Source organism: Choloepus didactylus, chromosome 3 (genome assembly GCF_015220235.1).
Source record: "Choloepus didactylus isolate mChoDid1 chromosome 3, mChoDid1.pri, whole genome shotgun sequence".
Classification (NCBI taxonomy): Eukaryota; Metazoa; Chordata; class Mammalia; order Pilosa; family Megalonychidae; genus Choloepus; species Choloepus didactylus.
This window is the reverse complement of record NC_051309.1, coordinates 171928085-172000173: the sequence shown is the minus strand read 5'-3', so window position 1 is coordinate 172000173 and position 72089 is coordinate 171928085. Positions and strand designations below refer to the sequence as shown.

Below are 72089 nucleotides of genomic sequence, written 5' to 3'. Positions count from 1 at the left end.
TTTGGTAGCCTCTCTGTTATTCCAGATCCTTGGATTTATTCTCTCTATTCTTGCTTTATCATCCATTCTTCAATCTCTAGTTCAAGCCTAAATTATTTTTCCTAGCTACCTTGACTAAGTTTCTAACCATAAATTCCCCTTTTCACATGGGAGCCCTGAGTTACCATTGCTAGATATTCACTAGCATCTTACAATTATGTAAAGTTTCCAATCATGGTATGCTGCAGCTGAGAGCAGATCTTCAAAACTCCATGTTCTATAAAACTACAATAGTTGTTTGAAATTGACAAGGCTGAGAATATTTATACAACAGAAATCAGCAAGTGCCCCCCAAAAATGATACATTTTTTTCTTTTTTCTTTTTCTTTTTTCTGGAGAACTTTTTAAAATATCACTGTCTCCTTTCAAAGATCAAGCTAGGAGCCCTGGCACCAGCTTAGAGTACCTGGGGTAAATCCAGAGGATAACAAGGGCACATAAATTCCAGCCAAAGACCAAGATGGACTGAGCTGGGACAGGTAGGGAGAAAAGGATCTCCAGACCTTTAAAAGTCAAAACTAAACTCTTAAACCTCTTCCAAATCTGTTCCACTTCCACATACATCCATCTGTTAAAGGTAACAACTCTTATGGGACCTTGCACAAATCATTTAAACAATCTGTGCAACAAGTTTCTAATTTGTAAAATGGGGATGCTAATAGCATGTACCTCATAAGGTTGTTAAGAGGATTAAATGAGTTGTGATTGGAAGAGTGCTAAGAATAATGCTTGGCACAATGATTTCCTAACTTACACTTACTGTATGTTTAAATAATTACTCCAGCTAAACTACTTAGTGTCACCTTGCCTCCATCCTTTCATTTATACCTCATTTACAATCCGACATACCCCATATTAAAATCCTTTTCCCTTGACTTTCACAGTATATGTCTGGATCTGAGCTCATCTTGCCACCTCTACCTTGACCACCCTGGATTCAGCTCAATATGAATTATTTGATGGTCCACAGATGCTTTTCCTACTTTCACTCTTTCCTCTTGTAGTCTGTTCCTAATACAATGACCACAGTGATTCTTTTAAAAGCCCAGTTAGACATGTCCTCTACTAATCTGAAAATCTACTGATGGCTCCCCAATTCTCTAGGAGTAAAAGTAAAGTCCTTATGATGGCCTACAGGACCTCACCCCTACTCTGAAACCTCCTTCTGACTGCTCCTATGACACCCCCTCAAGCAATCCTGTCTAGCCACTCTAGACATACTAGAATACAGTGAGTGAGGGCAACGTAGTAGGACTGTTAAAATCCTATTGATCTGGATGTAAGATATTCCAGTGTAAGATATTTCAGAGTGCTGTGCTCCCACAGAACCTTTGAACAACTAGCAAAAACTGGCAGAGCCATCCTCCTCAGAACTCCAGAAAATAGTTAAAGGGTTGCAGTAACTGGGCAGGTGCCAAATAAAGATAATGCAGTGTTAAAAACCAGTAAGAGAAGCTTTTGGTACCCTTGCTGGCCTCTTTCCAGTTCTCTGGTGCAGTGTGGTTTTAGCCTGCAGTCCCATTTGGGTCCTTGGCCCTGTTCTGGAGGGAACAGAATATCCCCTATGTGCATTTGAAGGTGCCCGTATACTGGTGCTAATCTATCTGGTGGCAACTTAAAAAACTGAAGGAGAAAATTCTTCCCTGACTTGCCATACGAGAACTTGCCCTATAGTCAGAAATAGCTTGCAGACAGCTAAAGCAGCATTAAGAAATAATTAAGTCAAAGAGGTCTGGGGCAAAGGATTACCTGTTGTAAGTCCTACAATAGAGCTTTGAGGAGGGAAAGAAAGTCTATTTCATAGTGAGTAGAGGGGACTTTTGAATTCCTATGGATGGGAAATTCCCAAGGCCACAAGCAAACATAATCCCAGGAAAGATGCATGCTCAGAAAAGATGGAAAGGACCCTGTACTTCACATATGACATAAGTGGTCTTTATTTATAGTAGGACTAAACTCTGAAAGAGAGTACCAACCACTGCAGAGCCAATTTGCAAAGACGATGGAAGGAGATTTGGGTTGGTTTGGTTGTTCCTGTTAGCTCCTGGCACTCAAGGAAATCTCAGTCATATCACTATAAATTTAATGAACAGGTAGCTCAGGAACTAAATTCCAGAGTTAACATTATAAATTATTAAAATGTCCAGTGTGCAACAAAATACTATAAGACAAACAACAGGAAATGAAAACCCATGAAAAGGAACAAAATTAAAATCCAGAAACAATTAATGAAAAAAACCAGATTTTGGACAACCAGACAAAGACTTTTAAAAAATAATCCTTAATATGTTCAAGGATATAAAAACTACATGGAGGAAGAACTAAAGGATATCAGGAAAATGATGAATGAACAATATGAGAATTTCAATAAAGAGATTGAAATTTTAAAAGGAACCAAACTGCTATATAGGAATTGAAGACCACAATAACTGAAATGAAAATTTTCCTAAGGGTTTCAATAGTAGATTAGAGCTGATGGAAGAAAGATCAATGAACTTAAAGGCAAGACAATTGAAATGATCTAGGCTAAGGAGCAGAAAGAAAAAAAGAATGAAAAAAGTGGCCAGAGCCTAAGAGACCTGTAGGACACCAATAAGCATATGGATACACTCTTTACGGGATCCTTAGAAAAAAGAAGAAAGAGAGAAAGGGACAGAAGAATATTCATAGAAATAATGGCAGAAAACTTCCCAGTTTTAATGAAATACATGAATATACATTCAAGAAATCCAACTAACCCCAAACAGGATAAACTCAACATAATATTTATAAACCAAATCCAACAGCACGTTAAAAGAATTATATACCATGACCAAGTGTGATTTATCCCAGGTATGCAAGAGTGGTTTAACGTAAGAAAATCAATTAATGTAATATACCACATTAATAGAACGAAGGAAAAAAAATCACATGGTTTTATCAATTGATGCAGAAAAGGCATTTGACAAAATCCAGCACCCCTTGTGTATAAAAACACTTAGAAACTAGGAATAGAATGAAATTTACTCAGCTTGGTAATGAGTATCTATGAAAAGCCCATAGCTAAATCACACTCCATGGTGAACTGAAAGCTTTCTCTCTAAGATCAAGAAAAGACAAGGATGCCCACTCTCACCACTGTTATTCAACAGTATACTGGAAGTTGTAGTCAGAGTAATCAGGAAATAAAAAGAAATAAAAGGCAGCTAAATTGGAAAGGAAGAAGTAAAATGTTCCCTCTTTGCAGGAAGGCATGATCCTATCTTTGTATAGAAAGTCCTGAAAAATCCACACCAGATCTACTAGAGCTATATGAATGAACTAAATAAATTCAGCAAAGTGGTGGGGTACAAGAACACCACCCAAAAATCAGTAATGCTTCTATACACAATTAATGAACAACCTGAAGAGGAACTCAAATTCCATTTACTATAGCAACTAAAATAATAAAATATTTAGGAATTAATGTAACCAAGGATGTATAAGACTTATACACGGGAAACTACAAACATTGCTAAACAAAATCAAAGAAGGTATAAATAAATGGAAAGACTTTCCTCATTCATGATTGGAAGGCTAAATATTGTTAAGATGTCAAATTTATCCAAAGCAATTTATAGATTCAACACAAACCCAATCACAATTCTGACAGTTTTCTTTGCAGAAATGAAGAAGCCAACATCAGATCCATATGGAAATGTAAGTGGCCCTGAATAGCCAAAATAAACTTGAAAAAGAATGAAATTAGAGGACTCACTTTCCTATTCTAAAACTTATTAGAAAGTTACAATAATCAAAAGCTGGTACTGGCACCAGGGCAGATATACAGACCAATGGAATAGAATTGAAATTTCAGAAGTCAACTCTAATATCTATGGCCAATTGATTTTTGACAGGATGCCAAGTCCACTCAATGGGGGGGGGGGGGGGAAATAGTCTCTTCATTAAATTGTGCCAGGAGAACAGAATATTCATATGCAAAAGAATGAAGGTGGACCCCTAATTCATACCATATACAAAAATTAACTCAAAATGGATCAAAGACCTAACTATGAGAACCAAAACTATAAAAAATCCTAGAAGAAAACAGAGTAGCATCTTCCGGACCTTATGTTATGCAACGATTTCTCAGACTTTACACCAAAAGCATGAGCAACAAAAGAAAATATAGATAAATGGAACTTTATCAAAATTAAAAACTTTTATGCATCAAAGACTTTATCATGTAATTAAAAAGATAACTTACAGAATGGGAGAAAATATTTGGGAACTGTATTAAACCATAAGGGTTTAATATCCAGAATATATAAAGAACTCCTACAAATCAATATATAAAAGAAAAATAACTTAATTATAAAATGGGAAAAACTTGAGTCTTTTCTTCAAAGAAGTTTTACAAATGATCAAAATACACATGAGAAGATGCTCAACATCATTAGCCATTAGGAAATGCAAATCAAAACCACAATGAAATATCATTTCACACCCTCGAATGTCTACTGTTAAAAACATGGAAAATAAAATATGTTGGAGAGGACATAGAGAAATAACACTTGTTGATTGTTGATAAGAATGCAAAATGGTACAGTCACTGTGGAAAACAGTTTGGTGGTTTATTAGGAAGTTAATTATAGAATTGCCATATTACCTGGCAATCCTTCTTCTAGATATATATTCAAAAGAATTAAAAGCAGGGACTCAAACAGGTATTTTTACACTCATGTTCATGGCAGCATTATTCACAATTACCAAAAGGAGGAAGCAACCCAAGTGTCTATCAATAGATGAATGGATAAACAAATGGAATATTATTCTGCTATGAAAAGGAATGAAGTTCTGATGTGTGTGAGAACACGGATGGACCTTGAAGATAACCATCTTGAAGTTAAGTCAGACACAAAGGGACAAAGGTTGTATGATGTCACTGATATTCAATCATTAGAATTAGAAATTCATAGAGCCAAAAATTTCAATGCAGGATACCAGTGGCTGGGGTAGAAGTAGGGAATGGGGAGTTAATACTTAATTTGTACAAAATTTCTGTTTAGGATGATGGAAATGTTTGGTAATGGAAGTTGGTGATGGTAGCACAACGTTGTGAATGTAGTTAACAATAGTGCACTAAATATTTGCAGTTAAATGGGGAAATTTTAGGTTGTCTTTATGTTACTAGAATAAAAATAGAAAAATAACAACCATAGAGCTGTTCAACACAAATCGTGAACCCTAAGGTAAGCTATGGACTATAGTTAGTAATGTCATTTTAATAATATTGTTCAATCATTTGGAGCAAGGTACCACACTAATGCAAAATACTAATAATAGGGAAAACTGTGTGTGTGTGTGTGTGTGTGTGTGTGTGTGTGTGTGTGTGTGTGTGGTCAGTATATGGGAACTCTTTATTTTCTGCATGTTTTCTCTGTAAATCTAACACATCTCTAATTTTTAAAAAAAAAGAGGTGAAGAAAAAGGATGATAAAGCAGGAATGGACAGAGTGAATCAGTGGGGGCAGGGGCTATGCTATAGGAAATACAGAGCATAGAGTAAGAGTCTGGTGGAGTAACAGCAGTTCAGGAATTTTGTCCCAAACAAAACAGGAACAGGATCAGAGCACCTCCACCTGGAAATGGGCCTATTATGAACTAGGCAAGAAAACAGTCTCAACTGGTGTCCTGCAGAGAACCTAGCAACCTTGAATACTTATGAATCCTAGACAGAAATGGGCCAAGTGTGGTCTGACATTGTTGTGGAGGTATTCAAAATTGAGTAAGCCTGTGCATGTCCTGACAGAAAAAAAAAATATTTCCAAACCTGGTGGTATGTGGAACAAGCTCCATTAATAATATTGACCTGCTTTCTTCCTAGAAAAATAATGGGGTGGCTTACAAATAACTGAAAGTTCCTTGGGAATAGCTGGCATGGGGCACAAATGAGGGCAAGGGTTGATACAGTAAAGAACAAAACCATGGCAACCAGGGCACGTGGGCGAATCAGCTATGAATCTAGCTCATGGATAACCTTCCTTTTTTTTCTGAGACAGAGAAGGCATAGAACAAGCACAAATATACTGAGCCACCATTATTATAGAGGCTTCTTTAAAATATAATCGCAATAAGACCAGCAGGGTAAACCAAACAGAAAGTAAAAAACACAACAAATACAAAAAAGAAGTTTGCTTCCTCAGTTTAAAACATTACACACAAAAAAAGATCCTAAAATAAAATTTACTTTTGGAGGTCTTGACTGTTTTCTTACAGACCAACCTCATCTTCTGCCTCTTTCCTTTTTCTGGTACTGACCTCAGTTTATTTACCCTTCCAGTTTGTAGATGTACTGTTTTAGCTTAGTTTCTGGCTTAGTTTCTCATCCATGACCTCATGTTATGCGCATAAAATTTAATTCCCCATATGATTACATTACTGTGGCTCTTCTACTTAATCTACTTGTTTTGCTTTGGTTCCTATGCTTTAGGTACCATTCAGACAGTTGGATCTAGTACTGTAATCTCTCCTTCCCTACCCCTTTGTGGGCTGAATCTGCTCCTCCCTGGATTCTTTCAGACCCCGCCCCTGGGTTAACCCAGATCATCCTCAGAGGTGTACAAGTTCCTCTTTGCAAACATCTCCATCATAACACATAACAGTTACCAAATATAAGAAAGATGCTATATTGCTGACAAGGTCAAATCATGGTTTTTACACTACCAAGGAGACCCTCCTGACAATCATTTCTACAAGGGTCTAGCGAAGGTGATAAATATCACAGGTAGTAGACACTGTTGGTTCCCCATACACTTCTCCTTTACCATCTGCTTCTCCCATCTGCTGAAAATACTGAAGCCATGGCTTAGATCTGCAAATTTCTCCAGAGAATCCTATGTGGTTGATGGGAACTGCTTCTCCCAGAGATGCTTAGGAAGATACACCCTCCCCATATCCATATATCTGCATTAGAGTTCAAACTGCAATTTGTGTGGAGGGTAGAGTTGGTGGGAAGGATGCTTCCCGCCACACAATCACCACACATGATTCTCTGAAAAAAGATTACTAGTCTGGAACATTGTGCTGTATGAGAGGTGCCAATTAAAATTATCCTTCTTCCCATCTTTAAATAAAATCAACCTGTGACTTGGAACTTTTGGATAACTCAAGCATGAAAACCTTTCTCTGGCTCTCTGATTAGGGCATTATTTCCAGATGAGAACTTTGATACATCTTCTTGGACAAGCTGTCAAACCCTTACTTCATCAAGTATGCCTTATCCCAGTAATTACTTGCATTTTTTTTCAGGTAACAGATCTTCAGACTTATGAAATACAGGTAGGAGGTAATATGTTAGTCCCTCTCATCAGATTGCATTTATGTGACTGTAGAGAAAAGCACTGAATTCTGTTTCCATGGCAACTGCTTCATGGCTCAAGAGGAAAACAGGGCAGCAATTGAAGTCTGGGTTACTGACAGCTCTAACAATAATCTGTAAAATGTTTAAATCAAGTGGAAGATCCAGAAAGAAACAGATAAAAATTGTGACTACGAAGGGTGAAATTGAACAATAAGATTTTGGGCAAATATCATTACAACTACAATATGTTTTAAGAATTACAGGCAAGGTAGGTGATGACTATATTTTTCAGGAGAATCAATTATTTTTTGTTTGTTCCTTCATTCAAGTGATTGTTGAATACTGATTATATGGCATTCATGAAGTAGGACCTGAAGATACAGAGATGAGTCACTGCTTTCTTTATAACTCCAGGATCTCAAGGTTTGATGAGGGAGACAGACAAAAAACTCCACTATGATTGTAGTGGACATTTTGTTTGCCTACCCAACATCTATTCAACCATTCCCCACTTCATGGCAGCCAGGAGATTTAGGATATTTGAAGGATCAATCCCACATCCAGCTCCATGGACAAGTAGGTGCCACTTACTACAGTTTTTGGTTCAGCATGAGGATGTAACCAAGGTGTAAACCACTCAGCTTATTCCTTTATCTACTATGATTCATTCCTGCACACAACTCTAACATTCTGTTTGGTGGTTGTGGGATGCTTGTAATTGTTTTACCTAGGTGTGAAAGGTACAGCATGCAGCATCAGTTGCTGCAGGCAGCTACCTTGTGATCAGCCTGAGGTTGAAGTTGGCTCTTGAACAAGGGAAAACCAAGAAAATCATAGAGAAACAGAACCAAAATCTGACTGAAGTGCAGCAAATCATGCTGTATCTCTGGATTTTTGAGTGAAGTTATCCAATAAATTCTCTTTTTGTGGAAGCTTGAGTTGGGTTTTCAGGTTTTCAGTTACCTGCAATCAAAAAAAAAAAAAAAAAAAAAAAAAACATCCAGCTAATTACAAACAACAATACCATGGAATTAGTGAAACGTTAGACATAAGCAAAGGGAACTTTCGGGCGTACAGAGGAAGAATAAAGAGAAAGGGGAGAGAGGAGGTAAAACTAACTCAATCTCGGAGAAAAAAAGAGTATGAAAGGTCGAGGTAGAGAATTCAGCTTTGCTGTTAGCACGGCTCCTCATTGTTCAATACTCCAGGATTGCTGGCAGCTGTATAGTGAGCCTGTCTTAATTCAAGCCCTATGCAGAGGTGGATGTATCCTGAAACTAAAGAAGCTGAAGCTCAAGGGATCCCTGCTTAAAATGCTCCTGTGGTCTTGGACAGCATTATATGTTGAATAACTTACCCCAGAAAAACATGTTCTTAGTCTTAATCCATTCCTGTGGATGTGAACTCATGGTAAATAGGACATTTTGAAGATGTTATTTTTAACTGAGGTGTGGCCAACTGAATCAGGATGGGTCTTAATCCTATTACTGAAGATTTTATAGAGAAGGTCACAGGGAGAAAGCCACCAGGGAGGAGCAGAAGCTGGAAGTCAATGGAACCCAGATGAGAAATGAGAAGACTCCATCATGTACATCGTCATGTGCAGAAAAAGCCAAAAACCCAAGGACTGTCAGCAGCTAGCCCCAGAATGCCACAGTCTTTGGGGATGTCTTGATTTTGGACTTCTTATAGCTTCAAAATCCTGGGCCAAAAAATTCCTGTTGCTTAAGCTAGCCCATTATATGGTATTTGTGATTGCATCCTGGAAACTAATATAGGGAGGAAGTAGCAGGCCCAGTTGCCAATTAGCAACTGGGATGTCCCAGACTGAGGCTGCCTTCTAAGGCCTGGGTATTCCTGGGCTGAAGGTGGGTGTATGTGGGCTGTCAGCATTATTTCTACACCTGCCTCGTCTCCAGTAACAATTTGCTCCTTTGGAACGCTATTGACTATCTGGACATTTCTTTGAGTTCAAAGGATATTATCCCTTCTCTCATGTCTGCCTGGACCAGTCAGAATTAGCCTTCATGGGTATCTAGCATCCCACACCCTATATCTGGAGGGGGTAGAAGAAAACAGGTGGAATTTGGCTGAGTTAGAACAGCTGCTGCAGAAGCCCTGAGTATATGTGGGGGGTGTGTGTGGGGGGGGGGGCAGGGGCAGGCACACCCAACTATATCAAAAGGCTGGAATTTTCTAAGGGCTTGCCCCCAGGAAAAAAGTACCATCTGAGCAAGAAACTGGAGAAATTTATAAGCAGCAAAATTCAATAACTAGGTGTGAAACTGAAAGGAACTTTTCTAAACTTCCAATAACAAAAACAAATTTCAATCACCCATAACAGAGAAAAGACTAGATTATTTTTCTAGTTTCTCTAGAAGTATTATAAAAAATCATTGCCACATGAAGAACTTATCAAAGCATATATAGCCAAAAAATGTAGAATTATTATTATAGTCAGTTAATTAATAATACCCACCACAGTAACAGTTATAAATTTGGGAAATTTATAATGTCTGTGGTATTTGTCAACTTTTAAAATTTGTAATCTGTTTTTATGTCTTTTCTCTTCTAACTAGCATTCACTTTAATACCTAATTTCATATTCTTCTACTTAAAGAGGGTTCCCCAAGCTGTCTGTCAGGCCCCACAAAATCTGGATCTGTCACACACAGGTATGTCTGTCCTGCTATTCCCAATTTCTTTAGATGGGAAGGTTTGAACCAAGCTTACCTCTCTCTAACATCTACAAGAAGCAGGCATACAGTCCAGTACCTGGATATTTTTCTTTCCATTTTCTACAAGCTCAGGCTTGGTAAGCACATGGTCTGAATACCAAGGTGCAATAGGCAGCAGTTCAATCAACTGCTTTCTTACTGCGTGACATGGATCATTGCCGCATCCTGTCTTGACTCAGCCAGCTACACATTTTGGGGTCTATAATTTACAAATTTTGCTTCTAAGTCCAAATCTCTGCATCAGTCAAAAATCTCTGAAGTATAAATGACTGAAACCTGATGAGCTAGTTAGGTAAAAGGGTAAAGTTATGGCCTCACATATGGAAATTATGGGAAGACAAGGCAAGGGGGAACAAAACAAGGAACTTTAACCAATGTCATTCCCTCTCATTCTCTTCTGCTTCTTTCTGAATACTAGCTTTATTCTCTCAGGTTGGCTGAAAAGATGGCCACTATAAATTCCTGGGAATCATAAACTCATGGGTTTATGATTAGAGAGTTAAGGTTCTCATTTTAAAAGGGTTGGGGAAGAAATGTAATATCCAGGTTTGAGTAAAATTCCTACTCTTAGACCAATTACTATGCTAAGAAGGAAATGTACTTTCTTTATTATAGCCTGGCCATGTGTTCATTCTTACATCCAGGGATGTGTGAGGTCTTTTCTAAAATAAAGGTGGAAAAGGTGCTATGAGAACCAAAAATTGATGTCTCCTACCTAAATGTTCAATAAGTTATAGTTTTTTCTCCGTTATCTCTGGTACTCCCTCCTATTTCAAAGAGTAGAAAGAATTGGACTATAGATTGTATGGGTCACAAAACAAATAATTGCTAAGGTTAGAGGTGATAGTGAAAGAAGAGTGGTTTTTAATTTTAATTGCAGTGTCAAATGCCACTTTTTAAAATTTGGTGTGAAAAATACTCTGCACTTAAATGTTCAGACACCTGAATTTTAGTCCCTTGCTCTACTTCTAACTTATTAAGCAAGTGACTGATCTAGCATTACTTTTTCTCACTGTCAGCAGGAAAGGCTTAAAAAAGAGTTTAACTGGGAAAAATGTGTCTTTAAAATGATAGAATGAGCATATCATCTGATAATGCTGCTGGCATAGTGAAATTAAGTAAGAGAATGTTTCATACAGTGAAAAGCTTAATTAATTTGAATTTGAAAGTTTTGATTCTGGCTGTACTTTGTCTGACTTTCCTTAGGTCATTTACTTAAATGTCCCTTGAGCCACCTCACTTATAACATCAGTAGGTTAGATTAGTTTATCTCTTAGACCTCTATCAGTTCAAACATACCATAATAAAACACAATTATACTTCAATTATCAAAACTTTATATTGTTTCCTTTATATATAATGTTTTATCGTATTTATTCTTTATATATAATGTTTAAACTTATTTATCAAATTCTTGAATCTGAAAAATTCTTAGCCATTGTTCCTGCAAATATTGTTTTTCCCCTATTTTCTGTCTCCTTAACTTCTGGGCCTCAAATCATTCTTGTGTTAGAACTCTACACCATATCTGATAAGTCTCATATGCTGTCTTCTATATTCTCCATCTTCTTAATTGTCTGTGCTTTGGTCTGGATATTTTTTTCTGAAATATCTTCCAGTTAACAAATTTTCTTTTTAGCTGTAACTATTTCATTTTTGAGCAAGTTGATTATGAGGTGATTATCTTTATTTTGTACCTATCTTGTTTTGAGTTTGAATTTCTTGAGTCTTTGGATTGACAGTGACTTTTTAATGATTTCTCTATTTATTTATATTCTCATTGTTTGCATTTATAATTTTCTTAATTTCCTTTAATTCTTTGTCCATGTTTTCCTTTAGCTCTTTGAGTATATTTGGGACCATTTTTTTTTTTTAAAGTCTTTGTCTGTTATGTCCAAACTCTGCTCTTCTCCACTGATGGTTTCTAATTCTTTATCTTGCTCCTTTGCTCAAGATATGACTTCCAGTTTCTCTGTATGTTTTGTAATCTTTTGCTGCAACCTGGAAAATGTGACACTTTAATATGTTATCTCTGAACTTTAGACTCTGAGGCCTCTGTTTCTTAAGGTTGTATCCAGCTACTGTTATGACAGAGCTTTCCTTGAATGTCAGGAACCAGCAAAAAAGGGAGGGAGATAAGAAAGATAGTTTTTATGTTCACAGATTCCTTAACTTACTTGAGTTAAATGCAGATTTATTGTCATAAATAATATTGTCTGGACATTTCTATATTGTAAAAAATTATTGCAAAGATAAAACAAGGAGCAGACTCTGAGCTATTGGTTGCCTCAATCAAGAACTTCTTTTTCCCTAAAGTATTGAAAAATAATGTGCATTATTAACAAAAGCCTTGGTCATTTCTTGTGAAAAATAATTAGGAAGGAGTGTTATATTTAGAAAAATGATGTGTTCTTTCCTTATAATTTTTTTTTTAATTTTTATTTTATGTGTTATACTGCTTTATATCTTTTTATCTATTTTTGTTTCAGAATCCATTCCAGGCTTCTAACCAAAGCTTTTCTGCTTCTGATTTTTGGCTATGCTACAGGTAACATGGCCACAGGAATTTGATGACTGTCATTTGGAAAACAGTGTGATTTTACTATAAATGGCATTGTTTATAGGTGCATAATTGGTGATGGCCTACACAGGAATTTATTTCCTCCAGCAATTTTCCTTTGACAGTCTCTGTATATCCAGCCATGTCAGCTGCTGCTTTTCATTCCATAGATGGTGATTTGCAGTCTCTCCCAAGGTCCTTCTTTTCCCAGAATCTATAAGCTGTGCTCTTGCTTTGAGAAAGGAGAATGGGTCAGGGAGGAAATAGAACTCTTATAAAGAGGGAAAAGGGCAGAACCACCTTAGATAAATTGCAAATGTTCACTTGAGCCATTGTATTAGTTAGGGTTCTCTGGGGGAAACATAACCAACAGGAGATATCTATAAATATGATATTTATAAAAGTGTCTCATGCAACTGTGGAGATGCACATGTCCAGATTCTGTAGGGCAGGATGCACAAGTCCATATTCTGTAGGGCAGGCTGTGAGCTGGTACTCTGATGAAGATCTTCAATGAATTCCCCAGGAAACGCTGGCTGGCTGAAGAAGAAATGAAAGTTCTCTTCTCCCTTGATTGGATTAAACCAGCTACTTGAATTCTCTCATTGCAGAAGACACGCCCTTCACTGATGCAATCAGCCATAGATGCAATCGATTGACTGATGATTTAATAAACCAGCCTTCTAGTTTATTAACCTGCCACAAATGTCCTTGCAGTAATGGTTAGGCCAGTGCTTGCTTGACCAGACACCTGGGCACCGTCATCTGGCCAAGTTGACACATGAACCTAACCATCACAGCCACCTTCCAACTTTTTATTTTCTTTTGTTCCTCTTTTGGCATCTTCTTATCTTCTCCCTGGCCTGCACCATTCATTATCAGGTTCCTCATCTACGTCGATAGTTCTCAAACTTTAGTGTGTTTCAGGAATACCAGGAGGGCTTGTTACAATACATGCTACAGAGCTTTTCTCCTAGAGATCTATAATTCAGTAGGTCTGGGGAGGGTTCAAGAATTTGCATTTCAAACAAATTCCCAGGTGAAGCTAATGCTGCTGGTCCAAGACCACACTTTGAGAACCACTGGTCTAGGGATTGTGTTCTATTCTTCTTAATTTTTTCTTTTGTTCATTCATTCATTTATTCAAATTTAGTGAGACCTTACTGAACCAGGCATAGCCTTAGACATTGCATACTACCCACAGAACTTAGCTCTATGACTGACTTTAAGTCTTTAATAAATGTTAAACAACTGTGCAATTTATGTTTCTTCAAGTCTCACCAGTCTGTGAGTATCAAGCACTCTTTAGTGGGAGTGACTCAAATTACACTGACTCTAGTCCTCTACTGCATAAAACAAGACTTCCAGTTCCTCTCAAATTAGCACCCAATCATGTCTCAGGGATGCCAGAGTTTGTCACTCATGTGCTCATAACCCAAGCAAATAACTCTAGTTACCATGCACAAGCCCCTCTCATGGATTTTTCTGCCTGTGCAGATATGTGAGGGCCACTTACTGCCAAACCTGTTGCTACCACTGCCTTCTATAGGAACCATGAGGATTACAACCAGGGGTGCTGCCCACCAGCATTCCCAATGTTACCAACACCTTGAAGTGCCTGAGCAGCAGTGGGGAGAATGGAACTCTCCCTGACCCTGCATCACATATCCTCAACTGGAATCTGAAGCTGTGCAATAGGTACCTCAATGTCTCACAGAATATATATGAAAATATCCCTATCAATGTCTGCCTATAGTTCTTCTCTCCTGGGGCTTGAATCTATAGAATATGGGTATTTTCATTTCTTAGGCTGCTCAAAGCAATACCATGAAATGAATTCAGCTTAGACAATGGGAATTCATTTATTTACATTTAGAGCCCAGGAAAAGGTCCAAATGAAGGCATCATCAAGGCAATGCTTTGTTCCCAAAGACCAGCTGCCAGCGATCCTTGGCTCCTCTGCCACATGGCAAGGCACATAGCAGCCTCTGCTGACCTCTCCCTCTTCTTCCAGGTTTTCTTGATTTCAACTTCTTGCTTCCATGGCTTTCTCTCTGTGTGCCTGAATTTCATTCTGTTTATAAAGGACTCCAGTAATAGGATTAAGACCCATCCTTAATGAGGTGGGTCACACCTTACCTGAAGTAGTTGCATCTAAATATCCTACTTACAATGGGTTTACACCCTCAGGAATGGAGTATATTTACGAATAGGTTTTTCTAGGCTACCTACAGCTTCAAACCACCACAGTTGTGGTGGATGCATGGACAAGGTATGTGATTTTAAAACAGTCTATCCTTTACAATCCAGTTTGTCTATTAATTCACAAAACATGCATTTATAGTTACAATTTATCAGGTATGCTATCACATCTGAATCATAGTGGGGGACCCAACTTAGTCTCAAAATGACCAGACACAAAAGAATAAAGAGCCCCAAATTTCTACCTTCTTCTTCATATTTAAGGTATTTATTTCTAACCCCAATGCCTTTCTACTATGTAAAGTTTAATCTATTGTAGCCATGGGGTCTTTCTGCCTTTAAGTATTTTTCTTGTTTTGTTGTTGTTGTGTTTTTGCATTGGTGAAGAGAGAAGAGGTAATCTGTAAGTCTGTACCAGTTTCCTGCAAACAGCCTAAGGATCGAGAGTGCTTTATCCAATCTACGCCTTTACATAGATAGAAAACTGATGCATAGGTGGCTTATCCTAAACCAAGAATGACCTAGGGCCAGCGTGGTCTCTCCTGGCTTCTCCTGTGTGTGTGGCCCAGGGATTGTGTGGGAGACGATTCCCAGAATATTGAGGTCTTCAGGACCCACTTCTGAAATCAAGAGGCTTAGTTGCCTAGATTGTCTAGGGGTTTTTATAAGGAACTCAGGGAAGCCTCCTACTTACCTAATTCTTCTCTTACTCAGTGGTGACTCTATGCATTATTAGGTTTTAGAACTATCAAATAAATGCTTATTATTCTAACATGCATAAAACATCTAATTATCAAGATGTGGTAACAACCATACATGTTTTTCATGTGTCAACATGATCATACATTTTTTCTGCTTACTGTATTATGCTCTGTTCATGTAAACATTGTTCGGTTTCCAATCATGTGGTAGAACTATCCTAACAAAAACCCAATTCTCTTGATTTGCCTACAGTGCTATCACAAGTTCCACAAACTAGTTTTGGCTTAAACAATGGGAATTTATTAGTTAAAATTTTTGAGGCCAGGAGAAGTCCAAAACATAGGCTTGCTTTCCCTCTGAAGATCACAATGTCCTGGTGCTGGCTGAAGGCAATCCTTGGAGTTACTTGGCTTTCTGTCTTGTGGTGATATCCTCTCTTTCCTCTTCTGGGTTCCCACTGACTTACTGCTTCCCTCTGTGGTCTTCTCCTTATAAGGCCTACTCTAATCTTGATTAAGGCCCACCCTCATTAAGTTGGACCACACCTTAATTAAAAATAGCATCTTCAAGAGATCCATCCTATTTACAATGGGTTCACACCCATAGAAATGTGAATTAAGATTACGTGTTTTTCTGAGGTACAAAACTCAATTTACCACAACAACTTTAAATAAATGGAACAAACATTCCTAGGAAAAATGAAGGCAAATGGATTATTTCAGATTTCTAGATTGGGGAAAGGTGGGGTGGCTGAATGCTACTCTTACCCAGATGCAGTAGTAGAGAGAGAGGGGAACACCCCATGCAGAGAAATGCCTGGAATTCTGTCTCCTGAAAAACAGGACTATTTGGTGATCTCTTGGTTGTACAAGAGAGGTTAAGGTATGACACTCAGCATTACTTAATAGATTTCGCTTTGTAAAACCGGCTGTGAGAAGACAGTCGTTTTTCTCCTAAAGTGCTTCTCTTGCTGAAAGTAGATGGAATGGTATAGGGCAATGGGAAAGATGACCTGGGGGGTGAGCAAGTAAGTGTCAGGTAACAGTACATATATTTTTATACAATATAATATTATTTAAAGAGCTATCATCTCCTTTGTACCAATTAAACACCTTTATGACAAAATTTCAAACATTATCAAGCCCAGTGCTTTTCAGCGACAGGACAGGGTGGCCTGGTGCTGTCCAGACCTGGTGTTAGAACGTACAGCAATTGTATTAGAAAATTCCACATGACAGGCGGGTTAGAGGTTACACACAAGAACCTCAGCTAAAGGCAGGACTATAGTTCTAGATGGACTATGGATCCTGGAGGGACCGAGAAGAAGGGTCTGGTTAGCACAGAACCTGGAACAAAGTATCCATCTAGAGGTCTGTAATCCAGGTAACGAGCATGGGTCAGCAATAGCAGGAAAAGCTTAATACTTGGCTTTCCACTAACTGGAGTTCTTATACATTCCTCTTCACTTTGAGAGTCAGGATGGCTCTCAGGAGGTGGGTGAGCTTGAGCACAGATAGCAGCAAATGGTACACCTGACTTGAGGGGGAAAGTGAGCGTGCTGTGGGATAGGCAATTTGGAGCCTGAATCACTGCCTAATGTGTCCTGGAGTTCTCCTAGATTGAAGGAGAAACACCCTATACCGCAAGTGAAAGCCTCGAAGGATTTCCGGATTATTTTACTCCCGACAAAATTTACTACTTAACACTTAACCAACAAAAGGTGTTAATTTGCTTCTGAATCTAGCCATTTAATTGTTAGAACAGCGAATTACAATTCTGCACATCAGAAAAATTTAAAACTATGGATTCCTGGGCTCCACCCCAGATTAAATTAGAATCTCTGGGGAGATGGATGGGCCTAGGTATCCATATTTTTTTTTTAATTTTCAGTCATTTTATTGTTCCTTAACTTTTTAATTTAATTTTCAAATAACTAAAGCAATATGAATGTTTCATTGTAAATAAAGATGTTGTAAAGATGAATGAATACTCTCACATTCCTTTTCTACATAGATGTATGGCATATACAAGGTATAAAGTATATAAAATGAATACCTGTTTATCCACTATCTCTTTGATTTTATGAATGATAAGAGACACATGGAAAAGTACATAAATTATAAATATACAGTCAATGAATTATCCCCAAATGAACACATCCAAGAAATAGAGCATTACCAGGATCCTAACACCTGCTTATGCTTCTTCTCCATTACAATCTCCACAAAGGTATAAAGAACTCCCCAGAGCATTCCAGTGGGCCATACCTCTGTTTTCCTCTCAGTTTTTTTTTTTTTTTTTTTTTTAATGTAGAGAAAATACTTTAGGCATGAAGATTATTAGTCTTTCTGATCCAATAATATTAGTTACAACAACTAACATTTTGAGTATTGTTTGTTCATTATGGTATGGCCACAAATTTTCAAGCCATTACTCATTCTATTGCAAGGAAATTGGCTTTATTTTTCTAAAACCAAATTAAACTTCTCTTTTGAGGTGCCATGCCACCCAATGGCAGAGAATATATTCTTTCTATTCAGTTTCAACAGAAACCATGAGGCAATAGGTGGAAACTGCTCCCATGTTCCAAGATGAGGTGGGGGTCCACCATGCAAAGGGAAGAAAGTCTGCTAAATTTGGAAGCCAGAGGTTGCTGGGGAAAGGATGCTGACTTCCTCCACTGGACCATTTGTGGGCACTACATAGAGGCCCAAGTGAGACTGGCAGCCAGCCTGCCTCTCATCTTAAGTGTTTCCCAAGAGAATACCCTGAAGGAAGAGGTAACCCCAACAGGATGGTAAGCTGTCAAATTCTAAGGGACTGAGAGACAGCAGCAGCCAGACAGCCAGATACTTTGATAGTGGTGCCCTGGAAGAGAATGCAAAATGCCCATCAGAGGGTCGGCTTTACACATCTGCCAAATCTAAAGAGTTTATAAGCCTGTTCACAACAGTATCAGCAAAGTAGCAAGAACTTTGCTGCTGCTACTACTTTTCCCTCTCCATGACCCATCAACCCTGGAATAGCCAGAGCCAAGCTCAAAGTGGGGGTGTGTGAGCTGATAAGGAAAAGAAACTGTAGGCAGGAGAAAAAGAAGCCCAGATATCTACCTCCTCCCTTTTTAAAGTAGATTTTGATATGCTTTTTGGGAAACAACTAGCTTCTGGAGAGGAGAAATGCTTAAATTTTGAAAGAAATTTGAAAATTTTGGCTATTATATAGAATCAAACATTTTATTTAGTTTCTGTGTGTGTGGTAACTGGAGAACTTTTTAAAACTCTAAGTATGAATAGAGAAGTCATGGGGCCTGCCTGAGTTTTCATCCAAGGGAGTCGAAAAGAACTATTAGGTTACAGGGCAGGTTTCAATGCTTTGGGGGTGGGGGGGAGAGTGGGGATTAAAATTGTTTTCTGTCTCTGTGGAGCTGCCTGGCTGGGGAAGGCCTCTGAGAAGTTGAATAAGGGGCCAAGGGGATGAAAACCCATTGCCTAATGTTTCCAATTAATTACTATTCATTACCATCATCTCATTTAATCTATGGGATAAGTGCTATTATTTTTTCCTCTCTTAGAGATGGGGAAACTGAGGCTTAGAAAGGTAAGATAACTTGTCACAGGGGTCCACAGCTAGGAGGGGAAGGAAGAGAACGCAAAGCCAGGGCTTTCTCCCTCTGGAGCCCATTCTCCAAACAGCAAACATTTCAGCTTCTGCTAATCCCTACTATGGCTATAAAAGGAGACAATGTACTAGTTTTTTTGCAATAAAGAGAAATTGGGGGTGGGGGTGGGTCAACCAAATTTGCTAACTCACACAACTCATTTACTTCCTTAGCATTTCTTCACTGAAATGCTTTTTAAACAGCTAGAGAAGCCATCTGCATATTTTAATCTGGACTCTGCCGAGAAACTTGCTTTTCGTTTTTAAAGAGCTAGGTCAGGATACTTAAAAGGAATAAGACAGTTACGAAAACAGAGCTCTGACATGGTTTCCTTCCAAAAAGTAAAGCTTCTTACCATAGAAAACAATTCTGTGCTTATGCTTTAAGAGTTTTGGAGCAAAAAAATAAAAATTGTTTCCTGCCTGAGTTCTCATGAAGTTTAGCCAAAACTTACAGGTGCACTGTCAACATTGGAATTGCTCCTTCTCCTCCCTCCATTTGGCAGAACTTTTAAAGAGAGAAAATTTCAAGTTTATTTTTGGCATATTATCACTTCTATATATGCTCCAATTCCTTTTTTCTTTCCATTGTAAAATGTAGTATTTTTAGGATTATCCACCAAACTTTAATCTCTTTCCCACCCCCCATCACAACCTCTTTTCCAGTGGGGCTGGGGCTGGGGGGATCCCTGTCACCTTCCTGCCTTCTGAGTCTCTGATTCTGTTTGCTGTAGAAACAGAATGAGCCCTTCTGAGACCCTGAAGTCGTCAGTCACTGCCTTTGTGCCAGGACATGCAAACTTCCCTAGCCAATCACTAACCTGTTTTTAAAAAACCTCCAATCAGAGAGAATCCACGACTTCTTTTTGTGAACTATTGCACTGTGTAACTGCACACTATAAATGTCTTTCTCTATCTATGAACACTCTTATCTCACTGTTCTATTTTTTTTTCTTCATTTGCATTAACCCTTTCTTACCTTGTTATGAACATGTAGGTCTTTCTTCTCTTCTTAGAATTGGTGGGAGACAAATATTACTCTGTAAATGGCCAAGATGGTAAGGCGAGTAGTGGTTCCTGAAAACCCTGGTGCTGTAATCCCGGACCAGGGAAGGACAGAGGAGTGGTGGCCTTTCTCATTTCACAAGGTATTTACTCGGCTGCTGCCCCACCACCAAACTAAACAAACACTTTTGAGCCTTTTAACTCCATGAAACTGACATTTCTGAGTCTATTTGCAAATGGGACACTAGAGGGCTCCCAAAAGTTACAAATAAGTGAAAAGTTACTTGAATTAAAACTGATTCTGTACGGCATTTGTTTTTTCAGAATTTAAAACGGATTTTTTAAAAACTATTTTTAAAAAAACCTTATAACGTTTTAAAGCTGAGCTATCAGTAGTCATTCTACAAGTAGTTTGATTGCTTTGCAATCACTAGTTTTCAAGGGAGTTTTAAAACTGAACTGAAATATTTGAGATGTGGAAGACTCTTGACCATGAAATATGTTCTACTTACATGCCGCAGCCTTTAAAAGTTCTTTGCATTAGAGTTAGGGACTACATTCCTGGAGTCAAGCATGGGGCCAGCTGTGTAAGTAACGTTGCTTATGAATTTCTTCTTCTTTTCTTTAATAATGTGAAAAAATAGAGCTAGAGATCCTTTTATTTTCTTTCAGCTGACTTTGGTGGAAAGAAAAGGAATAACAAGCAGTTCGATTTGGGCATGTGTGTGTATTTGTGTGTGTGTGAATTAGTGTAACTTCTTCCAAGATATTTGGTGCCTCTTTTAACGTTAGATAATGGAACATATTGTGAAGAAAAATTTGTGCCATTAGATTAAGATAATATGCTTCTAAATTTGAATGTTGATACTTGGTGCTTCTCCCCAATCAGTTAATGCAGGAATTTAAAAAATAAATATGGGATAAATAGCAACGGATTTTTAAAAACCATCATTGTCTTAAGTTATTTCTGAATTTCAAAAATGAAAAGCCTGAGTTTGTCAAATTTTAAGGCTTTTCTTTCAGGATAGAATTAAATGACTCCAGCTGCAAGTTATAAAATAGTATTGGATTTTGTTGCTTGTTTTTACTACTTTAGAACTGGATGTTAAATCTATACATCTATCTTGTTTTCAGTTTTTAAACTTGAATTTTTTTTTTTTTTTAATATTTAGCGGATGGAAAGGAAATGAAAGGAAAGGGTTACTCTTTTTCTTTACTCTTGCGGAGGAACTGAGGTGGTATGAGATTGTGACTCAGTTAACTCTCTTTCCATTCATTCCCAGATACAAGCCACACTTTTCCTTGCGGAGGCTGATAAGGATTTAAAAGGTTTCAGAGGTGAGTGTCAGAAACATTCCCAACTCCACGACCAACACTTTACTTCCACCGCTGCCCACTGGAGATCACTTAGACACAGAAGCGGACACGACAGCTGAATTCAGGAAACCATGCATCATGTCAGCAGGAGACAACTGCAGACTTTAAACTCTGTTCAACATGTGGATGCCCTGGAGAAATGACCTGCCCAGACAAGCCAGGGCAACTTATAAACTGGTTCATCTGCTCCTTGTGCGTCCCGCGGGTGCGTAAACTCTGGAGCAGCCGGCGTCCAAGGACCCGGAGGAACCTCCTGCTGGGCACTGCCTGCGCCATCTACCTGGGCTTCCTCGTGAGCCAGGTGGGGCGCGCCTCTCCACAGCACGCACGGGCACCAGACAAGGGGCCACACCAGAGCCGCGACGCTGCCAAGGCACCCTTTCCAGAGATACCCCTGGATGGGACTTTGGCCCCTCCCGAGTCCCAGGACAATGGGTCCATCCTGCAGCCCAACGTGGTGTACATTACTTTGCGCTCCAAGCGCAGCAAGCCCGCCAATATCCGTGGTACTGTGAAGCCGAAACGCAGAAAGAAGTATGCAGTGGCATCTCTAGCCCCAGGACTGGAGGTTTTGGCCGGACCTTCCTTTCATCCGCAGAAGGCTGCAAGGTCAGCAGATGTTGAAGTGCCTAGATATGCCCAGGAAGCAGATCTGGCCAAGGTCGGGGAGCGACCCTGGAAACTACTGCGGGCTCCCGGGCTGCGACCTAGAGGCCCTGACTTCCAGCTACCCAAGACCAGGGAGAGCAACATCAGGATCTACAGCGAGAGCGCCCCCTCGTGGCTGAGCAAAGAAGACATCCACAGTATGCGCCTGTTAGCGGATGGTGTAGTCGCAGGCCTGCAGCCAGTGGCCTCTAAGAGCGGAGCACGCTTGCTGGTGCTGCAGGGGAGCGTCCCTGGCTCTGTGCCCCGCTGCGGCCCTAGCTCCTGTGGGCTGCTCAAGCAACCCTTGGACATGAGTGAGGTGTTTGCGTTCCACCTGGACAGGATCTTGGGGCTCAATAGGACCCTACCGTCTGTAAGCAGGAAATCAGAGTTCATCCAAGGTAACAGATTCACACACTTTGTTATTTACAGCTGTTGGGGATCGGGTTGATTTTCTCTTCTCCCTCATTCTCTTTTTCTAAATGATTTTTTCCATCCACGTTTCACATTTGGACAGCAGCAGCAGCAGCAGCCGCATGTCTTTCCATTAAGCTTGCATTTGTTATTCTCCCAGCTTTGGGAGGATGAGAGTTCCAGAGAAATGCTGTACCTGACATGCAAGAGTCAGCCCACACTGTGTAATCTTCCCTCCCAGTTTCCCTCACTACACTTCCCACTGGCTTATTAAACCTAATTAAAGCCAAGGGTAATTTACATGATGGGGATAGGAAGCCAGGGTGAAGGCAAAGAACTTGCTGACAGTCAGGCATATTATGGGATAGGGTACTATGGGATGAAATAGAATGTCTTCTTTGGAAGTTTTTAAATGTGACAGGAAGCAGGTTATATTTGTTCAAAAAATGAAATCTTTTAAGATGCCCAGAGCCTGACCATATTAGATCTGGTTCTGTCCTTTGATTTTATGAATTTAACCCCTTTATTTTATGAATAAAGAACATGAAATGGTTTGTTCAGTATGTATACTAACTAGCCATATTGTTTCTTCCAGCCAATGACTATGATTTACTGAGTCTGATTTCCAAGATTTTCTCTTCTTTGTGACAAATCGTTTTGGCAGGTGCTAGAGTATGAAGCCAGTCACTGCAGTTGGAGGCCAGAGAGCTGGGCTATGGCCATACCCATACCAGACAAAGGATATTCTCTGAATTTTGAGGCTATTTCAGGATTTGAATACAAATCCTGGGTCCAGGCTTATTTTCAAATGCAGAATGGTCTCAGAAGTTACCACTGTGAATCCAGAGTTTAATAGGGCCTCTAATTGACGATAAACTCCAAGAGTACTCCCTTACTTCCTGCCACCATAATACTTAGCATTTTGGTGTGTTCCCATTGGGCCTGGATTGGAATGAATTAAAACCTTTGGTACTGGCCAAGAACCAAACTGAATTTCCAGTGGCTTTGGGATTATAATTTAGTTTTAGAATGGACAGTCCTTGAAGTGCCAGGGTTTAATTAAGAAATAAATGGACATTTTACTTATGCTGATTCATGTCTAGGTGCCATAGATCCAGAGGTATGTTTTAATGTCCCAAAGAAGTGAAGAAGACTCTCAAACATTCAATCTAATGTTGGTAAAAGCTGATTTTTATTGAGTGCTCACCATTTGCTAAGCACTATACTAATTGATTCATACAGTTCATATATGCATGAACTTTTATAATTCTCACAACAGTGCTGTGAGGTATGTGTTATCATTATTTCCATTTAGTAGATGAGAAAATTGAAGCTTATTGAGGCAAAGTAATTGTCCCCAACTTCCACAATTAGTAAAGCTGTGTTTTGAGCTGGGTTTAGGATGCAGGCCCAGCTAATTTCAGAATATAAGCTCTTAACCACTGGACTTGGGTGACTATAACTTATCCAAAATGTAACACTCTGAGGTGAAACGAGGTACCCATGGACACTGGAACAACAGGCATACACCAAGGGTGTCCTGGACAAAGAGGGACTTAGGGTCACCCTCCTTATATTATACTGCCATTCGTTTTAATGTCATAAAGGCTCCAGGGAAGAGAAGGTGAACTGGTGAATATATCTGGAAAAATAGTACTCTGATATGCCTTTTGAGCTTCCCTGGTATGCTCTTGGATGGAAATTGGGAGAATAAAGTAGTGGTAAGGAGCCTGGATTCTGCAGCTGGACTGCCTGGGTTTGAATTTACCAACCGCGTGATCTGGAAATGTTATTTTCTCTCTAGGCCTCAGTTTTCTCATCTGACAAAAATACCTACTTGACAAGATTATTGTTAGTTAATATATAGAAAACATGTAGGTTCAGTGCTTGCCATGAAGAAAACTTTCAGTAAATATTGGCTGTTATTGTTAACACACTAAGACATGAGGTATCAAGTTCATTGAGTTACTGAAAGAAAAGCTTCAGTACCTACATTTAGAATTATGGAATGAACCCCAGAAGTGATACGTAGGTAAATCTGGTACAACTCCTCCTTTGCAGATGATGTATCCTGGGTCCACTAACATAAACTCCAAATGGGACATGTTATTTCTTTATGTGGCAGGACTAGGACTAAAATCCAGGTCTCCTGACTGCTGAGTTAAGCAACTTTTTGATATCAGGATTCCTTTTAGATATTTCATTCTGTTCTCTGAATATCTGTCACCTTTGGGAATAAAGAAATGAAGAGAGAAGTTGCATTCCAATTTGAAGAAGAGGTTTATAGTCCCAATGCAGCCTGGATACTTATGTTTTCATTCAGAAGTAAGTGGTGATGGGAAAAAAACAACATTGTGATACGGTTCTCAGTTGGATAAGATGAGTTAAATCCTTAAGATGATCACTCAAACAATACCAGATCTTTCTTTATTCTCTTTGAGATACCTTTTTTTTTTTTTTTTATTTAGAGTCATAAAATCAGGCCAGCTTCATCAGGAACCTATGAGATTATTTGAATGTATCTATGAGTTCTATACACGGTATAATTCTTCCCATGTTGTGGACAGTTAAAGGATATAAAATTTGTAAATAGAATGGTTCCAGTCATGGTAGGAGATCTTTCTCCATTCACTTATTTCCAGACTTTTTCTGACCTGTGTTTTCTTTCTCTGATTTCCATCCAAAGAAATATGTATTCTCCTTCTAGCCCCCTACTCCTCTTCTCTTATTTGAACTTAGCTTTATTTGAGCCTCCCTGCCTACTCTAATAGGTGGTAGATTTTATCTGGTTACCCAGTCCCTATTTTGACCTCATTCTGTACCATTACTTTGTATTATAATTACTTGTTTAATCATCTGCTCCTTCCCAATAGTCTCTAAGTCTGTGAGGGAAGGGATGCTGACTGTCTTGTTTATCCTTATGTTTTTAGATCCTAGTGCAGAGTCTGGCACATAGTAGGTGCTCAATAAATATTTTTGAATGAATGCAATGCATTTTTGGCCTGCTGTTTAGATTCCACTGGCTCTAAACAGCAAGTCTGTATTTGTGTCCAGCTTCCAATACTCAGGACAAGTACCTAAATACATTCTGGATCTTATAAAGAGCTCGTTGTGTAGATAATGAGAAATGTCCTTACACAACTTCTTATCATGCAAATGATAAAGTTTATAGGGCTTATTCTTGTGAGGGCCATCAATATGGTGTGTTGGCATCACACTATAGTGTGATGGATAATGGGTATTCTGCAGGAGGTACGATACGATTTAGTTTAGGTATCTACTTCTTGATGATCTGGCTTGATCTAGGAGTTGACTTTTTAATATCTGGAAAAAGTGGGTAGCCAGCTAATTTGATAATTAATCTGTCCTGTTACTTATGTTCTCTGGCTTTTGATTAATGTTTGTGAAAATAAATTCATGTCTGGTACAAAGAATGTACCTAGCCTATATTATGAGTTGACTATAGATATTTGATTATCTCAGTTAATCTTTCCAAGAATCTTATGCATTGGAAAATTTTTTTGCCTCAATTTAGAGATGAAAGAAAGCTCAGGGTCATAGACTGAGTTAGATGTCCAGCAAGAAATCAAGCCCATGTCTTCTAACTTCCAAGTCTTTCTCCTTTTTATCAAACTGTGCTCCTCACCAAATCCTTTATGCCTTCTTTCTCCATCACCAGAACCTATTAGTGTATCTACTTATTTAACACAGTGAAACTAATGACTTACACACTAATGTTTAGCACAGATATAGGCTAGCAAAACCTCTTTTTGATCAAGGAGACAACAACCATAACCATACTTGAGTTTTTGAATGTTACTATATGCCAGGCACTGTTCTAAGTGTTCTATATGCGTTATCTCTTTACATTTTCACAAAAACTCTATGCATTAGGTACCCTATGACAGCCATTTTACATATATGGAAATTGAGGCCCAGAGTAATTTAGTACCTTGCTCAAGGTCATTAGCTCAGTTACCTCAATATTGAGAGGAGATGCAAAGGGAGATGTAAAAGAGGATGAAAACTATAATTTGAGTGATCTGCTTGCCCCAAGCCTCTCAGATTAAGCTTTCCATTGATTTGATTCAGTCCAAGGACAAAAGTTCCCAATTATAAAACTCTTCTTCGGTGTTTTGTAAGTTGGTGAAACTATACTGTGGATGATCCAGTCAGCACAGAGCTGCTAGCTCCAGTTAAGGGCTGGGACACGATCTTGTTCGTGTAAGTCTATGAATTCCAGGTGGCTATCTCTGAATGCAAAAATATATATGTTAGTTAGAAATAAGTGGAGTTACTGGCCTTGTTATGGCATACTAGACCATTTTCTGACAGGTGTTACTCCAAACATGTCCCCAAAAATGATAAGGGTGTACTTGGAGAAGAGCAAGGCTGTAATTAGTGGTAGGAAGTGCCAGCAGTGTCCCATACTACAAAATCCACAATAGTCATTGGAGAAGATTCTCATCTTATGTGTATCTGTGCAGATAATGCAAAAGTGAAATTGAATTTAACATAAAGGGCCTTTTTTAAAAAAAAAAATCGATTTTTGCAATAATGAAATCTTCAATTGAGTATATACAGAATTTATCACTATGCATCACACAGTGCCTATACTGCATTTGATGTCATATATCTTACATCACAACAATTCTGCATAGCAGAGATTACTGATATTTTAAATATTGGGAGCCTGAGGCTCAGCAGGGTTATGAAATTTACCTAAGGCCACATAGCTAGTGAGTAGCTAGAATTTGTACTCAGTTCATTCTGACACTAAAGTCTCATCATGTTGCTTCTGTTAACCACCTTTCAAATATAACTTGAAATAATCACAGGATGGTGACAAAAATGAGCCAATTTTAGCATGACAATTTATGATTTTGCCACTATGCCAGCATTTCTATTTAAGTTCTTATTTGAATTTAACAATTCAATATTGAAAATGTATTTTACTCAAGGGAAATATTGATATTCTACTCTGAATACTACAGCAATTTTTTTTAATGCAAGTCAATGCTTACCAGATTTTCTGGTTTTACCCAGAACAATCATATGTTTGCAAATGTGACTGAATATCTTAGTATGCTAAACTATCCTTGTAAGGGTCTCAAATCATTTCAGAAGTCACCAGATACTGTATGATGCTGATATATTTAGATAATTTTTTAAGCATAACATCTTAAAATATTTATCTAAGTTTAAAAGATAAAGCAGACTATGTCTGTGTATAAAAGGACACAGCACCCTCTATGATCTTCGATTTAGCAGCACTGCCAAAGCTTTCCTAGCTGCCTGCACAGTAATGTGAATGAATCCCAAGAGACATCGTTTTGGTAGCATTTGAGCATTGTACTATTTTTCATGCCCAGCATGGAAGATGCATGATTTATGCTTTATTTTTAGGATACTGCTTCATTGCCACAGAGCAGTCATACTAAATTAAAGTAGCCTAGTTCCAGGAATTGTGCATGTCAAGGCTGCTTAGATGACAAACTGCAGATACCCCACAAACTTCCATTTAAATTCATTGTAGATCTCAAGTTGCTGACTGTTTTCCATACTGTAAATCCTCTTCTTATGATAAAGGGGGGGGGAAATATACTGTGTACTTTTCTGTCTTGTTTTGAGTCCATGTGAGCAGCACTGTGAGTTGCTGGACGATGGTGCTATTGACAGAGTGGGGTGGCAGCTTTGCATTTCTTGTTTCAGCCTCTCAAGGAAGGACTAAGTAATTTTGCAGAAAGTTTTGAGAATAACCAAGATGCCCCAATATGTTCCAAATCCTAGAATTCTTTGACATGTCTGCAAACTTCCTTAAAATATTTATTTGGGACTATAGTAATTATGCTTTCTTTTCAGAAATCTGGATTGAAAGCATATTGTGGGTTTTTTTTTAAATCAGAAAAGCCCTAAGGATATTTATGTGGCAATCAAATTGAACTGATGGGCTTAATACTTTCATTCATCAGTGAACAAAAATTTACTGGGCAACTGCTCTCAGTAGCTCCCTGCTCCAGTGTCCTCTTGCTTCACTCCACAAGCCTTCATAGACAAAGAGGGTGAGCTGAGCAACTCTTTCTGCTATGTTTCTGTAATTTGTCCCTCAATCCCACACATGGCTGGGACAGAAAAGACAATATGTGTTTGCCCCAATCTTCAATGTGTAAAAGATGCATGTGCCTCAACCACATGGCATGTATTCTCTTCTATAATGGCGAGTTTATCTTTTATTCCTTTAGCAAATATTTTTTGAGCACCTGCTATGTGCTAGCCACTCTCGAGTCTTTGGGGCTACATGTGTGAACAAAGCAGACAAGAATCCCTGTCCTTGTGGAGCTGACACTAGTAGGTTATGTGAGAGTTCAGTGGTCAGAAGGGAATCCCATTCACTGCCACCAATTTCAGGATTCATCCAGCATGCTCCTGAGCTCATTGTTGTGCTGCTGTCTCTGGGTTGGTCTAAGGACAAAAATAGGTATGCTAGGACTAGATGCCCTTCTTACCTCAGTTAATGGGAAAATGTTGCTGTTTTAGTCCAATTCAGCTGCATTTGTTTTAACTTAATTCAACAGCATTTGCTTTTTTTGTGTGAGGCACTGGGGAGGAAGCACCACCTCCAGTGCAAGCAGCTTTGTGGTAAGGGTGTGGCCTGGTAATCCAGACTCCCTGAGTTGGAATCCTGGTTCTGCCATGTGGTGGCTGTGTGACCTGGGATAAATCACTTAATTGCTTTGAATCTTATTTATTCATAGCCTATAGGAATGAAAATAATGATAATCACAATAATGATAATAGTATTTACCTCTTAGAGTTGTGAGAATTAAAAGAGTTGATAATGTATGAAATATTTATAACAGTGCCTACCTAGCACATAGTAACACAGGATGAATGTTACCTTTTATTTCCATTCAATTTCTGAGCTGATTTGGCTTTTTGTGATATGTTTCTTTAGATTTCCTTGGTTTGCTTATATAGATTGATATGTTCACTTGAACTACGTTTGTGGGCATCTAAAATTATCATTTAAGAAAGTATCTGGAGTCTGTAGTGGATACTAAAAAAAATCTTTCATTTGTGAAGTATTAAGCACTTTATATTCGTTATCTCACCAAATTTCACAACTCCATAAAACAGATATTGTATTCAGATTTTCTTGGAGGAAGCTGACGTTCATATGGAGGAATAACTAACATGTATCTCCCAAAGGCCCACAGGCTGCTATGGAGACATGGATTGGGAGGACTCTGTAGCCTCTTTCTTCATCATCCTGCCATACTGTTTCCTGTTATCCTTTCATATCATGTGGTAGCCTCCAGTGACTGTGACCTAGGGCTTTCAAGTTAATCGTACATCCAGATTGCCACCCGCTTTCACCATGGCTTTGAATGTAGCCATGGTGACTTAATTGCTCTCTTTCTCATGACAGTGATCATTTCAGAATCCCATAGAATTATGGAGACATGTAAGTGGACTGTAGAGCACAAGCTGGGTAGAATGGGAGCATTGAAACTCCTCTACATCCCTACCTCTATTGCTCATGTTTCTCTTGAACCCATCTGTGCTGGTGTGAAACTGTTATGGACCCAAGAAGAACCAAGATCTTTTTTTTTTTTTTAATATTGCCTTTGTTATATTAAAGGAAGCATAATACAATGTTTCTGTTAAGTATAGTCTCTAGTTTGCATTGATTGTATTTTCCCCCCAATTCCACCCCATTTTTAACACCTGGCAATGTTGACATTCATTTGTGCTACCTCATGTAAAAACATATACATTTTATCATAGTTGTTGAACACTCTAGGTTTCACTGAGTTATGCAGTCCCAGTCTTTATCTTTTTTCTCTCCTTCTGGTGTCCCTCATGCTCCTAACTTTCCTCTTTCAACCATACTCACAGTCATCTTTGTTCAGTGTACTTACATTAGTGTGCTACTATCTCCCAAAATTGTGTTCCAAACCTCTCACTCCTGTCTTTTCCTTTCTGTCTGTAGTGCTCCCTTTAGTGTTTCCTGTAGAGCAGGTATCTTGTTCACAAACTCTGTCATTGTCTGTTTGTCAGAGAATATTTTAAGCTCTCCCTCATATTTGAAGGACAGTTTTGCTGGATACAGGATTCTTGATTGGTGGTTCTTCTCTTTCAGTATCTTAAATATATCACCCCACTTCCTTCTTGCCTCCATGGTTTCTACTGAGAAATCCACACATAGTCTTATCAAGCTTCCTTTGTATGTGATGGATCACTTTCTTCTTGCTGCTTTCAGGATTCTTTATCTTTGATGTTTGATAATCTGATTATTGAGTGTCTTGGCATAGGTCTATTCAGATTTATTCTGTTTGGGGTATGCTGCACTTCTTGGATCCTTAATTTTAAGTCTTTCATAAGAGATGGGAAATTTTCATTGATGATTTCCTCTATTATTGCTTCTGCCCCTTTTCCCTTCTTTTCTCCTTCTGGGACACCCATGACATGTACATTCCTGCATTTCATCTTGTCATTTAATTCCCGGAGACATTGCTCATGTTTTTTCCATTCTTTTCTCTATCTGTTCTTTCATGTGTAGACTTTCAGGTGCCTTGTTCTCCCGTTCCTGAGTGTTTTCTTCTGCTTCTTGAGATCTGCTGTTGTATGTCTCCATTGTTTCTTTCATCTCTTGTGTTGTGCCTTTCATTTCCATAGATTCTGCCAGTTGTTTTTTCAAACTTTCAATTTGTACCTTATGTACACCCAGTGTTTTCATTATATGCTTCATTTCTTTTGCCATATCTTCCCTAAACTTTTTGAATTTTAATTTAGCATTACTTGTTTAAATTCCTGTATCTCAGTTGAAGTGTAAGTTTGTTCCTTTGACTGGGCCATAACTTCTTTTTCTTAATATAGGTTGTAGTTTTCTGTTGTCCAGGCATCTGCTTTCCTTGGTTACCCCAATCAGGTTTTCCCAGACCTGAATGGGCTCAGGACTCAGAAGGAGGCAGTAGTATCATGTCTCCCTGAAGGTGAGTCTTAGAAGATTGATACACCCTGTGAGGCAAGTCACTGTGCTTTTCTGCCCAGCAGGTAGTGCCTGTCAGCCTGTAGCTCCAGAGTGGTGTAAGGAGGTGTGGTCCGTGGCTGTTTTCCCCCAGGCTCTGGGGTCTGGTTCTGAATGGAAGGCAGGTAGTAGAGCTTGGCACCACCTTCTTCCTCTTAGGGAAGATACACCCCCTAGGAGAGGTCATTAGCATTTGAATAGTCTCTCTGCCTCTGATGTCTCCACCCTTGTTTGGGTCAGAGATCTGGGAACTGAAAATGGCTGAGGCTTTCTCCACTGAGCCAAAAAAGGGACAGAAAGCCCCCTTTCAGGGCTGGTCTGCAGCCCACCTCAGCTTCCCCCATTGGCCAGAGATAGCACTGACCCCTCTGGACTTCCCTTCCCTCTCAGAGAGGTCCTCTGGCTCTCCAAGGTCGGTTGTCACCAAAAGCCTCTGTCTGCTTGTTGGGGATTCATAGCTTGTATTGAGCAGTCCATGTTTATTAATTAAAACCCCAATTGGAGCTCAGCTGAGCTGTGTTTGCTCACTCCACTTGGAGAGTGCTGCTCTGTAGCACAGCCAGGCTTTGCAATTTGGGCTGTGGGGGCAGGGGCTTCCAGCTCTGGTCCACAGTTTTTACTTACAGATTTTATGCTGCGATCTCAGGCATTCCTTCCAATTCAGGTTGGTGTATGACGAGTGGACAGTCATGTTTGTTCCCCCACAGTTATTCCAGATTATTTACTAGTTGTTCCTGGTTGTTTATTAGTTGTTCCAGGGGGATTAACTAGCTTCCACTCCTCTCTATGCCACCATCTTCCAGACCTCCAAGCCATGATCTTTTAACCCAGTCTTGTTGGGTGGAAACTTTTGATTGTTTCCATAGAGACGTGACTCACCCAACTGTGGGTGAGACTTTTTGATTAGATTATTTCCATGAGGTGTTAACCTGCCCATTTAAGGTGAGTCTAAATTAGATCACTGGATTCCTAAAGAGAGCTAAGAGCTGACACTGACCTTTGGTGATGCTTGGAGATGCAGACAGAAGGATGTTTGGAGATGCAAAGCTAAAATATGGAGCCCATAGTTTGCCCCAGAGAAGCAAGAGAGGATTCCCAGATGCTTAGAGAGAAATGCCCCAGGAGAACAAGCAGAGAGCTGAGAGAAGCTAAGAGAGACAGGAGGACAGAGACATGTTGGAGAATGCCATTCTGAAATGCAACCTGGGAGCAAAGGACCAGAAGACACCAGCTGCGTGTCTTACCAGCTGATAGAGGTGTTCTGGACGCCATTGGCCTTCCTTCAGTGTAGGTATCCTCTTGTTTAGACACGTTGATGGCCTTTCTTAGAACTGTAAATTTGTAACCTAAGAAATCCTCTTTTAAAAGCCAATCCATTTCTGGTATTTTACATAATGGCAGCTTCAGCAAACTGGATTGCCATCTCAATTTATTTAGAATGAGGCCAGTAAAATCACAGCCTATATATATCTCACACTGACAAAGCTTTAATGCTGGGCTCACTGAGTGTTACTTAGAACCTAAGGGATATAGATGGAAATTGGGGAATTCTGAACAATTTCCGGGCAACAATTCATTCATTCATCAAAATTGTTGAGTGCTAACTTTGGTATAGACTCTGTCGAGTATTGAGGATCCAAAGATGAATAAGTAGTCCCTGCTCTCACAGAGCTCTCAACTTGGAGGGTGGGAAGCAGCTAAGCAAACCCACCATACAGTAAAGCCATGATAAGGGCCTCCATGGAGGTGTATCCAGGAGGCCTTGTAGGCACACGAAGTGTGGGGCAGAAGTACTTAGTCGAGCCCAGAGTATGAGTATAAGGGTAGGTGGGGGTGCTGTAAGAGTTCTGGAAGAGGTAATGCCAGAATTGGCTCTTTAAAGTTATTGTAGGTGAAGTGAGAGATGCTATGGGTATAGGAAGGATAAAAAGAATAGATGTATGAAACTTTGTGGAGGCACAGTGTGTTCTGGGAACTGCAAGTATTTCTGCAAAAGAGGAGATTAGGGTTTGGTGGGGGTGGTAAGGTGATGATAAAATGAGATAATGCTAGGATGGTGAGTGGGTTTGTTTTAGGTCATGTAAGGGGCTTGGACTTTAACTTGCAGATGGTGGAGGATCATTGAAGGGTTTTAAGAAGGGGAGTAATGTTATGAGATCTAATTTTATGAAGGTCACCCTGGTTAGGAATTCTTGGCTCCTTTATCTGCACTGATAAACACTAAACAGCCCAGGACTGGGTCACCCTGATGTAGACTTCATTTATATTATGTGATTTCGTGGAGCCTGGTACTGTGACCACACCATCACCACCTCTGAAGTCAAGTTTGGTTCCTGTTTTTTTTAAATGGAACATTGAGACAGGAAGAGTCTGGGAGTTTCCATTTATACAGCGGAAGTCTGGGGCAGACCTAGAAAGCAGAAGTTCCTGCCCATTAGTCAAAGGTTCAGTTCAAAGTAGAACTGTTGGTTTGGATTGTCTAAGTAGTCTGTGATGGAGAAAGTCATATGACATTCTCTTTTCCTGCTTGCTCAGCTTTACACTTAGCTAACTTTTGAGGGAATATATGGATTATTTTATCTCAGTTCAATCTAGAGAAAGCAACCTATTAAAAAGATAACTAAATAAATACATACATTTAATTTTTGTTTGAATAAATATATTCTAAATCACCCAGAAATCTCTTTTTAAAACAAGTTACTAAATCCAGGATTTGGTTTTAAGACAAGTCACTAAATCCAGGATTACTGACTATAGAATCTATACATATAGAATCTATATGTAGAGAATCCTTCCTCTCTCCTTTGAATAATAAAAACCTTACTTAGGTTTGGTTCTCTAATGTTTGACAGTGCTATATTTTCAGTATTTCACTAATTCTCAGACGACTCTGCCAGATAGATTTGGAAGATACTTATTTTTTTGCATCTTAGGGAAGTTGTTGCCTCAGTCTGGATGGCTAAAGGACTTAGCTCAGGTCCTCTGAAGATCAGTGATGGAGCCAAGAATAGAATCAATGACTTGTTACTCCTACTTGTACCCATCCTACCCCATCCCATACTCTGTTTTCTTTCAACCAAGGATCTTTCTCCTTAATAACGGACATTTCACCAAATAGCTATTCCTGGGGCATAACATTTCTTCATTTCTTGGAATCGCATTGAGAGCTCAGTCTTCGTTTTAGTCCTTCACATGTTCCCTTCAAAGCACTTGTTCAACTGGCAAACATTTATTTGATCGTTATTATTTATGTGTGTGTATGTGTGATTGTGTGGGTATGCCGTGGGTGTGTGCCTGCTGGTCTGTTTCTAATAGACTCCAAGCTGTGTAAGGCCTGAACCTTGCCTGAGACTGAGACTTGGTAAGGCCTCCTTAGATATGCCTCATTCTGAATTATTTCTATTTGAAAGTCAGGAACCAAATAGGTCCAGATAGTGAGGGGCATTTGTAAAGCATTTGTTTTGTAAATAAGTGAATTAACAACTGTCTAAACCCTTGGGCAGATGTAACATTTCATCTAATCCTGAAAACTTCCTTCTTTCCCAAAGCTGTCACAGAATCTTCCATGCCTAGTCTGCTCTCCCTCACAATTACTAACTTGCTTGCATTTACTGACTCCATGAAGGATTGAGGTAAAAGTACTTTACTGCTTTATTCTTCATTTTGATATTTTTAATTGCCAAAATCCTAGTGTGATAAGCACTGTAGTAAAGTAGAGCAGATATTACTTAAGGTGACATTAACAACTAGACATCTGGTACAATAACATTGGAGTTGCGTTAACATCAACCATTGCCTTTAGCAAGGATCTGCAGTGTTAGGGTTCTCCTGAAATGGATTATTGGCAGCTCTGATGCAGCCTGACAGAATTTGTTTCCTGTAATAAAGATGCACCTTAATTTTTGACTGGCCTTTGTTTTCTTTGAATGAGTTGCATAGTTGTTTTAATGAAGGGCTCTGAGTTGTACTGTTACTTTCCTTTTTGCCTTGTTCACCAGAGTCTTGGAGCTTGGCCCATGCAAGAGAAAGAATCTTTGATTTCAGAATTCAGGAGGTTTTTTACTCATTTCTGCTCAGCAAGAAATGCAGACAGACATTCACAGCACCCAACTTGCTCAGCGATCGCCTATAGTTCAACAAACCAGTCAGCCAATGTTCAAGGTGAAAGGCAAATCTAGGCAAAGGAGATTGTGTATAGCATTCATTCTTAGCAAATTTTCATGTCCATCTTCTCTAAAGAATGTCATCTTTGTGCTTTTGAATAAAGAACAACTTGGGAGAACATCAACATTCAGGGGAAATATTCAGTTTTTGAAAAAAGAAGTTATACAGGCAAGGCTCATTTTTAAAGACAGCTGCATAACCTTTAATTCACATGAACACCCACACATCTCTTAAAACCTGCTTTCTCATCATTCTGACAGTTAGAATTTCATCTCTTCACTGTTAAGATTCCTCTAGAGAGTACAGTACTGAATCATTCTGACAAACCTGAATGTGAAGAGATGAATGCTCATCTTCTCTGACACACTTCAGGGTAGGTTGCTTTAACCAGTCTCCTGTTTTCAGAGGCTGTTTTTCTGTCATCCCTTCAGATCTATCCAAGCTCATTTCACTTGTTTAAAAGCCATATTTTATAAAAAGCAGAATTCTCCTTATGGTGGTTCTCAAATCTCTGAGAGTCTGGAGTTATCCTGACTATGATTGCTATCCTTAAGGGCCACAGACACTGAGCAGCAAGAAGACCCGTTCATGGGAAGGAACCGCGTCATCCCCGCCCAGGCTGTGCATTGCTGCTCCCCGTCTCTCTTCCTGCTCCTTGAGAATCCCCTTCTTGCTTCTGCTCTCTGAAAATCACCCCTTCCCTTGGTGTAAAGATTTCTGCCAGAACAGGACAGACTGTCTTTTGCTGAGGGGGCATGAATGGACTTGTAGAAAAACACACACTATTAATTGAAAACCATTTATTTTCATCAGCTGAAAGCTTCCTTTTGGCAGTTGGAGAAAACAACTTTTTAATTACTGGCATAGAAAATGTATCAGTCAGCAAATCTGATGATCTAGTTGCCTGCTTTTATATGGCCTGTGAGCAAAAAAATGATTTCTATACTTTTAAGTGTTTTCTGCACATTATCTACACCAACAAATGATAATGTATGTATGAAACTTGAAAATTATATGAGATTCAAATTTCAGTGTCCAGAAATAACATTTTATCAGAACACAGGATGACCATTTATGTATATATTGTCTATGACTGTTTTTGTGTTATAATGGCAGAGTTGAACAGTTGCAGAATTCAATAGTTACGATGAAGAGAGTATATGCCATGAGTCTAAAATATTTACTATCTGACTCTTTACAAAATTTTATGATCACTGGGCTAAAATGTCTTGGTTAAAGTGATGCTGTTGAAAAATAATTATAAGAGAAATGTTGGCAATAAAATATTTAGTGAAAAATTATGACAAACTCTATATACAAGATAATCACAAATAGTTTATTTTCTTTTTTTTTTTTTTTTTTTTTTTTTTTTTTTTTTTTTTTTACTTCTTTCTCCTTGGTGAGAATGTAAACACCATGAAAGCAAAGAACTTGACTTTCACCTAGTTTATTTATTTTTTTGCCTCAAGTTCCATAGCAGTGTTTGGCACATAGTAAATGCTCAATAAATATATAAAGGCCTGTTAAGAGCTGATGAATTATGTGATTATATAATGTATAAATGCAGTAATCATCATATCAAAGTCTTTCTGGAGCATATATATATGTTATGCAGCAGGTTGAGAGCTTTAAATGCATGATCCTATTTAATCCTAACAAAATCAGTTTTGAAGCTACACTATCACCCCCATTTTACAGAAGAAGAAAACAAGATTTGGAGAGGATGCATAACTTCTATACCATTACAAAGCTAATATGTAATGTGGCCAGAATTCAAAAGATCTGCTGGGTTCCAGCATCTGAGCTCTAACCATAAGCAATACTTCTAAAATTTCTTAAAGCAGTTTACGAGTTCAAGGGAGAAAGAAAGGGATGGGGAAATCCCAGAGATAAATGTATAAATAACAGAGCCAATTACTGCGATATGAGATTATAGGTGATTTTTGTTTTCTTAAATGAGTGGGTTTACTTTTAATTACATTTAAGATAAGAAAAAAAAATGTGTTTAAAGAGAAGGAAAACACAGCCCAAGAGGTTGTTTAATGTTTTCATTGTTCACATAGAGCAGTCCTTTGTCCTCCAAGGACACTGTGCTCTCCTTCTGTCTCTTGTATTGATTTGTGTTTTTGAAGTTCAGTATTAGGTTTCATCTCCCACTGACTATTTCTTGGCCCTGAGAATGCAAAATGTTATCTGTTTATAACTTTGGACAAAAGGCACTGATAGATAGAGCTGCGTGGTATTTTATCTTTGGAAATCTGCAGTACACTTGTCTTTGAAAGCTGTATTGTGTCTTCTACTGATACTTGGTTACTTTTGTCTATGCATGTTTCCCAACACTTGATGGACTGCTTTTACTTGGGATTTGTTATTATTTTTTAAATTGGTATAGTGTTTGGAGAAAAAAAGTATATTCATCTTCTATCTAAGAAGATAATTAGGTTATAGCAGCCCAAAATCCTTTAGTAAAGTAAAAGGAAGTAAAAGGAGACAGATGATGCTAAAAAGGAAGTTCTTTAGTTAATGGTTCATGCTTCTCTATTTTTCTCTTAATTGTCAGTTGATAACATATTTTCACTATCTACAGGACTTTCCACATGCCCTGGCCCAGGTTGCAAGGCTAAAGGGAGAAAGAATAAGAAGGCAATGCTATTAAAGTTATTGAGGCCATGGTAACACAAAATTCAGGAGTGGTTGGAGATGACTGTTTTCTGTATTAAAGACCAGAGAGAAAAACTCTACATGAAGGCAAGCAAGCAAGATAGTGAAACAAGCAAGGAATAAAGTTAAAGATTGAGACATCTGAGGTCATTTAAAAGGGCCTTTAAAAATTCCGGTAACATGTCTGGACATTCCACTCATAATTTCAGAAGCTTCTATTGGCCAGGCCTTTTAAGAATGAGTTAAAGCAGGCTTTCTTAGAGCTTTGTGATGTAATTCTTTTTTTCAAGAGCATCATTCCATTTTTTATGAGTTATAAGCAAAGCTGTTCAACACCATCTTTCAGTGATTTTATTTGGCAGAAATGGGGGCTTGGGAGTGATGTTATCTGTTTTAAGTTTGAAGTGTCATGAAATGTGTCCTGATCATGATCTTTCCTGTTTGTAATGACTTCACTTGGGCTTACCATTCTTTATACAGTTTTGCAATGAAAGAAATAACATTTCTGAACTCCCAAGAGTAAGACAAAAACAATTCAAGTGACAGATTTTTGAAAAATCATGTATGCACATGCCAATGAAGAAATGACATTTCCTTTAATATACTTTTTTAGGTTATGTGAGAATAAATTATCCACGACCAAGAGCTCTGCTGTGCTCACGCAGTTTCTATCAGAAAAGAAACAAAACCAAACAAAAAAACAACTCTTCCTTCATTTTTCCTTCTTTGGAGATTACAGTGAATGGTGTGAACCATACAATTTCATCTTTAAATTTGAGACTTCTAAAATTTCTTTTTTTTCCTGACTTCATAATGTGGCCTCAGAAAATCAGACAGTTGTTATTACAAAGAGAGAGTGGCTCTACTTAGACATTGAATAGACAATTATAAATGTCTGAATTCTTTCCTTTATTGTGGTGGATGCTTTAGATCTGGAATAAAACCACATTAACCAAAGGACATTGTTATTGGTGGTTAGTAGCTTATTCTTGCCATATTCATAAAGTACCTTGTTTAAAAAAAAAAACAAACTAATAGTAACTTAGTAACTTTCCTTTCATAAGACTTTTGTCAGGAAGAATCATTGAGATATAAAAATATTAAAACTTCAGAAGACCAAGAGATCATAAAATATCATCTAATCAATCTCCTGCATTTTACAGGTGAGGAAGTGAGGCTCTGAAACCATGAATGACTTACACAAGGGCACATGTTGAGTCAATAGCACGTTAAAAGTTTGTTCGTTTTTCTGACTCCATAGATGGCCGCCCGTGTCCTGTCATTCTCTGGGACTCATCGCTATCTCCAACGAGTAATGGGACTCATTCTTCAGTTAAGCTCACATGGGGAACTTACCAGCAGTTGCTGAAACAGAAGTGCTGGCAGAATGGTAGAGTACCAAAGCCTGAATGGGGTTGCACCGAAATACACCATCATGAGTGGTCCAAGATGGCACTCTTTGATTTTTTGTTACAGGTAAGTTTATCAAATCAAGTCAGGGGTTATATAAGGTTGACACTGAGTTATATAGGCCAGACACTAAGGAACTTTCAGTACCTTGGATTTTTATGAAGCCAGAGTTAAAGTTTTATAAGGCTATACTTGGCAAGTCTCATATTCATGTTACAAAATTTTAGTTCCTTTTGGAAAATATTCATAAATGTTTCTCAGCCCTTTTATTAATTTCTGAAGAACTGGTTTACTAACCATCCTAAAACAGTGGTCCTAGTCATAGCTACAATTTATTGAGACAATCCATCAATAACTCTTCCAGGTGGATAGTCTTAACCCATTTGGGAGGTGAGTAAACTGAGGTCTGTTTAGGTTAAGTAACACACCCAAGTTCCTGCAACTACTAAAATCTGGCCCTGGGATTCTCTGGGATCTATTGATGGTAAAAAATTGTCTTTTTGCCATCAATCCACATTGCATTTCATTGGTCACTTGGTTATATAGCTTACCTCCACCATTTCCCTGTTTCTTTTCCAATAATTGTTGTCAATATTTCATTAAAATTAGACATTGGAGAATAATAAATGTCAATTAATTACATAATTGAGGGATTTAACATTTTACAAGTTTCTCAAAACTCTTATCTACTTTTGATAAATAAAGGTCTCACGACTCTCTCACTCTCTCTCTCTACTTCCTCATTCTGATTATTGCCTTTCCCTTCCACCATTTTAGAAAAACTTAATTTGCTGTTGTAGTCAAAGTGGACACTGTAAGGTTAGTTAGCATTCTATGGAAATTTAGGACCACCTTAGGAATATTTGGAAAACATTCTCCTTTTGTTAATCTCTTTGCATGTCTGTGACATTTCAAGGAGCAACCAAAGAGGGACAGAAATGTAGGAAGAAGATAAATTTAGTGCAGAGCCAGAGTCTGGGGATTAGGAACTTAAAGCAAGAGGGAATAATCTATGGTGCCAGTGCTGCAGAGCCACTGGTGAGGATCAAGCTGGAGAGCTGGCTGTTAGATTTGACAACTATGCAGTAATTGGTGACTTGCATCATCAGTAGAGTGATAGAAGAAGAGACCAATGAGGAATGTTAAGGATGGAGTGGGTACTGAGAAAAAGGAAGTCAAAAATCACACTAATATTTTAAGAAATTTCTCAGTAAGTAGAAGAAAGATGAAAGAGAGGACATTTAAGGAGAATTACTTTTTAATTTTTAAAATTATTTTGTTAGAGCATAGATGAATGCCAGACATGTTTGGGGGCTGATAGGAAGGGTCTAGCAGAGAGAGTGACACTATCTCGAGGGGGTAATGGAACAAGGTCACAGAACATGTGGAAATACAGAGAGGGGTTGCAGACTGAAGGCACTAATGAAGGATGCCCTATCCTTGAAAAGGAACGGATATATATCACCTGTGGAACAGGTGGAAAGGCTGAAATAATGTAAATGGAAAAGAGTAATTGACGGGTGTGTGGAACCTGAATAACTCTCCTCTGAAGAAAGTGAGCTCAGTAATGTTGTAGATGAAGTTATCAGTGGAAAGTGAGGAGGCCTGAGGCCCTGAAGAAAATGTAAAAACTTTTGAGAACTGTCAAATAGAGTAAGACAGAAACAAAGAAAAGGATTTCTGAGGCGTGGTAAGACTCCAATAAATTTTTAAAGCATAAATTGTACTGAATCCAGTAGGGGTTTGGGGGACATCACCAAGGCTACACCTCTACTTCATAGCCCAGGAGAACAAGGGGAGGAATTAGATGGAAAGGGAGAGCCAGGCTTTGGGCCTATGAAAAGAGGAGGCCTGGCTCTTTCTAAGATATTAGTCGGAACAATGTTGAAGCGTTCACATAGGAGGTTTAAGCTGGTTTTAAGACAAGTGGTGTCAATATGTAGCTGGGAGTTGGGACCACAGGAAGAAACAGAGGGACTATAGTTCACAAGGAAGATAAGAGAAAATAGCACATGTGGGAGGTGGGTAAAGTGGGATGTAAGAATATTTTTGTCTCTATCTCTATTTTTAAATCAGAGTTAAATTTCTTGGTTCTACTATTTGTAAATGCAGACAATTTAGATGATGGTTGTGATGAACAACAATTTATTGAGACTATTTATCACTTATATCACTCTTTGGGTTAAACCTTATATGTACATTATCGCATGTTAATACTGGCTCTGTGAGATAGGCACTGTATCTCCATTTTACAGGTAGGGGAACTGAGGCATGGAGATTGTTTTAGCATTCTCTAGAGCAACAGAACTGACAGGATATATGTACATATATATTTAGATACATATATGTAAATGTTAAGAGATTTATTATTATAGGAATTGGCTCACATAGCTGTGGGAATAGGCAAGTTTGAGTTGCATAGGGCAGGCCACAAGTTGGAAACTCTGATGAAGGTGAAGTTGAATTCCTCAGGAGAAACTGGCTTGCTGAAGCAGAGGCAGAAATTCTTCTTTCTGACTTCAGGAATTCTCAGTTCTAGCTTTAAGACCTTTGACTGATTGAATGAATAATAACAGTAAAGTGGAGAATGAATGAAGGGCTGAGTAGGTGAAGGTGCTCACTAGGAGGCCAGAGTGGTCAGTGTAGACTAGGAGACGGAGAGGAAATCTCATAGTGAAGTCTATGAGAAAGAAATGACCTTGAGGATTGTAGCTGACAAACATACAGCTAACCTATAATGAATAGAGGCCAGATCTTAGAGAAATCATCTCTAGTGGCGTGTGTCTTAATTCCGGAACCCTCAGGTAAATCAGTGTCTTTACCCTTCTCTCTAATGAGGGAAGCTCCAACTATATTTACCTATCATCTTCTATGCATTCTACTGTGAGCAGCAACTACAACTGCAGAGGTAGTAAAGTAGTTAAGATGGTTATCCCCACTGCCCCAGCCCCAGATTTTATTATTAATTATTATTATAATTATTAACATTACTGGGAAAATATCTAGCTGGGAAAACACAGTGTATGTAAAACAAAAAGCTAAAGAACCATTTAAGAATGGCTAAATTAATATAAGTTCTAATTGTTATGATGTCAAAAGAGGGAGTGATCACATTGCTGTGAAATAGATAGTCAAAGAAGAGCGTTTGAGTAGGGTTGTAGGCTTTACATGATAAGGGCAATGGGGAAAAGTGTGAGGAAGAACATGGAATTGGTAAAATTCGTGTGATGTTTAGGGCCTCCTAAATATACCATTTGTCTGAAGCAGAAGGCTCCTTTAGGGGAGTAGTGATTCTGTCTGTTTGTGAGGGATACGATAGAACATGAATGAAGAGAACAAGGCACATGTTTACTTTGTAAATCTCAATCTCATTAGCTGATTGAGCAAGAACAAATTCCAGCTAAGCCAGAGGGCCTCAGCAGCCTTTATCATATTGCTTCCATTGTCTTTAGTCTTGAGGATGAATCTGGGCACATGAAATTATTACTATGATTTTTTGATAAAGACATAAATTTTTCACATTCTTAAATTAAAAATATTAATAATCTAACATTCATAGAAAACTTGCTATGTGCCAGGCACTCTGGTAAATACTTTGATACGAAGCGTTAAGCGCTAAGATACTAATTAATTTAATCCTCATGTCAACTCTATGAAGTAGGTACTATTATTATTCCTATTTCAGAGAGGAGGAAACTGAGTCAAAGAGAAACTTGACCAGGGTCACACAACTAGTAGGCCATAGAGCCTGCAGTCTAACTCAGGAGTTCTGCCTTAAGAGTCAAATTTCTGAGCACTGCTGTCTCCTTTCCTTATATGGGGGAACACACCATCATCATCCCATTTTCCAAAGAAAAAAATTGGGAGTCATCCTTGGTGCTTCCCTGAGACTAACTCCCACATCCACACAATGATCAAATCCTTGATCTCCCTCAAATCTGGCTCCTCTTAGGCATAGCCAAATTCCTGTCTTGGTTTAGGCTTTGTCATTTCTCACCTGGATTCCCTTCAATCCATTCTTCTCTTTCCTGCCATATATATTTTTAAGCTCAGATTGTTGTCCTTATTTAAATGTTCTTTGCAGTGGTGACAGTGCTACATCCTGATTTTAAATTTATACAGCCTAACCTCTTACTGTGCTCTCTTAACTGTCTCCTAGCTTTGGTTCCAATTTAAAAATCCTAAATTGACCTGATTGTTAAGAGCTAATTTGGTTAGTATTTACCAAGGTATATCAAATTATTGTAAGGATAATGTCACTTTCTCAGGTTGCTATGACAAATGCTGCACAGTGGGTTGGCTTAAACAACCAGAATTTATTGATTCATGGTTTTAGAAGCCAGAAGACCCAAACCCACCTGTCAGCAAGACTTGCTTTCTCCCTGAAGTCTGTGGCATTGTAGCACTGGCTTGCTGCAATCCTTGGGGTTCCTTGGCTTACATCTCTGCCTACTGTCCATGATGATGTCCTTGATTTCTTCCCATGGCTTTCTTCAACTGACTGTGCCCAAAATTATTCTGCTTATAAAGAACTCCAGTAGTATGGATGATGGCCCATCCTGATTCAATTGGGCCACACCTAAAAAAATAGGATCTTAGAAGAGCCTATACGTGAGTCCATGCCTTAACTAATCATACAAAATGTCCTACTCACAAATGGGTTCACACCCACAGGAACGTGGATTAAGATTAAGAATTTGTCTGTTGTTGGGGTATGTAATTCAGGCTACTGCAGATGGCATCTGTGAAAATGGTTTTACATTTTTTGTTCATTCAATATTAGTTTTCCACAGTGCCAATGACAAAAGGCCAATTTTCTCTAGAGATTGCAGCAGTTTACAATTTAACCAGTAAGGTATGAGAGTGCCTGTTTTCCCTCTCTATTGCCAACTCTGTAAGTGGAAAACAAATCAATGTTTGACAATTTGATGGAGGGTAATAGGGTCTTGTTTACATTTACAGTTCTTTAATTATGAGTGGGATTGAGTATATCATACTTTCAAATATTTGTTGATTATTTATATTTCTTTTACTTTGAATTGCTTATTCATGTTTTCAGCCCATTTTTCCTATTGTATTCTGCAACTTTTCCTTATTGATTTGTAAAAACTTTTTTGTATATCATGAAGATTAGCCTTTATCTAATCTATACATCTCAAATAATTTTTCTCTGTTGTTTTCTTTTGACTTTGTTTACAGTAGATTATACTCCAGAGAAGTTTTATGTTTTTTTGGTATATGATCATATATTAGTTGATTTTTTATTATCTGTATTTAACATTATGCCTGAGAAAAATGCTTATTGAATGAATGAAAAAATAAATGAGCAAACAGGCCATTTTTCTTGAATACCATAGTAAATAATTGTCTATAAAATAATTCTTCTTGTCAATTTCATCGATAATTTTAAAGTCAGAAAATATGCCTTATTAAAGGGCATTTGGTGAGTGTATTAGATGGACTTTGTGACCAATCTTAGAAAAGTTATGCCTGAAGCAAACTAAAATCACTTGCTCTATGATCCTAGAGCAAGGGAGTACAAAACCCCAGTTGTTAACTTTCTGTACATGGCATTCTTTTTGTTTCACCCAGTTAACAAATCTACATTCACAAAAGCTATGCCATTTTACTGGGTCTGTAAAATGTGATAGAGGCACAAGTAATCTTTTATTTTTGAAGCGTGGGGGTATGAACTGCAGAGACAAAAATCCACCTCCATTAGGATGACAAAGTATTCTAGAGGGCTTTTGCTTTTCTAAATTTGATCAAATTTCTCTCAAAAGATTATATAAGGTAAGAGGAGAGAATTTAAGATGTAGAAACTTGTTTTTGACCTCAGAAGCAGTACAGCATAGTAGGCTGGAGTCAGCCTGCTGAATTTGGATCCCAGTTCTGTGCTATTAACTTTTTGACCCTGAGAAGTTATTTAACCTCTCTTTGCCTCAGTGTCCTCATTTGTAAAATAGGGATAATAATAGTGCTTATATAAAGTGCTATTGAGAGGGTTAAATATCTTTATACACATGTAGCATTTAGAAGGATGCTGGTACATAGCTGGTGCTCCATGAGTATTAGCTATTAAGCAAGCAACTGATCACCCAGAAATAATTATAGAGGTAAATATCAATATAAGAACTAAATAAACTATTTGCCCTTATGTTTATTTATTAAATTGCAAGTCATTCCAAAATCATTTCATTTCTCTCTACTCTCATGGACTTTCATACTTACATTATAGATCATAGCTCTTAGGTCTTAATTATTTTTGACTAGTCTGTCTTCTTAAGTAAGCTGTGAATTTCTCAAGGGCAGGTCACTGTCTTTGAAACTGTTCTATTATGCAACAGAATTTCTGAATATGTTATAGTTACTCAAGGAATTGTTTTCTTGATCAAAGAAAACTACCTAGTTATATTACAATATTAACCAAAAGGGTCAAATTAAAAATGTTAAAAGGGAAAGGAATAAAAGTTACTATATGGGAATAACTAAAATTTTGTTAAAGGAAGAGAATTAGAAGTTTAGAAGATAAAAGAATCAAATGGATAGGAAATTTTTAATATTGTTATTGTTTAATAGAGTCTTTCATGTACTTCGAACATTTTCTAACAATAACTGTTTATTCAATGAGAAATTATGGGAGTTTTATATAGAAGGCAACCAACAAAGGTGTGTTTTGGAAGATGTTTGTTGCCACAATCAACAAAATAAGTTAAACATATTTCTTTCCACTTGAATTTGACAGACTTCTTTGAGCAGTTATCTGTTCCACACACGTAGCAAGCTTGGTGCTGGTGATACAAGGATGAGTTAAATCGTGTCTTCAAGAGTTGTGCAATCTAGCAGAAGGGACATATAATCATAACAATATATCAAGAACTGTAATCAAGTTAAAATGCTATGGAAACAGATAAAGGGGCTGTTCTTTTGGAAATAATAGGGATGGAAGGAGAATGTGACATTGAATCTAGTAACTGAAGAATTTACAGGAAAGCACAAAAGGCAGGAAAAGATTTACAGAAGGAGGGATGCTAGCAAAGGGCTGAACATGTGTAAAAGATCAGTGAGTGAGAGATATGAGGCTTATTAAAACTTTCTGTTCTCTAAAGGTAGTTTTCTCCCAGATGGATGTGAGTAGTAAACTTATGTTCATATTTTCAACAAGCAGCAACAATAACCATTTTTATGAGGTTGTATGTTTTGCCCCTCTAGAGTTGTTTCTTTTCAGCTAGCTCTCTTCTCCTAACTCTTGCCTGGCTGCTGAATCATTAGTTGGTTTTAATCATTGACTTATTTCCTCCCCTCTTTGATTAGGTCACTTTTTTCCTCTTAATGGTGTGATAAGAATGAAAGTAAAAATCCAAGTCAATTATCATCTAAACAAGAGAAAACATTACTTTTCACTAGAAGGATAATTGTTTCTGCAGGAACATCCCATGTACCAGGCAAGGAAAGAGTCCACATATGGCCCCTGAGATAGATAATCAGGCTCTCCCAAGCATCCCCTCCTTTTATCTGTGCTGTTCAGTGATCCAGGGTCTTTCATAAAGCTTTCAGAGGCAGTCAGGAAAAATGTTCATAGGCCAGTGCTCCCAGAGACACACTGGTCCAGGGCCCTGAACACTGGGATTTCAAATAGCTTGGGTCCCTTTTATCGTTTTACAGAATTAGAATATTGCCAATCTAAATGGCTTCTAGCAATGAATGGCTAGTAGGTGCAAGCAAGCATATGATGCAATTTCTCACTCAGTTGCTAGCAGACAATGAAGGATGACATGGTCAGATACTGCTTTGGCATCAAGTAGTACAGAAAATCTGGGATTAGCTTTGGTAATATTAGTTAGGATGCTGGATTGGCCAGGATCTAGGGAGTGAAGATTGCCAAGGTTCAATGGGTTTAGAGAAAAATATATTCCTGATTTTTATTGTTTCTTAAGACATCTTACCAATTTCTTTCTATGGTGAGAATCAGAGTGGTTCACTTGGCTACATAGTCACTAGCTGAGGTAAATAAAGGATAAGGAAGTAAGTATCATTCTAGGTATTAAAAATGACAAACTACAAACTGGGCAGGTATGGATGTACTAGGCACTGAAATGCAAGGTGGTTACTACAGAATTTTAATTATATAAAACTAGGTTTTCCCTTTGGTTATAAATGAAATTGAAAGGTCTGATTTTGATATGCTTTCTTACTATACTTATGTGCACATTTTATCATTAGGAGAAATTATTTCAGTATTAATGATGCTACAACACAGGGCTAATCTTATATAAAGTCTTGCAAGAATTTTCAAATTACCTTGTAACATCACAATTTAATTTTTCGTAGTACTACTTGCAATAAGTGAGCAAACTGGCCAAAAAACATGGGTATTTGTTGAATACAAGGCCTTTATTGCTTTATATGTCTAGATGTGTAGGGACAGAGGAAGGGATCTAAAAGAAGCACATAAATCTGCTTCTGAGCTCAAGGAACATAGAGCTTTGCAGAGAAAAGGATATGAATAAAATAGCTAAGTCATGCTAAAGAAAGTATTTTTATTAAAGTAGGATTTGGGCTATTTTAATATTCATTATGAGATTTGACGTTTTTATTTTATTAAATTATTTTACTATACTAACTTTAAGTTATGGCATTTATCTTTAAATAAGTCATTAAGGGAGAGAGCACAAAGGACATCAGTTTTATGCATGTGTAGCTATACAATAATTCACTTTAAATAGTAAGTTGTCACTTAAACCTTTCAAATTTGATTTCTAGAAACAAATTTATCACCTTATTCCCTAACAATTTGCCCTCTTGACTTACCTATTTGTATTCATGACATTACTATTTTTAAAATCAGCCAAGTTTGAAATTTTTTTCTTAAATTTTTTATTTTGAAATAATTTCAAACTTAACAGGACAGTTGCAAGTATAATACAAAACCCATAGAGAGAATTCCAATATGATACCTGCTGCCCCATCCCTCCCACCTCCCAGTTACTCAGATCCACTAATTTTAACATTTTGCCACATTTCTTCTATCAGCTATCTATCTATCTATCTATCTATCATATATTTATCTATATTCTAAACATTTGAGAGTAGGTTATATGTATCATGCTCCTTGAACACATAGTATTTCCATGTACATTTCTTAAGAACAAGGGTATTCGCTTATGTAATCACCTTAAATGTAGTTATTAGTTCAAGAAATTTAACATGGATGTAAAGCTTACAGTCTATCTTCCAATTTTTTCATATGTTCCAATGGTGTCCTTTTGAGCCCTTTCTCCTCCATTATTAGATATACTTCAGGATCATGTATTTTATTTGTCATTGAAACTTTAGTTATTCTCTTTTTTAATCATGGGACCATATATCCAAACTTTCCCAACTCAACCACTCGCAAGTATTCAGTGGAATTGATCACATGCACAATGTTTTGCTACCCTCAGCACCATCCATTACTAGAACTTTCCCATCACCCCAAACGTAAAACTTATACCCATCATGCATTAACTCTCTTTCCCCTCCTGCTAGCCCTGGTAACCTGTACTCTCTTTTCTTTCTCTGTGAGTTTGCATATTCTAGTTATTTCATATAAGTGGAATCAAACAGTATACCATTTTTGAAGAGACTGTTATTTTTCCTTTTAATGGACTTGGCTCCCTTGACAAAACAAGTTTTAAATTTTTGAGTCATCTTTGATTCTTTCTTTAGTTAGTGCCTCATATTCAAGTAGCAGCAAACTTTGACAGTTCTTTACAATCACTCCATTCACTTTTTACTTTTCATTCCTACTAACACTATCCTATTCAGGCTCTTAACATTTCAGGTCAAGGTAACATAAGAGACTCCTAACTGATCTCCTTGTTTGTAGTCTGCTTCAACTGCAATTTATCTTGCAAATCATTGATGGGTTTATCTTTCCTATTCCCTTTTAATCATATTGCCTCTTGTGAAAAAAAATCTCCAAATTCTTCTATTTGACTAGAAAATAATTTTCAGACATTTTGGTGTATTAAAACATTATTATGGAAAATTTAAAAACACACAAAAGTAGTCTGAATAGTTTCATGAACTCCCATGTATCTGTTACCAAACTAAAATAATTATCAATTCATGAATAGTCTTGTTTCACCTCTATCCCTACCCACTTTCCCTTGTCCACAAATTTGAAAACTCCATACATAATATTATTTCATCAGTAAATATTTCAGTATATATCCTAGAAGATAAAAAATAACACCATAAGTACATTACAATTATCAGACCCAAAAGAAAACTTGAGAATAATTTCTTAATATTCAGTCAGAGGTCAAAATTGTCTCTAAATTGTGAAAATGTGTATTCAAATATATATATATATATATATATATATATAAAATCATATATCTTGATTCAAAGAAACATATATAAATTCTATTTCTGGTTTATTTGAATCAATATTCAAATAAAGCCAACGTCCTTGTGATAGGTTGATGTGTCTTTTAATCTAAGGACTCCACCTTTGTGTCTCTCCCTTTTTCTTCCTTTCAATTTATTTGTTGAAGAAACCAGATTGTATGTTTTGTAGAGTGACTGATGCCACAGAGCATTTATTGCTTTTGGTTGTTTTTACATTACATAAAAAGCTTTGCTTAACTTTGTGTTTTATTTGAATAATTTGCTTTAAAACCCTTTTGTTCTATTTTCCTTGTTAGCATAGTTTACTACTATTTGTTTCATCTTTTACGTTATAAACAAAACCTGGAATCATAAGTGTATGGACAATTTTTTTTTAAAATGCAATTTTATTGAAATACATTCACATACCACACAATCATCCAAAGTGTACAACTGTTCACAGTATCATCATATAGTTGTGCATTCATCACCACAATCAATTTTTGAACATTTTCATTACTTCAAAAAATAAAAATAAAAATAAGGGTAAAAATAAAAGTAAAAAAGAATACCCCAAACATCCAATACACTAAAACCTAAAGAGGGTTATCTATATAGTGAATAAGAATGCCCACCAGAGTGACCTCTCAACTCCATTTGAAATCTCTCAGCCACTGAAACTTTGTTTCATTTAGCTTCTCCCTTTTGGTCAAGAAGATGTTCTCAATCCCATGATTCCAGGTCCAGGTTCATCCCCAGGAGTCGTATCCTGTGTTGCTAGGGAGATTTACACCCCTGGGTGTCAGATCCCACATAGTGGGGAGGGCGGTGAGTACACCTGCTGATTGGCTTAGCTAGAGAGAGAGGGCTACATCTGAGCAACAAAGAGGTACTCAGGGGGAGACTCTTAGGCACAATTATAAGCAGGTTTAGCTTCTCCTTTGCAGCAACAAGCTTTATAATGGGAAGCCCCAAGATCGAGGGCTCAGCATATCAAACCATCGGTCCTCAGTGTTTGTGAGAACATTAGCAACAATCAGGTGAGGAAGTCCAACACTTCTGCATTTTCCCCCAGCTCTTCAGAGGGCCCTGCATATACATTTTTATTCTCTGCCCAAATTACTTTGGGATGTGTCACTACTTCACACTAACTTGTATAAACCTACCAGATCTCACTTCCTATTCAAAGTTCCATGTCATTATGGTATTTGAATAAACTGACGGTATAAGTTAAATTGTTTAGAAAATATAGATTCTGTCCCAAATAAACATCTCTTCCCTTGGTCTCACACAGAAGTTGAAGTTTTAAAACATAGTTCGTATGATCATTTACCCTTTGGCCCAATTTGCCCTAGTCCTAACCAGATCTGCTTCATTCATATCTCTAATTGAAGTCTGGACTCTTTTTCAGCTTTTTTAGCGGTTGCTTTATGCACTGATACTGACATTCATATCTGCCTAGCTCTAGCTCTGAGTTTCAGGTGTCACACAGATACCTAAAGTTCCAGAGACCGATCAGGTTATAATCAAAGGGATTAGCATCTCAGGATTTGGAGACAGCCATCACAATTCAGGAATAGATGTGACTGCTGTAAGAGCTTACAATCTAGGGACCATTAAAATAAGCGTTCCTCTGATAAGCTGTCTTCTAAGATTCAATTCTGAGTTTGTATGGACAACTTTTTGAAGCATTCACTTAATTTCAACAAACCTGAATTGAGCGATTTCTGTGTTCTATCCACACAATTGCCAGTCAATCTTTGGTACTCAGTCATCATCTGAGATTTTGTGATTCACATGTTCATGATGAAATGTCATTTCCATGCCTGGGAACTACTGTTCTCTTTGTTTCTCAGTGTGATTCCATCCCAGCTGTCCCCCTGCTGACCTCCCCCGTATCCTATTCCACCTTGATCATTCATGGAATATGTCCCCTTCAGACATAGTGACTCCTTTGAATGTCCCTCTCCGAAGAGAGTTAATCTAGGAAGTCTGTACAATTTCCTTCTGCAGAAATTGGCCTACTAGATTATACCTTCCCCTTTGAAATGTTAGGCTTCTGCAAACCTCAAGGAGGTTAGGAAACCAATAGTAGAATTATACAGGTCTAAATTTCAAAAGGCAAATAGATTTACTTTTTATGGCCCTTAAATGAAAGAGACCTTCTGATGCTAAAAATTCTCTGTAAAAATACGACAGAATGGGAGAGTACATACAAAAGCACTGAGATATGAATCTCCTTTTGGGGCTCTCACATCATTTCCATAGCAAAGGCCTACCATTTCAAAAGTACATTCTCTCACTTCACAGGATTTTAGCTGTTTATTTGATTTTTTCATAAAAGCCACATGGCTCCTGGTAGCTTATTAGTTACCTGGCTTCTACAATGAGAATGTATTTCCCTGGATCCTGGCTTACTTCCTGGTAAGAATGATCTGTGTCTTAAAGCATATCCCTCCTATTAAGGAGCAAACATATTCTTCAGATGTCTGCTTCCAATTCAAAAGTCTTTGGAGTTTTATATATCCTTTCCTTCCATTATCTAACACTCTTTCTGAGAGATTCCTGGCAATGATTGTGCTGAAGGCTCATCTGCATAAAATTGGACTAGGAAATTGGTTGACATAGGTCATTACTCTTGTATCAGCCTGAATTAATGGGGAAAATGCCTGGACAAATAAATTATATTCATAACCTCATATTGCTAAGTGTTAGCTAATTAAGCATGTCTGAGTCAATTCTAATTTTATTATTAATCAAAAGGGCAGTATATATGATTTAATTATGTCTTTTTTTTTTTGCTTATTTTCACCCTTGCTGTGCAAATGATCAGTGCATAATTATTATGTGTCAATCTTAACTCCATTGTACACATAGCTGAACTGGAGAGATCAGGGATTTTGGGAGGCCTCTGTGATTCCATAAATAACTTTTTGAGATTCGAAAAGTGTTTTGCACATTCTTCAGACTAGTTTTTTGGATTGCTTCCCCACTAAACCTATACTATCGAATGACAGTCTGAAATGAACCCTGACTGCTGTATTCCAGGAAAACAGTATCAAACCCCTGGGTAAATCTGCTAAGAAGTAAGTAAGAAAACTTGGAAAAGTTAATATAGTAATTCCCTAGGAATCCTGAGAGGACAAGAATCCATCAGGCTTAATATATTAATTTTTATATATTATTATTTTTTTTAAAGTTTATGGTTCATTATTGGCCATAAAGAAGTAGACTCAGAGAGGGTTAAGGGACAGCTAGTTCACCAGTGATAAAATTGGGATAAAAATTCTATTATTCTAATGCTTTTTCCACCATATTCAAGTTATTCATTGGCACAGATCACTAAAAGAAATATAGAGCTTTGAAGAATTATTGCTGCTGTATGGTCAAATTGAACAGGACAGTCTGAGAGCAAGTGACAGAGTTTCATAATAATACTGAGGCTTTGTGTGTGTGTGTGTGTGTGTGTGCCTTTTTCACTGTTTTGACATTTACAATAGTGGCTAAAACTGTTGGTGCCCAAGCATGAATTAAGGAAGGGTACCAAACTATACCTAGCAGTCATCATACTCTCCACTGCCATTGCACTCACAGGAAATAAAGCATAAAACAAAGGCCAGATTTCCCTAAGAATGTCCTTGATGAAGAAGTAGAAATTAATAACTTTATTAAATCTCTATCTGTAAGTACACATCTTTTAAATATTCTGTATGACAAAATGGGAAGAATGCATAAAACACTTGGGCTGCATTCCAAAGTGCAATGGTTGTCATGATGAAAACCACTCATGCAATTGAACTAAAGCTAGTTAGTGAGTTAAACTAGCTGCTTATTTCATGAAACACCATTTTTACTTGAAAAACCAATTCTACTTCTCTGATGTTTTTAATTGCAAGTATAAACATTTCTTTTAAAAATATATTATCTATGCTAACATAGTGGATTTATCAGTGTTACTTTTAAATAAATGCATAATTGTTTTAAAAATTCTCAGTTTTAATTTCTACATGGCAAATAGCCCCATATATGCAAATGGTTTTTGGGGTTCTCCGTAATTTTTACGAGCATCAAAGGGTCCTGAAATGAAAAAGTTTGAAAAGCACTGTCCCAGAGTAACATTTCTGAAATAAACTCCCCTAGTATGGAGTACCTGGTATCTTCAAAAATATTTTTAAATTTCTGTGATTCCAAGTTTTGCTATTTTAAGCTTTTTGCAAGACAATGGACAAAGGGAAATTGGAGGTTTTGTCCTAATTAGAGACCTTTTAGTAGCCATCTGCAGTACATTCCAGTGGGTGAACTGAGTGGAACCAATATTCATTCTTCCATTTTGTTTTCAAGAAACATTTATTGAGTACTTGCACTGTGCAAAATAGGATGGTAATAGATGTGGAGGATACAGGTGCAGGTGGTGAGAACACTGTGGGTCTCTGCTTTGTATATCTCCCTAGGTAAGAAACTAGGTCTGTACAGACATCACTAAATACTATGGGGATGGTGGAGATTGCTCTTCTCTATGATCTGGTCTACCCTAACATATTCACTAGACTACATGGGTATAAGTCCAAATCCATCGATAGTGTAACAACCATAAACTGGTTTACACCAAGAGACAAATTTATGTAGGAGGATTTTCCAATGAGCATTCTTACTGATACATAAATAAGCCCATTTGTTTTTGTATCTCTGGGTGTCTACAATGGGGCCTTAAAAAGGTGTAGGGAAACAGACGTAGAAAAATAAACAAGGTTATCTATTTTAACTAAAATAATTGAACCAGAGAAATGTTTGGATAAAGGGAATTCCTGATTTTGTTAGAACTTCGTCATTTAACTAAATTCTTCAGCTTCTCTTTTCTTTTGCCTTGGTTCCCTTCATTTTTTTTTGTCTTTTTCACCTGATACCATGCTCCTTTGCCTTCTACTTTTCTTCCAGCTCTACATGGAAAAAGGGTAACAAAACTTGCAGACAAATAAGATTATTTTTAGCTTTCCCTCACAGGCATAATGCTCTTACTCACCTTTAGCTCCAACTATCTGCCTCTTACTCTTGCCAATGTAGTCTTGTACTGTGCTACTCAAAGGATAGGCCAGTGCCAATCCATACCAGTCCATGAAAAGTAAGCATTTAGAAACTTTGATAGCAATTTAGCAGAAAAACTTTGTCTTCTGAATATTAATAAAATATTGGGTTGGTGTTTTGTGTTTTTCTAAATTTTTTTCTCTAATTTCTTTTTAAATAGAGAAGTTGTGGGTTTACAGAACAATCATATATAAAATACAGGATTCCCATATACCAACCTATTATTAACACCTTGCTTTGATGTGGTACATTTGTTACAATCAATAAAAGCATATTTTAATGATTGTGCTATTAACTATAACTCATGGTTTAATTTAGGGTTTACTGTATGTGTAGTGCAGTTCCATGGATTTTTTTAATTATTCTGTTACCATATATATAACCTTACATTTCCCCTTTTAACCACATTCATATATATATTTCAGTGCTGTTAATTACATTCAAAATGTTGTGCTACCATCACCACCATTGATTACCAAAACATTTCCATCTTTCCAAATAGGAGCTCCATATACATTTTAAGCCTTAACTCCCTATTCCTCTCCCCACCCCTTTTCCTGGTAACCTATTTTCTAGATTCTGACTCTGTGTTTTTGCTTATTCTAATTGCTTCATATCAATGAGATCAAACAATATTTGTCCTTCTGTGTCTGGTTTATTTCACTCAACATGATGTTTTCAAGGTTTATCCACGTTGTCACATGTATCAGAACTTCATTTCTTTTTATGGCTGGATAATAGTCCATTGTGTGTATTTAGCACATCTGTTGATCTATTCATTGGTTGATGGATGGACACTTGGGTTGATTCCACAATTTTTAATTGTATTTTAGCAAATCAACAATTAGACCTTCACTACAGAGTTTGAGAAGCACTAGTCTAATATACTCTCTGTCTGAAAATGTCTTTTGATTCCTGTCTTCCTGCCTTTGCCTATTGTATCTGTCTCTTAAAACCCAATTGCAATACCCTCTCTTTCATGAGTTTCCCCCTGAACTTCCATACTGAAATGCTTTCTAAATCTTCTGAAACCTTGTAATCAGTATTTATTAAATATAGTAGTGTCCTACAATCTATACAAATGCCCTTCATTTTTTTTTTTTTTTTTTTTTGCTGTGCAGCTTTGGAGGCTATACCTGAGAGATACAATCAGGATGGAGAAGAATGCAAACCTTGAAATCATAGACATGTGGGGTGGAATCCTGAGTCCTGTCACTTATGAGCTGAGGGACATTGCAAAAGTCAACTAGTCTTTGCATCTCAATTTCCTCATTTATCAAATGGGTCTAATGATAGCATGTATTTCTTAAGGTTCCTATGAGTTTGATGTGAAATAATACATGTAAAGCATTAAGTGTATAGTTACTGGCACATACTAAACACTCAACAAATAACAGCTATTATAGGTTTCATTATTAATATTAGCAGCATTCAGTATGTTTTTTATTGCCTTTGTTCAGATATTGTCTGAAATTGCTCATTTAATCACATTGTTTTGAGGAAAAAGAAGCTATGAAGAAACTAGCCAAAACTTTGATAGACCCATTTTTTTGAAGACATAGCTAGACTGAGAGGTGTGCATAAGAGTGTGGAAGTTGGGTTTCTGTAGATTTCTAGTGGACCTTGGGAAGTTGGGGCAGTGCAGCAGAAGCATTCTTGTTTAGGCACTGTGAGCATAATCTAAGTCACTCATAAGATACTTTTTCCTACATAAAAAACTAACACTAACAAGAGGAAAATGGAATTTCAAAAAAAAAACTTTAGAGAAGGAAATATATCTAAAAATATTCCAACCAACAAAAAAATTGGCTGGAACACCTGGATTTTTCTAAGTATAATTTTAGTTAGGTAAACATTGAAAAGATCTATTTTCCTAAAAGAGGAAAGAGTGATTTTATGGAAAATGATGGTTGGCAGTACTCTGGAGATGCAGAAGATCACTTCCACAAAGACTTTGCTTTGCTTTAAAGAGTGAGAAGATGTAAATTCAAACAAGCTACAGTAATGATGATTAGCATTCATTTGTGATTGCCTAACAGACAAAATTTATCCCCAAATAGCCTTATTTGTAGGATAATTATCTAAAAATATAGATATGAAGATGCAAACTACAGTGTTTAATCATGCAATAGTTAAATTAAATGATGGCTTTAATGTGTGCACCAAACAAGTATATTAAAACCATATTATGGATCCATAGCCATCTAGGATTTGGTTTATTAGGCTTTAAAAATAGATAAACTATCTTAAAAGTAAGCAGAAATGTGTTCAATCTATAACTAAATTAACTGCCAAATAAAATGGCACTGAGTTTAAGGGAGTGTATTATGGTTTTATGGTCAAATTATTTTTGGTATATTGAATGTGAATTCAAAAGGAAGGCTATAAACAAAATTCCAAGAAGAGCTAGAGGAAAAGATTTAAGAACTAGTTAAAATATTGCTGATATAAAGGACAGTAATAAGAAAGACAAAATTTGCTACTGTTGGAGGATAAGAAAAGAAAGTAAAACTCAGATTATTTGAAGTCTTGCAATTTGATTCTACATTGGTAGGCATACATACACACACACACACACAGAACATGTGTTCACATAACCACCAAAACTATACATAGATCTGAATGAAGTGAACAGTAAACATTTTCTAGAAGACAAGCTGAACTGAACACACAGACCCGTTTTCAATAATAAGGTCTGTCTGTTAGACTTGAATGGCACACCAGTCTGTCAAGGGAGCGATGAAATCATCACAGACTGTTGAGTGATTCAAAATTAGCTCAGACAAAGCACTTTAAAAATACACTGTAGGAAGCAATCTAATGTTGGTAAGGCAATAAAAAGAATGACCTAAATCAGCTTTTTCCATGTCTAATTTTTATTACTTTCATGTCATTTAAAAAGATCTAAGTGTAATACATACAGAAGTACTGAAAGTAAGGGCCTAAACTCTAAAGTTATTACTGTGTAACATTAATATAACACTTGATATTCATGGCTTTCTGGTGGAAACAATACAAATGTACCTGTGTGTCCTTAGATCTCTCCCCATTACTCTTAAATCAACAATGAAGAAAGAACTGAGGGTTCAGAGCAGTATTTAAGACATGATTGAGGGAATTTGTTCTTAAGGGTTAAGTTCTAAACACATATATCCAACATAACAGACCCTGATAATTGTAGTCAAAGTTAAATGTAATTTAATTTTTTCATATGTAAATGACATTATAGCTGGATATAAACATATGGTAATTATAGAAAAATTGTATGGTGATTCTTTGAGAATTACTAGCTAACATATATAAAGGAATAAGGGATTGGATGGGAAGCAGCTACTAGAATAGTTATTTTTCATGTTCTTTCTAACCTTAGCTAGGCAATCAGATGTAGTTTTTTATATCATATGATTTCTCTTATATTCAGAGACAGTCAAGGTACTACATAAAGTGAATGAAGTTGTTTGCAGTGAAAGGGCTCAATGCATTATTCTCACAGTTTCTAATTTATGCTTTTTGGTATCTCTTTTGCTTCTTTATCCTATAGTGGTTTTCTTGGGACACCTTTGCTCATCTTTGGGAAACTTTCCTATCCTCATGTCAAACAAATGCACTTTCACTGGTGTGGTAACTTACTTCTCCCAGGGTCAGCCTTTGGATGAACCCATGGTTAGACTTCCAGCCCCATGGGGCCTGGAACCAATCCTGACAGAGGTTTCCCTTATGTTGATTGTCTCTAGACCATGTGCCCTGTCAGCTGTGCAAATGCTTGGTCACTCACTGACCTTCCCTACCCCAGATAACTGGTTTTGCATAAATTTCATAGAAAATTAGATTATGCTGTCTTCTCTTAACAATCCTTGTTTCTTAAAGCATGCTACTTCACACAAAGTCCATGTACATGCAGAAAACAGAGAGCAAGGTCATTTGCCCGCTTCTTGAATTTAGCTATGGCAGTGAGACAAAATTAAATAACCACTTTGTTTTCCTCTGGAAGTGGTGGAAGAGAGGAGGTGCTTGCCTGAGCAGCATTTGCCGTGGTGTCTAATCCACTGGTAGTGGGTAGAAGATGTTCAATAAGCATTTGTTGAGTGAATGAATGAATGGATGGATGATCATTTCCAAGTAGGCTATATTTTTGGCATGAAACATCCTGCTTCCCTTTCTTTGTTCCTAGCCACCTAGGGTAGTAGAGCCTGAGGGCTGGTGTAAGAGCACAGGAGGAGGAGAAGAGAATGGGAATTTTAGTGTCCAAATAGCCATCTTTTGAAAGATGAACATATGTACAATTTTTGACTAGTCTTCGTCTCTCTCTGAACTATTCAAAATGATGTAGTGGGGAAAAAATCATATAATTTAGGAGTCAAATTGATCTGTGTCTAAATCCTAAGTTTGCTACCTGCTGATAGTCTAACCTTTCTGAATTTCATTTTCCTTTATTTAAAATGGATGAATTACCTTCTGCCTTGGAGGCTTGTGAGGTAAATTGCTCCACATAGTGTGTATCTAGTCTTAACAATATGGTTTCCATATTCTGAGTATCTCCTAGGTACCTGGGTCAGGGCTGGAGGATGTACAAGCATTTTCATTAATCATCACACCACCTGTGCAAGATAATTACATTACATAGATAATTAAACTGAGGCTCAGTAATGTAAAGGAATCTATACAAGATCAGAGAATTAACAATTGTGAATGCAGAGATTTGACTTTAAATTTATCTGAATCCTGAGCCCAGGCTTTTCTTTTACCCTAAATAATAAGTATTATGTCCTTTCCTTTCTCAAAAGGAATGGCAATAACACAGTTATCCCTCTCTTAATTCATCTGTTTACCCTCTTCTATAGGGTAGAACCCCTATTTTCCATAATAGACTCCAACAGTCCCATTCATTCTAGTCATTTATTCATAATGTAGCCATGGCCTTCATTTAGGTAGTGATTTTAGGTACTATTGGATCTCAAGTATTTTCAGTAGATTTATTCTATATTATTTCAGGTTAGATACTGTTATACAGAAGACCATAGAGGGTAGGGGATGCAATAAGCTATTAGAGATAACTCAAGTTTTCTATTACCTAATAGAGGAAGAAAACAAGATATAGCCTTCCGGGTATATCAAAGCACGGAATGTCTGTTCTGTCATGAATGGAGTCAAAGATTCTTCTGGCCATGTGTTTATATGTGATGTCAGTGGGAACTTTGAGTAGTAAGGGTGGAGAAGCCAACTTGGATGATCTGACTTTGCAATTATTAGCAGAAGCTGGAAATGCTTATAACCAAGGCTGAGTCATAAGGCTATGAACCTTGGAGTTATTCTGACTGTTGTCTTTAATTAAATGAGCCCAGCCCTAGTAGATTCTGGCAAGTCAGCTATTCAGAAAACACCATTTTTTTAGAAATCTTCTAACCTTCCCAAGGTTTGTTTTTACTTAGCATCCTGGACTTTGTTTTTGTTTCCTGTTTTCAGATTTATAATCGCTTAGATACAAATTGCTGTGGATTCAGACCTCGCAAGGAAGACGCCTGTGTACGGAATGGACTGAGGCCAAAATGTGATGACCAAGATTCTGTGGCTCTAGCACACATTATCCAGAGAAAGCATAACCCGAAGCACTTGGTTTTCATAGACAATAAGGGTTTCTTTGACAGAAGTGAAGATAACTTAGACTTCAAGTTGTTAGAAGGCATCAAAGAGTAAGTTTTTTTGATGTAGTAACATTTGCAGGGCACCACAGTCATACTAAATAAGCAGCAAGCTTCTGAGAAAGCTCAGGCCCCATGTCTGATTGATTCAATCTTTGAAAGGAATTGTGAATGTGGAGTCTCAGACTGGAAGTTCAGAGAAGGGAGACAAACCAAAATAGAACAGAACAACGTGCTGACAGTCTCCATTATCAACCCATGCTGTCTACAAAAGCTCCTGTTACATTTCACATCCATTAGGTTGCTTAGCCCTTTCTTTGAAAATCCATGTGAGTTAGGCTGAAAGATGCAGGGATCTCTAGAATAGGAACTGGCAGGGCAGGTATTAAGCAGGTGACAGAGGGTTCCTTAATAGGGCTTCAAACAGGCCGTGAGGGAAACTAACTGAAATTAAGATGTTGACATGGCAGCATGCCCAAGGCAGAACAAACTTGAGTGAATTTTAGGAAAGCAGTGGAAAATGAGAGCTGTGGAAAATCTGATGACTGAGGGATTGCAGGCTGTTGTTTAATTCACATAGGAGAGTTTTGAACATTTGGAAATCCTTCCCGTAGACATAGATTATGAGAAACAATTATATGCCTGAAAGGGCTGACTGAAGCTAGTTAGGGAAGAGGATGGATTTTGGTACTGGGGGTTGACCAAGAACTCAGCAGAGACCTTAGAAGTTCTGGGGCATCTGTCAGGGCTCAGAAAGAATGCAGAATGGAGACTGGACCAATGTGGGGCTAAAGAAGGAATTCTGGATCTTACAAGTAAAAATGCAGTGTTTGCTCATGGCAATCTGATCTCAAATCTAGTTGGAAATAAAGAAAACTAAGACTAGTTGATAATGGCAGGAATCCAGCAGTACAGGCCAAGCTATTTCACCCCAGCTATGGGGATTGTGGCTGGATTTCAAGTTCTACTTTATGGTGGGGCTGACGAGGCCCCCACACCTCACCACCATACCTTCTATCTTAGTCAGAAATTAGATTGACTAAGAAATTGGGGTAAAGTAGAGACTTAAAATAGAGGGCTGCATTAGTAAAAGAGCTAACCACCTGAGCAAGCCTCAAGGAGAAACTTATGTTTGTAAAGGGGAGGCTAAGCCCACCTATAATTATGCCTAGGCGTCACCTCCAGAGAACCTTTTGTTTCTCAAATGTGGACTTTCTCTCTCTAAGCTGAACACTGCAAATAAATTTATCACCCTCCCCCGGATGTGGGACAGGATTCCCCCAGATGAATGAGCCTTCCTGATGACATGGGACATGGATTCCAGGAATGACCCTGACCATGGCATCGTAGGATTAAGAATACCTTTTTGACTGAAAGAGGGAAAAAAGGCAACGAAATAAGGTTTCAGGGGCTGAGAGAATTCAAATAGAGTCAAGAGGCTGTCCTGGAGGTTACTCCTATGCTAGCTTCACCTAGACATGCCAAATGACCACAGTGTGATAAACCCAAGTCAACAGTAGTCCTGAAAACCTTGAAGAAGACCCAGATCCCTATCTGCAACTCTATGAAAGTTTCACTCACTGTTTATTTTTTAGAAACTTAAATCTTTCAGAGAACTCCAATGCCAGCCAAGTCCCCAAACCCAGAGGCAATAGCCTCTTCAAGAACATCAGCTAGATGTGTCCCCTTTGCTCATAAAGTTGACACCCCTTTTCAACATGAACAAGTTAGGGTGGTCACCGCCTAGACATCCCTGAAGATCGGGAAAGTGATTAAATTAGAGGAAGGGGCAGCAATAGAGAAGATGGAATTTAACAAAGGATTATGAATACTGAATTTTAATGTAATTTTCTTTTTCTTAATTGCTAGGGTATTAGAATAGCTAGAAGGAAAGAATTGAAATGATGGAACTTTAATATATAGCATCCTTTGAAATTTGTTCTATAGCTACTTGTTATATTACAATTTGAAAGCTATCACCTTTTTGTATATATATATTATATTTCACAATAAGGAAATAACTGAAACTATAGTGCTATAACTCATACCAACTTTGGAAATTTCCTATATAACTACTTGTTAGATCATACTTTGAAAGATATTACCTTTTTGTACATATGTTATATTTCACAATAAGGAAATAAGTGAAACTGTGGAACTGCAACCTATAATATTCTATGAAATTTGCTCTCTCACTGCTTGCTTAAATTGCACTTGGAAAATTATCACTTTTGTGTATATATGCTATATTCTAAAATAAAGATCATTTAAAAGAAAAGATATAACCAGCTGTATGAAGCTAGTTGACTGCTGGAAAGTACATGAGTAAGTCTAAAATTGAGGTTAGAACATGGGTCTCCCAAATCCAGCTCCAATATTTCCAGATTTCTTCTTAGAAGGACTAGCACCTGGAAAAAAAAGTCCATTTATTTCACACTTACTTATAATTATGAATAATGCCTTATTTCTTCTTTCGAAGAGGTTTAAATTTTAAATGCATTGTGAGGAATAATGGATTTAAAGTTAAATCTTCTTGGAATATGTAACTTCCACACTGAAAAGCAAAAATGAGGACTGCTAATCCCAGGTGCATGTATTGAATCTTCTTGATCAGTATAATGTCGTATTTTGTTTGTTTGTGTTTATGTGTTTGTGTTTGTTTGTTGTTGCATTTATGAGAAAGATTAGTCACTAAAGAATACTCAGATGTAACAGTTTAATCTATACATTCTGCCACAGCTAAATTAGTAGAAGTTTCATAGAGTTTACAAATCATGGATTATTGATACTTCATAACACCAAATGCTTATTTAATTATTAATTAATACTGTAACCACTTGACTATAGTATAAGTGTCTTTGGGGAGTTCAGAGCATTTTCTAAGCATTATTTAATTCCACACTTATTCCGCACATCCAGCTCTGGGACCTTTGGATTTTCTGAGCATCAGAAATGCGGGAGCACCTGCATCCCTTGCTTTTTAGTGCCCTGTGTGTCATCTCCAGCTTGCTCCACTGACACTTGGGAAAGGTGCTTAGAAGGCCTAGAACTTCTGGCAACATTTACTCTCAAAAAGTATATGTTCCTGTTTTAGTTCTTAAGGAATTTTCAAGTAAGCTTAAGGAGTTTACTTGAAAATTACTATTAAATTCAAATAACACTGTGCTTTCATCAACATTTTAATGAAAGCTGGGAGAGGCCAAATTGGGGATTTAGCAAAATATTAGTTATGATTTTGAACCATAAATATGCTAAGTCTTTCAGATCGTGTATATGCCAGACCCCTGCCTTTATACTTCTAACTACTGAAGAGAAGAAAGCACAGTGTACTCTCTTCAGGTAATTCAGCAAGGACCCCTCTAAATTGGCCTTAGCTTTTCTGGAGAGATGTTCACTGTGCAATGCTCTGGCTCTAAAATATATGTTTCATTAAATTAATTGAAAAAGTTTAATTCTCCAGTTAAATAAATGCCCCTAAATCCTCAGAATCCTGAAGCGTAATCTGAACCAAAGGCAATTCTGTCTTTAATTTAGCATTTTTGAATGATTCCTTGCTCTTTTTTCTATATACATTATGAATGACGTCACATTAAATTTAGTTGTAGAGCTCCTACTCAGGAAAAGGTACCTTGCTGAAATTATCAGCATTTTGCCTTTCATATTTTCTCATATAGCTTTGACACTGTTAAAAGAAAAACTTTTCATGCAATTTATTGAGCAACTCGTGAATCAATCGGGCAGCATCCCATTCACACAGTAGAAAGGAACTCTGCCAAGGGGATAGATTGGGGGAGCTTTATTTATAGGACAAATGTGGAAGCAAGTGAGGAAATGTTCTGATTGGCTGACAGTAAGTTTCCAAATTACTTGGGGTGGGGGGGGTGTCTTCCAAAGTGGGGAGCAGATATATGTTGGTTGGTATAACATACTTATCCATTTTTAGTTGGCTACCCCTATGGGACCGAGACAACCTAATCATTAAATTGCAAAAATTTTAATTTTGTTGGGACTGCTCCACTTTCTTAGAAAGTCCCATCCTTGACCAGTTTTTATCTTTAAAAATGTCCCTGCCATGTCTCAGAAAGGGGTCCTGGCAACTCCCAATGCAGGTGGGCATTTTATATTTATTTAACAACTCTTATGAGAATACAATTCTACTCGACAGATAAAAGTGGTTTCTATGGTCAAAATAGAGTTTAAGATTAAAGAAAGTATTTTTGCCAGACTAACAGAACCCTTCTAATTCTGTGCCTTTCTTTGCCTACATTTAGTTACCTTAAATAAGATGCTAGTATATGACGTTCTGAAAGGTATAGAAAATCCAGTTCACTTGAAACACGTTCTTCTAGTAAATTATTATTAAGAGAAGTGTCAGCTTGACGGTGTCTAAAATGTTTTGGTTTTCAAAGTACCATTTGATAGTGTGATTTCTGCCAGATTGATGAAGAGCAGAGTAATTGGGCAAGGCATAAAATTTGCAAGCAATTACTAAGATGAAATATTTTATCTTTTTAGGTTTCCTGAATCTGCAGTTTCTGTTTTGAAGAGTCAGCACTTAAGGCAGAAACTTCTTCAGTCTCTGTTTCTTGATAAAGTTTATTGGGAAAGCCAAGGGGGTAGACAAGGAATTGAAAAACTTATCGATGTAATAGAACAGAGAGCCAAGATTTTTCTCACCTACATCAATGCACATGGAGCCAAAGTATTACCTATGAATGAATAATGAAATGATCATCTGGTTAGAGTTCTGGATATGTTTAAGTATTTTTTGTTTGTTTGTTTTTAAACCAAGTACACCACCTAAAATCCTTTTTGGAATGAGGCATTGTCATTGTGAATGAATACATAAAAATAAATGAATTAACCAGGTATGGATGATGAACTTGAGTACAGTAAGCAGAATTAAAAATGTTTTAAAAGCATACCACTCAAAACATTTTTGTTTATATTTTTCTGTAACATCATGCTCTGTGGGTCTCAGCATCTGATTGAGTACAGAGTGGTTCCAACTATTATTCCAGTTAGCTTTGTTAAAACGTCATGTCATATAATAAAGCAGTGTAAATCAGAGGTACTGACTCCTTTAATAATGCATATTTTATGTCACTTGACAGTTCTGACCAAATACTAATTGGAATGCTCTTGATATTCTTCTGCTGCTGATTGCTAAAACTGAATAGTCCTGACAATATCCAGAGGCAACTTTACATTAGTAAATTGAAGCAAATGATTTGCAGAGTCATCTGAGCCTACAATATATTCTAAATAGAGATGGCAGATTATTTGCAATATCACCAGTATATACTCTAATGTCTCTACAAATAGCCTTCTCTGAGCAGTGAGGATCACATTTTCAATTCCTTTATAGAAATTTATTTTATTGTCAGTAAAGAACCATCTAAATCTGACCATTTATAGATTAGATAGTTTTACTCTCTCAATTTTGGTCCAATTTGTGTCTAGTGTCTTAGAAATTAAACAATTTAAGGAATGAAGTTATCTATTTAAAAGTGTGCTTAGTGTATCTTTCTTTTAAAAATGGATGATCTTTTTATTTTGTCATTTTTTACAAAGTATATACTATTATTTCTGTATACTTTACTAATAATAAGATTTATTAAAATTTGTTCAATGTAATTATATTTAATCTTATTAAATTTATATTGTCTAGATAATGACAATAGGTCCAGGTTAGTATGTTTAAATATATTGTCTGGCTGATTCCCAATGTAAATAGTATGAACAAAATACAGTAAATTAAAACTTGGCTCTGATCAATCCTTCTCAGTGAAAGTACATGACTAAGAACTGAACAGTGACTTTGGATAATGTTAAGCTTCAAATCATTCTCTCCAAACTCCGTCTACTGATTTCTTATTAGGATGGAAGGAATTGGACATATAGTATTCATATGTTGAGTCTTCATGTTCCTGGAAGATACCCAAGACCATCAATCATGTATGATAGAGATTCATAAAGAGGATTCAAATCTATAAAAATCATTACTACCTCCCACCTCCACCCCTACATCTCCTATGCCTTATTTAAAAGTTGATTTACTGACTTTTTGTTTCCCTGAAAGTTTAAATTTAAATTGGAGAAAGTTTATAATACATTCTGTCCTGTTTTCCAGTTCTGTCTGTTATTGCTAAAGTGTACCATATTTTCTGTGTTCTGTTAGAGTTCCTCAATATCAATGTGAATCAGAACTATTAAAGGCATTGCCATAAAGGCTATCTTAGAAAAAGCATATCCATAGAATCTAATTTATACAAATATTATAGAGTAAAATGTCAAAATAATCTGTTAAGTACAAGAGAAGATGGACCAAGGAAAGAAAGATTATTTGATCATCTAATTAAAGCTTTTCCAGGCTTATGTATAACTACTGAAGCACTCTTACTCGCTGGGCTTGCCCTTGGAGAAGTTGATCTCCCCACCACGCTTCTCTTCGGTGTTCTCTCTACAGCACTGAGTGCCCCCCTCTGTTCCCAGGAATCCTTAGTACTGTCTGACTTTCCTGCATCTCCACTTTCCCCTGCTGTCTCTGGGCTTTTAAATATATACTTTTCTTTCGTAAATTGGCCTTTTAATGGAAAACTGGCCAAATAAAAATTTGGAGACCTGAGTTCTAGTTTGACTTAACTACTGATTTGAAATAACACCTTTGGCAAACTGCCTAACACCCTGATTTATCAAAGTGGCCTATGTGCACTTTAATATGTTATTTTATGGAAATAGAACATCGTAATCTAAATTTGTGGTATTGATGGTGGAAATTCGAGGCTCCATAGAAACCAACTTTACTTTTGTGCCTCAAACTATACTGCTTTAGGGCAACCTCTTCCTCCCATATGTGGGTCTGACTTTGTTTATTTGCCTCCAGTTAGGCTAAAATACTTAATATTAAATGAAAGGTCTGGGCTTAGTCACCTTTGCTCCTTAACAATGTATTCTGTTTTATAACCAGTGAACATTTCATGATATATAATTTTTATATAATGGACAACTGAAGGCTAAGATTTTAATTCTAAAAAGTACTACTTTTCTTTTCTCTTACTGCATAAAGAGAATACTCTTTGCATTTTAAAAGCACCCAGATTGTGCTGTGGTTTAGTTCACATAAGCACATTATGAGGTTTATTTATAATTCGATAACAAATGTAAACTGGAATAACTTACCTTGGCAAACATGCAGAAGCTTATTCTTGTGTGATTCATTTTCTTTAAGCTGATATAAAAATAAATATGTATCTTAAATACCTGTAATAAAACATATTAGAAATTAAAGGTGTGCTTTTTCATTTGTAGATGGGTTACTTTTCAGAAGCTAAGTATATAATATTTGTTATTTTTTTATGAAAAAAGAACAATTGAATGCACAAGAATTTTTTTGGATTGTGTTTGTGTATGTATGTATTTTATATCATCGTTAGTGAACATTATGCTTTTCCTTGGTTTACCTAAAGCATTGTTTTAGGTGGTGTTCTAGTTTGCTAATGCTTCACTGGAGGATGGCCAATGGCGTCCGGAAAACCTCTGTTAGCTGGGAAGGCATGTGGCTGGTGTCTGCTCCAAAGTTCTGGTTTCAAAATGGCTTTCTCCCAGGACATTCCTCTCTAGCAAGCTTGCTCCTCTTCAAAACGTCACTCACAGCTGCACTCAGTTACTTCTCTCTGAGTCAGCTCATTTATATGGTTCCACTGATCAAGGCCCACCCTGAATGGGCGGGGCCATGCCTCCATGGGAGTATCCCATCAGAGTTATCACCTACAGTTGGGTGGGGCATATCTCCATGGAAACACTCAAATGATTCCAATCTAATCAGCACTAAAACATCTGCGCCACACAAGATTACATCAAAGATAATGGCCTTTGGGAGACACAATACATTCAAACTGGCACAGGTGGTATACAAATTAAGTTAACCAATATAAACTACAAGGGAAGATTTAATGTTAGTTTTACTTTTTGTTGCTTGAGGTGAGTCTTACAGTTATGTATAAAGTTTTCATTTTTGCATTAATACTTGTTAAGTTTATTAGACACTCAGGAACTTTACCAAAATATAAAATATTTTGGACTTATCCTTAATATACTTATAATCTGAACTTGTGTAATAGTCTCTTTATTCTACTGCACTTTTAAATACACATTGCCTTATATCTAATTAGAAGATACCTAGATATGGATTCATTTACACACTGTTTTATGAAATTCTAAAGTTTTTCTCAGCACAGAACAAGGTAAGGCACATATAGAGCACTAGTCTGAAAATATGATATGAAAATTGCCTATGGGTCAAATAAAGATGAAAAAGATATCTGTCTAAGAGTCAAGAACTTCTATTTAGGAGATAAATTCAAGTGTCAGAAAAATTATCCAAAACTTGGAAATTGCCAGAATCTCTTTTTTGAGATGTTCTTTGAGTGCAGTATTGGGCTTGGTTTTACAATGAAGAGGCTATTTTACAACATTGTAGGGCAGGGGTTGACATGTAGGTTTTTGTTACATAAAGATGGAATTTCTGTCTGATGGGAAAGACAACCTTAATAGCTACAGTTTATTGCCCTGTTCAACATTAAACAGTTTTATATCTAGTCCAGCAATATTATCCTAACACTACTTATAAATATGTAGCTTTTAAAATACTCTCTGAAATGGTTTTAACATCTTACTTGTTCCCTCAATTAATTAGTTGAATACAATCTTTGACGTGTTCATTTTATAGTTGCAGAATAGTCATCATTTTACTGTTTTGAAAATTTCCCTTAAAAAACTTTTAGGAGTGCATATAATTTTATGTATTTCAGAGCCATGATTTTACCTTTCTGAAATTTTATTACAACAAACTTTCAAAACATAGAGTTATATAATTTTGGAATTGAATGGTAACATCAGATTATTTTCTTAATACAACACTCTCATCATCTAAATGAAGAAACTGAGGGTTAATAAGGCAGTGTGATTTGCCCCAATTTACACAAATGGTTGAGCTAGGATCTTCAATATTGCAACTGACTAGGAAAGTTAGAAAGCTGACATTATTTTCAGAGATTTCATTATCCACAAAGATAAAATTAAAAACACTAGCTTTATAAACCCTGAAGGTCTTACATAGGCATATTCGTGAGTCTTAATAATTTTAGGGTACATATTTTTTGTGGACGTGAATGGAATAAACATTGAAACTTCACATTATATAAAAATCACATTGCACAATAGATTGAGAATCTATTGTGTGTCATGCACTGTGCTAAGCAATGCTGATGCACAAAACAATAAGCAAACTTTTAATATGTTAACCATGGACTGAGACCTGTAATTAGGCTTTAAATTATATCTTTAGTACAAAAAGGTGAGGAAGGCAATTTTTTAAGAAAGTCCAGAAATAAACCTAGACAAAAATGTGTTTTCTTATTCACTGTAAGAGTTTGACTCTATCTTTAGTCTACTGTTGACTATTACTGCTCAAAATAATAATTTGTAGTCATTTAGTGGCTGGACAAATATATCTATTCACCTTGATATGTCCTGAAGGCATCACTGTGTTCCAAGTATGTTGGCACAATAGTAGATGTTCAAAATGAATATCTTGATTAATCAAAAACATTAACTTATGTTCTGTATCGTACTGGTGGTACTTAAACTTTTATGAGCTCCAGGTCACTTTGAGAAGCTGATTAAAAGTACAGACCATCTTCACAGTTCAACATATAATTTCAAGGAGTGCTCAGATCCCTGGAAGCTCACTGACAGAACTCTTCACTCCAGGTTAAAAAACTCCCCAGTTAAAAGCTCTTGTTTTACAATGCATTTACGAAGGTGGGAAATTATATTATGTACTTTAGAAAGATCTTTACTTAGTATGTCTTAAAAGTTCTGTTTTTATACAAAGGTGAAAACTTAGATTCTGAAAAAAAACTTAATGAGATGTCTTATTCAGCAATGAAATTTGAGGAGTCGTTTGCATTAGCAATAGTTTAACTCATTTGCAGTTCATATAATCAGTCCCCAATTCATTTAATCAACTAAAAAATGGAATCCTTTGGAATGATTTTCTTTTCATTCTTTAATTTACTAAAAATGATCAGTTATTTGATTTTTTTGTTCTGATATACAAAATACCCCAGTCACTTATTCCATAATGTTTTAGAGCACCACGGAAGCTAAGTTAATGTATATTATTAAGTGAAACAATTTGTTTATTTGCAGCAGTTTTCTGTGTATGACCATAATGCTTCTGTTTTACATAGAACAATTTCTTAAACAAGTTAATGAACTTTTCCAACTATTTCCTTGACTTATTCAAAGAACTATAATCGTATCTCTGTATCTTTGGACATTTAAAGGAGTTCAGAGTAGTCTATACTAATTTCACCTTTTGTTCCCTTTCCCAGTCACAGCTGACTTAAGTCAAAATATGGCATCTTCCCTAATTTTTAAGTTTTATAGTCCCATGGAATAGGACTCTGGGGTAAGAAAAGTCTGACTCAGAAGAATCATTGGTAGATTCTGTTTCATAACCTAAAAATTGCACATAAGTGAATGAAGTCACAGAAATCCTTGCTTATAACAGCATTGCAGTTGGTTAACTTAGTTCAACATTTTTTTTTTTCATCCTAGAAAAGTACCTTTGTACCCTCATGAGTCCAAAGTACATTTAGTTGGTTGATAAAAATATGCACAATTATGTCTGCATTAAGAAATTCCTATGTATCTTCTTTCTAAGAAATGTAATCTGTATTTCTTAAAAGTACTTGTGAAGATTTCTAAAGCTTCTGAGACAAAGAGCTAAAATATAAAAGAGAATTTGCCTTGTCAGTGACTTTAAACACATACTGTGGAATAGCTGTGCTATATTTAAAAAGGCAAACTGGGCTGCAGAGAGTGGGACCAGTCACATAATGAGACTGAAACAGCTGTGATTTTGCAAGATGCTAACATTTTCTTTAGCTCCAGGATACCAGACATTATTTGGTTCATAAAGTATCCCATGTTATTGGCTCAACTTCTGTTTAGAAGAACAAGAGATCATGTTCTGTATCTTCATTCCACGCCCCCA

The 72089-nt window shown here is 37.1% G+C and overlaps 1 protein-coding gene across 3 annotated transcripts; it reads left to right on the top strand.

Annotated features, from left to right (window-relative positions):
* Positions 1-20148: 20148 nt before the first annotated feature.
* GASK1B (golgi associated kinase 1B) lies at positions 20149-66094 on the top strand. Of its 3 annotated transcripts, none has more exons than XM_037830900.1 (5): positions 20157-20367; positions 21508-22650; positions 39781-39995; positions 60849-61075; positions 65540-66094. In XM_037830900.1, exons 2-5 carry the CDS (start codon positions 21741-21743, stop codon positions 65745-65747), a joined length of 1560 nt encoding a protein of 519 aa, XP_037686828.1. In that variant the 5' UTR covers positions 20157-20367; positions 21508-21740; the 3' UTR covers positions 65748-66094. The 3 variants fall into 3 exon arrangements, with proteins under 3 accessions (XP_037686829.1, XP_037686828.1, XP_037686827.1); XM_037830899.1 differs by having other exon boundaries at positions 20157-20811; XM_037830901.1 differs by lacking the exon at positions 65540-66094 and having other exon boundaries at positions 20149-20811; positions 56507-60992.
* Positions 66095-72089: the final 5995 nt, after the last annotated feature.

Coding starts and splice junctions, on each gene's coding strand:
- GASK1B (XM_037830900.1), top strand. CDS start 21,741: ATGACCTGCCCAGACAAGCCAGGGCAACTTATAAACTGGTTCATCTGC. Junction 22,651..39,780: donor GAAATCAGAGTTCATCCAAG/GTAACAGATTCA, acceptor CTGACTCCATAG/ATGGCCGCCCGTGTCCTGTC. Junction 39,996..60,848: donor TCTTTGATTTTTTGTTACAG/GTAAGTTTATCA, acceptor TCCTGTTTTCAG/ATTTATAATCGCTTAGATAC.